The sequence below is a fragment of the Sturnira hondurensis genome, unplaced genomic scaffold (assembly GCF_014824575.4).
Source record: "Sturnira hondurensis isolate 20B ecotype Veracruz unplaced genomic scaffold, ASM1482457v3 Scaffold0011512, whole genome shotgun sequence".
In the NCBI taxonomy this organism is placed as follows: Eukaryota; Metazoa; Chordata; class Mammalia; order Chiroptera; family Phyllostomidae; genus Sturnira; species Sturnira hondurensis.
This window is the reverse complement of record NW_028084143.1, coordinates 436,982-509,070: the sequence shown is the minus strand read 5'-3', so window position 1 is coordinate 509,070 and position 72,089 is coordinate 436,982. Positions and strand designations below refer to the sequence as shown.

The 72,089-nt window shown below is 40.7% G+C and overlaps 1 protein-coding gene across 3 annotated transcripts; it reads left to right on the top strand.

Moving 5' to 3' along the window:
• The first annotated feature begins 28,986 nt into the window (after window positions 1-28,986).
• EGLN1 (egl-9 family hypoxia inducible factor 1) lies at window positions 28,987-70,478 on the top strand. Of its 3 annotated transcripts, XM_037060241.1 has the most exons (5): window positions 28,989-30,281; window positions 60,099-60,218; window positions 63,494-63,630; window positions 66,642-66,709; window positions 67,990-70,478. In XM_037060241.1, the coding sequence occupies exons 1-5, from the start codon at window positions 29,406-29,408 to the stop codon at window positions 68,052-68,054; spliced, it is 1,266 nt and encodes a 421-aa protein (XP_036916136.1). In that variant the 5' UTR covers window positions 28,989-29,405; the 3' UTR covers window positions 68,055-70,478. The 3 variants fall into 3 exon arrangements, with proteins under 3 accessions (XP_036916139.1, XP_036916138.1, XP_036916136.1); XM_037060244.1 differs by lacking the exon at window positions 63,494-63,630 and having other exon boundaries at window positions 28,987-30,281; XM_037060243.1 differs by lacking the exon at window positions 66,642-66,709 and having other exon boundaries at window positions 28,988-30,281.
• Window positions 70,479-72,089: the final 1,611 nt, after the last annotated feature.

Here is a 72,089-nt window from a genome sequence, read left to right as displayed (position 1 = left end):
CTTATTATATGAAATGTTAAAGGGACTTAGATCTAAGAAAAAGAAGATAAAAATATGCACAGTGAAAGGACAGCAAACTCACAGTTATTAACAACCACACCTAAAACAAAAGCCAACTAAGAGGACAGCTAGATCAGGAGTGGAACCATAGAAATGAAGATCACATGGAGGGTTAGCAAACAGGGGAGTGGGAAGAGAAGAAGTGGGGAGAAGGTACAGAGAATAAGTAGCATAGACGGTAGGTAGAAAATAGACAGGGGGAGGGCAAGAATGGTATGGGAAATATAGAATGTAAAGAACTTGTGACACATGGACATAAACGAAAGGGGGAATGGTGGGGGAGAGGGTGTGAAGGAAGGAGGGGAATGAGGGGGGGAAATGGGACAACTGTAATGGCATAATCAATAAAATATATTTTATTTTATTTTTTACTTTTTTCAAAAGGTCTTATTTATTTATCTTTAGAGGGGAAGAGAGGGAGAGAGGGAGAGAAATATCAATGTATGATTGTCTCTCGTGTGTCCCTTGCTGGGAACTGGCTTGCAACCCAGGCATGTGCCCTGACTAGGAATCGAACTGCGATCCTTTGGTTTGCAGGCCCACGCATAAAATATATTTTAAAAAAATAGAACTACAATATGATCCAGCAATTCCACTTCTGGGTATTTGCTTGAAGAAAATGAAAGCAAAAATTGAAAAGATATCTGAACACACATATTAATTGCAGCATTATTTACTATAGCCAAGATATGGAAACACCCTAAATGTTGTACATATATTTTGCTAAGTGAAGTGATAGAGAATAGCAAATACCTTATCATCTCATTTATATGGAGAATCTAAACTCATAGCTACAGAGAACTCATTGGTGGTTGCCAGAGGCAGGAGGTCAAGGGCGGAAAAATGATAGAAGGTGGTCATAAGGTACAAACTATCAATTATACAGTAAGTCCTGGGGAGGTAATGTACAGCATGGTGGCTACAGTTAATAATTATGTATGGTTTCTTTCAAAGCTACTAAGAGAGTGGAATTTGGAAGTTCTCATCACAAGAAAAAAATCACCTGGAACTATGTATGGTGATCACAAGTTTACTAGACTTGTGATCATCGCAATATATATACATATAAGCAAATCATTATGTTGTGCCTCTGAAACAAATGTAATGTTATACCAAGTACATTTCAACAGAAAAGGTTTACTTGATTATGAAACAAGCTGACCGTAACTTCAGTTCATTCAATCTTGCACAACCTCACTTGGAGCCTATGCTCATCCCCAAACTGGTTTTTCCGTTCTAGTGTAAGATGTGTGCACATTAGCTGGCAAACAAATACTCTGAGCCAAACTTTGGCGGAGCTGCCTGCCAAGAAGCAATTTCATTTTTGCATGTTAGATGCATAATTATTTAAATATTTACTTGCATATTGTTCTTATTTCACAAGAATGTGAGACTATGGGGAAATGCATTTGCAGATGGGAGATAAACTGGGGCTCACAAAATCCACACAACTGAGAAATGCAAAAAGCTGGTAAGCTATTTGTCACAGGTCAATAAATGTGGCCTCTTTAAAAAGAAAACATTTAGGTGACAGTGATAGAATTTGTCTCTCAGAAAGTAAAATGCTTTTGCTTTCGTACAGCTACCAACTAAGCCGTTTTCAAGACAAATTCACACAATGGCTGGTATATTAGTTTCCTAGAGATTTGTGACAAAGTACCACGAACACTGTGGTCTACAACAACAGAAATGTATTCTCTTAACACTTTTGGAATCCGGAAGTCTGAAATTAAGATGCAAACGGAACCATACTCCTAAAGGGAAGAAGCCCTCCTTGCCTCCTCCCTGCCCCTGGTGCCGGCTGGTACTCCTCAGTGTTCGGTGGCTTGAACTTGCAGGACTCCAGTCTCTGCCTCCATTGTCGCCTGGCCTTCCTGGCACATCATCTTTGAAGAACACCAGTCGTTGGATGTAGGGCCCACCTTACTCCAGTACAACTTCCTTTTAACTAATTACATCTGCAAAGACTCTACTTCCAAATGTCACCTTTTGAAGTTCCAAGTGGAAAAAAATTTAAAAATTCTAGAACCAAATAATGCATAAACTAATCCTGTTTATTAGGAATAAGGGATTTATTTGATCCAACTTTTAAATGCTTTCATTCTCCTCCCAAGATGTTATTTTGTTTCTTAAAATTATATATAAAATGCATGCATTTTCTTCCCATCACACCTAACAAATGGGGAATAGTTCTTTTTCAGATGTAGGGAGTAATACTAATTACTGTCATTGTAGTCATCAGGATTCTCAATGCATCACTGCTACGGTAATAGAATGTTACTGTATTGTCACTGCTATCTTTGCTACAGGTGACACGACCATCACCTCTGCCATCTCTGGAACTCCTGGGAACAAAGTGTAACCAGTGTCACCTGATACTGCCTCACGCTGGGAGACAGAAGCAAAGAAGCAGACACATGCATTTTATTGTCTTTGCTTAGAAACACCCTGGTACCTTCCTGGTGAGGCCAAAGGACTGAAAGATGTCACCGTGGAGTGAGCTGCTGAGCCAGGCTGCCTTTGAAGACTCCACGTGCTGACCCGTCCAGGCCTGGTGCAGAGCTAATCGATATCTTTCACCTTTAGAGTTGATATCAGCACCCAAGGAAACCAGCATCTGAACTGTGCCCACATGTCCATCCTTGCTGCAAAATAAAGTGCTGGGAGGTGTACTGGTGTTGCTGTCACGTCTACATCAGTCCTAAGTTCAGAACAAATCAGATGGCTTTGTTCTGCCCGGTGACTGCTCCCCTGTGTGTAGTGTGGGCCCCAGGGAATCCTTGTTGGAAATGCAATCCTTAAGTTACTCTAGGAGTAGCCTGTCTATGTGGATGTGGCCACACTGAACTGCATCTAAAAATGTGTGAGGCCACACTTGTCTCTTCGGTCTGGTTCCTGCTGACACCTTCTTCCTGGTCCTACCTTCTTTGTGGTCCGACCTCCCACCTGTTGAATAATTCTTAATAGTTAAACAATACTTAACTTCCAGACTTTCATTAAACAGTTGAATGGGCAGCAAATTATTAGATGGAGACCCTCATTTGTCTTAATCTCGTCCTGGGAAGAACCAATGGGCCTCAGAGACTAAGCATATATATGGAAGAAGGGAAAAGAAGGAAGGAGACTTAAGACGCCAGATAGATTTGCCTTGACTGCACAGACTTGTAAAACTTGTAAAACTCTTCTGATGAAGAGTGTAACATTCCGACCTAACCTGCTAATTTATGCTACCTCCTTAAAAGATAGTGCATGTTCAGTGCTTTCCATGTTGAACTGTACGTTCACTATTTTCAAACATGTGAAACTCCTACTCTGTTAAGGTGCCTGAGAGGTCTTACACTTCCGTTTAGCCTGGGAACCCTGGGGCAGGCCTTCCTTACCCCAGTCGGGCCTCCGGTAACTGATGGATGTTATGAAGGATACTAATTGGACCCCTTTGATGATTGATGAATGTTATGGAGGAGCTCTCCCCAAAATGCAAATTCACCATATCGTGTTTGCTTTTCTAGGTAATTGATGGGCTCTGAAATCCATTCATGGATCCCAGGTTAAATTTAGTCCTTTATCATTTTTTATTCCTTAGAAACTCAACCTTAACAGACTTTTGCAAGTGGAACACCTCTTGTATTTGTCCACCAAGCAGTCCCCCTTTCTTCTCGTGGTGTACTGTAGTGCATTGCAGTTTAAAAAGGAGCACATGAAATTGATCAAATCTGCCGTGCGCTTTATCAGGATCATCATGAGTATTTTCTCATCTCTTAGCTCCTCATTCCAATGACCTACCAGTTGTTCGATCATTTACACCTCGCACGTTCCCTTTCGTTACACCATATCTGCCATGGAATCAAAATGAGGATTCGGCTACTTCAGTTGCGCAATGCAATGATTAAAATGTGCAGTTTCATTTCCCTTGTAAACATGAGTTTCTCTGTGTCTTTCTGAGACTTCTGACTTAATGAGGCTTGTCCTCCCAGTGAGTTCTCATTCCACACTGCTGCTGCCTCCCACGTGGGCCTCTTCCGTCTTCCATTGTCTTCCTCAGGAGAAAGCAGGACTTAAAACTTCACCTTCTCTCCGTTGCCTCTACTTTAGGGACACTTGCTTATTTTTTAAATTGTTTCAGGGTTCCTTCTAATTCCTTATTTCATTTCATAGAGTTTTGTCTTTTTGATATTTTATCCATTTATTTACCTAATATTCTTTCGTGGTTTCAGCATGCCACGCAGATATTTCCACATGTTTTGGCTGTCTTCTTCCAGCTCATAGTTTGTATCTGTAATCCAAGTACCTCCCAGAGATATTTGTGTTTTTGTGTATTGGTTTCTTTAATTATTTACTTTTAACATTCTGGGGTTTTCTGTTTGTCCTCCAGATTTTAATCAAGGCCCCAGATGTTGACTTTGAAATTTCTGGAATTTCCCGTTTTCTTCATTATATTTAGTAAGTGTATCTTGAAAGAAGCAAAGTTCTTGTCCAGGTTATTTCCCACATTATTGGCTAGACTTTCTCTCTGGACCAAATTAGCTGTTTGCATGTAGCATGATTTTAACTGGGAGGAACGTTGAGAACCAGCATACTCCTTGAACTGCTCTATAGTCTGTTTATCAACATGAGATGTCTTTATCCTAAGCAATGGTTTCATGGGACTACTTTGTCTTTATCCCTGTGCAGGCAGAATAATCTGGTTATATTTAAGTTCCTTTGACTTGATTGATTTTTCTCCGTATGAGTTTCTTCAAGTCCTCATAACCTGTGCCAGCAAAAAGTTGCCGCCATCAATTCAGAGCCAACAGGAATGCCCAATCTCGGGTGTGGTAAAAGAAACTTTATTCAGGTGAACAGTTCGCAAATTAGGGAAATGCAGCTTCCAGCAGAAAACAAAAGTGAGCTCCCCCGAGACAAAGGGGAAGACTGATTGTATCCAGAAAGTACCCCCCATTCCTAGTTGGTCTATTTTTGCGCAAATGAGGAATCCAAATTTGCAGTTTGATGAGTCCAAATAGCCTGGTCCTGATTTGTTGGAATTGTGTGCTCCGATTGGTTGGTAAAAATTCAAATGAGGGTGTAGCTGCACAGTTCCAACCGGGCAGGGCAGGTCTCAGTCTTACAGGTCAAAAGACAGTAATAGGAACTTCCTGATGAAGCTTGACCCAGCTGACAGGAACACAGTGCAGGAGGCTGGCAGCTCGGTCTGTGACTTCTCTCTGAGATGCAGTGTGTGTGAGAGGCCTCTGTCAGTAGAGGCTGCTAGGCTCAGGTTATGAACTTGGGCCCAATTAACCATGAGGAGTCCTTCTTGGCAGACTTTTTCCTTCTTGAAGTTCACACATGTTTAGTAGGGCTCTAAATTAAGCTCCTCAATTAAAGCTGAAGATTTTTTTTAAGTCCTAATGTTTTACTCTATTGAAATTCTTATTCTCTCTCTCAGCGACACAAGCACAAGAAAACTGTATTTATTTGTGGAAAAACTCATGAGGGGGGAATGGGAGAGGCCAGAGAAGCTGAGGCTGGAAAAGCAGAGCTCAGCCAGTCACCTAAGCTTGTGTGTTTTAGCAGTGTCTAATCTTTGTGTTGAGAAAGATAGTTATGAACTAGTAGCTTTGGGAGGTGAACTGAGAGAGGGGGGTGGCTATTGGAAGCAGGAGACCAGTCAGGAGAGAGACACAATGGTCCAGGAAGAGCTGGGGAAGGTCGTGTGTGCCCCGGCTCCAGCAGTGTCTTTGAAACACTGAAGGAGAAAGCTCCCCTGACCCACTCGTGAGTGGTCTGACCCAGAGTGTGGGTGGGGGCGGAGAGGAAAGCCCTGGTAAGAACTTTGCCGAGCTCTTGGAGACTGATTAGTGCCTAATTATTCTTTTTTCAGTAACAGTTGCTATTCAATATCATTAATATTTTAAACTAGTTTCAAGTGTTCAACATAGTGGTTTGCCATTTATATAATTTCTGCAGTGATTCCCCCCCAGAAGTCAAGTACCTACCTGGCATCATACATACTTATTACAATATTATTGACTATATTCCCTATGCTGTATTCCCCTGTGGCTATTTTTTAGCTACCGATTTGTACTTCCTAATCCCTTCACCTTTTCCACCCGCAAACAAAACAGAAACAGACTCAGACATACAGAGAACAAACTATCCAAACGGGATTAGATTTTTCTGACCTTCCTGAGTCAGAGCCCCCTTTGATCTCCTGTCACCACCTGCTGTTCCCCCACACGGTTTCATAAATCACTATTACATTCATGTTCCTGGTGTGGGTCAGCTGGAGCTGACTGGGAACGCCCTCTCAGTTCCTGCCTGTGGGGCCCCTACCCTGCACCAGGTACAAAATGTACTGGCGACGCTGAGCAAGACTGACCTTTTCATTACTATGGCTTGTAAGCTTACCTGATAAACTAAGTGGGTGTGGGAGATGAACCACAAAAGCCTATGCAATCCGATCGTCCATCTCAGACCGCTGCATGATCAGCAAAGACATGAAGTGAAAAGACAGGCTGGGGAAAAACGAGCTGTGGTAAACATTTTGAGTTTGAAGTGGATGCAGGACATCCAGGTAAAGATCTCTAGCCGCCAAGAGCTGGAAGGACTGACTGATAGTATCTTCTCCGCTTGGTGCTCTGTACCTGCAGCCAGAAGTCCACAGGTCTTGTCAGAGTACAAAGAGCCCAGCCAGAAGCTTCCTGCCTAAAAATCTTTCTGCGAGTGTGTTGCGTCCTGCTTTTCTGTTGCAGTCTTTCCAACATGTTACCACTTCAGCTTCAGACTCTGGCCCTTAGTATCTTCTCCAGGCACTTGTTTCTGTTTGGTCATTTGTATTTTAATATTAGCCCAAGGGTATGTTTATTGATTTTAGAAAGAGAGGAAGGAAGAGAGAGAGAGAAGGGACAGGAATAGCAATGTGAGAAGGAACATTGCATTGCAACCAACATTGCAACCAACATTGATTGGTTGCCTTCCATACGTGCCCCAACCAGGGATGGAACCGCAACCTAGTATGTGTCCTGCCTGGGGAATCAAACCCGCAACCTTTTCGGTGCAGGGGATGACACTCCAACTAACTGACCCACCTGGCCGGGGACAGGCAGTCCTTGTTTTGTCAGCCAGCAGATTCCCCTCTCTCTGATTCATAGACCAACTTGCTTAATTGTCAAGTTTATAACCATCTGTTCCTAAAAAATGACGATAATTAAATGACACCTGCCTTGCTTACTTCAGAGGAGCTGTTGTGAGCATCAACTGACATAAGTAGGTAAACATTGTTTAACTGCACGTTTCCCACACATAAATAATTTTATACATTTTTTTATATATAGGATGAAGACAAACTTTTTTTCTGAAGTTTGTCTGAAGTTATAATGCCTTCAGCATAACGTTGAATTATTGCGTTAGTGTGCAATACTCTTTAGTGGTGTGACAATATATTTTATTTATACTCGGCCTCAATAATTCCAATCTGGCTCTGTGAAGCCAAGAATTCAGGGGGTCAAGGCCAAGACGCACCCTTTAAAGTTAAGCTGAAAGTCAATGAAGCATGTGAGTAAAGGAGGTATAATTATCAGCCCCGATGCAAGAACCAGAATTGAAATTTGCTGGGGAAAGTCATTCTGGGAGGGCAGAGGGTACTGTCCCATCATGCGTCTGGCACCCCCTCTTCCAGGACACCTTCCCTGGTCAGTGCAAAGTGGGTCAGGCGGGCCTCCTCTCCAGGTGCCAGGCACTGTGTGTACCTGTCTCCGTGGCACCTGTGCTGGGACCACTTGTTGGTCAAATGTGCTCTGGCCCTGGCCTCCTTCTTTGACACCATTTACTCGTTCCCCACATATTGTATATTTTCCAGTTGCCACTATAATAAGCAACCTATAGGTTTTATAAGCTCGAAGACTCTGAGAAATAGAAAAGGATTTAGGGGTTTTCAACTATTTATATCATACATTTAATGATGTAAAATATATGGCACCAATTATATGTGTACATATGCATATATGTACACTGTAATTGGAGGTCATAATACATTGAAATGTATAATGGGTCCTATATATAGTGTGTGTGTACACACACACATATACATTATATAAACATACACAGGTAGCTGCATATATATACATACCTACAGTTGGTCGCTACATATATAATATACTATAGCTGCATTATATATACATACCATATATAATGTATACTACCATATGCCATATATACATCATGTATCTAAAGTATATACCACATATATGCATTGCATGTACATATCATATATAAACACCATATATACACAATTAGTATATACACACACTATATATTTATATACATACACATATCACTATTACATCCACACTGTATACATTTACACACACACATTACTATAGTGTATATATACATACCGCCCACTATAGTATGGCAGTATGGTAATGTATGATGACCTCCAATGTAGATGGAATGCAAGCATATCTGCCTTGTCTTACATACGTAGAGCTATAGAAATAGTAGTAACTGAAGAGTGAGCATTATGTAGTGTATCGACAGTTGATTTAACATTTACTTTAACAAATGGATCATGATCAACTGTGACGGAAATCTTTTTTTTTTGAAGATTTTATTGATTGATTTTTAGAGAGGGAGGGAGAAAGAGAGGGAGAGAAACATCCGTGTGTGGTTGCCTCTCACACGCCCCCTACTGGGGACCTGGCCCACAACCCAGGCTGGCGCCCTGGCTGGGAATCGAAACAGTGATCCTTTGGTTCGCTGTCCAGCATTCAATGCACTGAGCCACACCAGCCAGGGCTGTGATGGAAGTCTTAATCACCTACCATAACCACATCCGCAGTCTTTCTGCAGGACCCACTGTGGCTACCCTCAGGAGATGACTTGCACTTTAACTCCCCCAAACCCCTGCCTCTACCGCCATCCTAACATTTCAAGGAAATTCCCAACGTACCACTTGACATTCTTTTTCTAAGGATTCCCCAGATAATTTCTATCAGCAAACATGTTTTTGTCACATCTTTCAAAAAATGTCTTGCTCAACTCCACCACCCCTTTAATCACTGCTCTATTTTTGTCCTCTTTCGAGTAAAAACCCTATACTCATCTCCAGTTCTCTCCTGCCATTCTCATGTGAACCTGCTACGATCAGGTACCCACCCAGCCCACCCCCACACTTCTCACCACGAGTCACCAAGTCCGTATTTTGCCATGTATAATGCGCACCCACATTTTGGTACAAACTTTCAGGGGGGAAAATCTTTCATTTTAATTTTTTAATTATTTATGTATCTTTAGAAACAGAACTGATTATCGTATTCCAGGGTATTATTTTGCATGCAGATATGGTTATTGCTTCCTAGAGTTACACCTTTAATACATAAGCATAAATAAAAGAACTAAAAACATTTAGATATGGAATTAGTACTACCCGTGAATAACGCACGTCCTCATTTTTCCCTCAAAAATTTGGGCAAAAAGGCCCTGGCTGGTGTAGCTCAGTGGATTGAGCACACGCCTGCGAACCAGAGGATCGCGGTTCAATTCCCAGTCAGGGCACAGGCCTGGGTTGCAGGCTGGTTCCTTGAAGGCCAACTCCCAGCAGGGGACACACCAAAGGCAACCATGCATTGATGTTTCTCTCCCTCTCTCCTTTCCCCTCTAAAGATAAATAAATAAATAAAATCTTTAAAAAATTTTTGGGCAAAAAGTACACATTATACATGGCAAAACACAGTCATTCCCACCTGCTCTAAGCCACCTGCCACTTCTCAGCCTTCACTTTACCTACCTGACCAGCAGCCTTTGTTAGACTTGGTCCTTTTCTTCTCTTTGAATCACTTGCGTTTCTTCACTTGCAGGACACTATTCTCTCCCATTTTTCTGCCTACTCTTTCTCAGTCTGTCTTTCACGTTCCTCCTCTTTTCTCTCACCTGTAAATGTTCCCTTATCACAGTCCTTGTTCCTCGTGTTTTTCTCATCTATACTCACTCAGGGCGACCCATGGTGAGTTTCAGAGCTTATACATCATCCACGTGCAGGTGACTCCCCACTTTGAGTCTCCAGCCTGCACCTCTCCCTGCAATTCCCAACCTGTACATCCAGTTGTCTGCTTGACATCACCACTTAGATCAGTAACATACATTTCAATGTTAGTCAGTTAAAACTCATCTCTTGACAGCTGCCCTCCCCAAAGAGCATTCCAGCAGTCCTCCTCATCTCATTAAGGGCCACTGCATTCTACTAATGGCTCAGGTGAAAAAACAAAACAAAGCCCTGACTAGTGAGGCTCAGTTGGTTGGGTGTCATCCCCCAAAGCCAAAAGTTGCCAGTTCGATTCCTAGTCAGGCACACGCCTGGGTTGCGGGTTCAGTCCCTAGATGGCGCACATATAAGAGGCAGCTGATCGATGTTTCTCACATCAATGTTTCTTTCCCTCTCTTTCCACTCCTTTCCCCTCTCTCTAAAAATAAATACAATCTTAAAAAAAAACAAAAAATGTTAGTGTCACTTGACTTGGACTCCTCTCTCCCCATGGCACCCACTCTCTCCAACTATTAGGAAACCCTGTCTGTTAGGAAACGCTGTCAGTTCCACCCTCAAAAACATCAGGCTCCTTGTCAATCTCACTGTCACCACCACCATCCAGAGCACCGCCATCTCTTGCCCGGATGACTGCAGTAGCCTCCTAGGTATTTTCCACACATCTGCCTTTGCGTCGTATAGAACGTCCCTATTAAAATGTAAGCCAGACCTTGTCACTCCTCCACTGCTTGTCCTCCAGTGATTTCTCATCACCTTCAGAGTAAAAGTCAAAGTTCTTTGCAACAGCAACAAAGCCCTACATGATCTGGCTGCCTGTGACTTCTAATGCATGAGCTCCAGCTAATCCCTTTTGCCTATCCAAGCTGCACTGGCCTCCTTGATGTCCCTGGAAACACCAAACATGATTCTACCAAAGAGCAAGCTGTGGTACCTACTCTTCCCTCTGCCTGGGGTGCTCCTCCCGACACACCCATGTGGCGAGTTCCTCACTGCCTCCCTTCTCCATTCAGAAGTTGCCTTTCCAGTGAAGCCTTCCCTGGGCACTCTTTGTAACAGTTCAGACTTTCACATTATCCCTCCTCATTGCTTAGCACTGTCATGTCCTAACGTGCATTAATTATTGTTATCATCGTGATTGTCTTTCTCACTGTATGCCATATACAAGTAACAATTATTTTTCTATTTTGTCCACTATTGTATTCCTAGTGATTAGAACAACATCTCACACATGCTAGGCACTCGAGAAATATCTGTTGAACAATGAAAGCAACAGGGCAGGCCACACCCCGCCCCCCCAGGCAGCCTCGCCCATATGAGAAGGGCAAGGAAGCAGGCACCAAGTGGCGCACCACCCCCTCATTCTGGCCATGTGGTACACCAGGCACCAAAAACCCACCCCAACGACAACGGGCCAGCCAAAACCATCCAGCACAGAGTCTACACAGAAAATATTTATTCAAAATTGGGAGAGAGAGTTGTAATCTTACTAACAGGAAACCAAACAGAATGGGGAGACAGAATATGCCTCAAATGAAAGAATTTTAAAAAACAGGGAAAAAATTCTGATAAAGAACTCAAGGGACTCAAACAATCTTAATGATGCATGACAAATTTGAGAGTAGGATAGAGAACCTCATGGAGAACTTCAGCAAAGAGATAGAGAATATAATAAAGAACCAATAAGAGATCAAGAGTACGATATCTGAAATGAAGAATACCTTAGAAGAAACTGATAGCAAGTTAGTTAATACAGAAGGATGAATTAGCGACCTTAAAGATAGAATAGTGGAAATCATCCAATCAGATCAGCAAAATAAAACAATAATTTTTAAAAATAATTGTATTTTATTTTTAGAGGAGGGGAAGGAAGAAAGAAAGAGAGAGAGAAACATCAACATGTAGTTGCCTCTCATGCACCCATGAGAGGGGACCTGGGGACCCAGGTCCCTTGCAGGACCCAGGTTCCACTGGGGACCTGACCTGCAAAGCCAGGCATGTGCCCGGACTGGGAATCGAACTGGTGACCCTTCGGTTCACAGGCCAGCGCTCAATCCACTGAGCCATACCATCCAGGGCCAAAACAATAATTAAAAAAATGAGGAGAGTATAAGGAATCTCTGGGACAACATCAAGCACTCTAACATTTGCATTATAGAAATTCAAGAAGGAGAAGAGAGAAAGAGGCAAACTGTGTATTTGGAAAAATAATAGCCTAATCTGAGGAAATAATTTCTTAATCTGAGGAAAGGTACAGACACCCAGGTCCCAGAATCATAAAGAGTTCCAAACAAGAAGAACCCCAAAAGGCTCACACCAAGACATATTTTAATTAAAATGACAAAAGTTAAGGATAAAGTGACGACAATCTTGAAGGAAGCAAGAAGGAAACAAGTCATGTACAAGGAAAACCCCATAAGGCCATCAGCTGATTTCTCAGCAGCAACCTTATAGGCCAGAAGGTTGTGACAGGAATATTTAAAGTGCTGAGCCCACAGCCCAGGAACTGAGGAACCTGCAACCTGGGACACTATGCCTGCTTAGGTTGTCATTCAGACCTGAGGGAGAAAGAAAGGATTCCCCAAACAAGCAAAAACTAAAGGAGCTTACCACCACTAACCCAGCTTCACAAGAAATGTAAAAAAAAAAAGCACCCTGGCTGGTGTGGCTCAGTGGATTGAATGCCAGCCCTCGAGACGAAGGGTCACCAGTTCAATTCCCAATCAGGGTACTTGCCTGGGTTACAGGCCAGGTCCCTGGTGGGTGGCGCACGAGAGGCAACCACGCATTGATGTTTCCCTCTCTTTTTCCCTCCCTTCCCCTCTCTAAAAATAAATAAATAAAATCTTTAAAAACAATGTAAAAAATCCAGAGAATGAAAACACTAACTCAAAAAAATATATGCACCTTTATGTTCATTGCAGCATTATTTACAATAGCCAATATATGGAAGCAACCTAAGTGTCCATCAACACATGATAAGATAAGGAAGATATACACATATATACAATGACTATTACTCAGCGATAAGAGAGAATGAAATCCTGCCATCTGCGACAACATAGATGGACCTAGAGGGTATTACTGTACATGAAATAAATCAGAGAAAGACGAATACTGCATGATTTCATTTTTATGTGGAATTTTTAAAGATCGAAACAAGCTAACAGGCAAAACAACACAAAAACAGACTCGCAGGTTCAAAGAACAAACATGGTTGTCAGCCCTGCCTGGTGTGGCTCAATAGATTGAGCACTGGCCTGTAAACTGAAAGGTTGCTGGTTCGCTTCCCAGTCAGGGAACATGCCTGGGGTTCAGGCCAGGTCCCCAGTAGGGGGCACACAAGAGACATCCACACATTGATGTTTCTCTCTTTCTCTCCCTCCCTTCCCATCTGCCTAAAAATAGATAAATAAAAGCTTAAAAAATGCAAAATAATCTTGGGTGTCAGAGGGGAGGAGGCTTGGAGAGATAGGTGGAAAAAGATAAAGGAAAATCTATTCAATAATGGTGTGATAACTTTGTATGGTGACAGATGGTTATTAGACTTACTCTGGTGAGCACAGTGTAAGATATATAAATGTTGAATTACTGTGTTGTACACCTGAAACTAATATTGTACAACTATTATAAAAATATCTGTTGAAAAAATAAAGAATTAATAACTTCTTAAAAAACAGTTCATGTATATTAAAAATATCTATTAGCAGGTAGGGACAAAAATAGAATGATAAAACTCATTATAAAGTATGAGTAAATTGCCTTGACTGGTGTGGTTCAGTTAGTTGGAGCATCGTCCCATAGACTGAAAGGTCACAGGTTTGATTCCCAGTCAGGACACATGCCTAGGTTGTGGGTTCAATCCCTGTTTAGGGCATGTACAGGAGGCAACCAGTCCACGTTTCTTTCTCACATCAGTGTTTCTCCCTCTCATTCCTTCCACTTTCTCTAAAAGCAATGAAACTAATGTCCTTGGGTGACATATCACTGATTCTACATTTCATTATACTTAAGAAGTTAAGTTATAATTAATTGCTTTGTGTTTTGCCTAGAAATTCAAAATTATAGCATTAGGATATTAGTACTATATCTCCTAAATTATATATACATATATATATATAATTATATATATAATTATATTATATATATAATTATATATATAATTTTATATATATAATTTAGACTTTAATTTAAAATCTTTTAAAATATTTTATTTATTTATTTTTAGAGGGGAAGGAGAGAGGGAGAGAAACATCAATGTATGGTTGCCTTTTGTGCATCCCCTGCAGGGAATCAGCCTGCAACCCAAGCATGTGCCCTGACTGGGAATCGAACTGCGATCCCTTGGTTCCCAGGTATATATCTCTCTTAAATCATAAAATGACATCTTATTTCCTTCTTCAAAAAAGTTAAAACATAATTAGAATGCTTAGCAGGCCAGAATGCAATTTTTTCAAATGAAGCTAATGTTCTTTCAGTTGTAGATCCACTTAATATAAAATAACATTATAAGTCATTTCAATTTGACATAGACTACTTTTATAAAACATTTCTAAAGTGCCCTGGCTGATGTAGCTCAGTAGATTGAGCGTGGGCTGCGAACCAAAGGGTCGCCAGTTCGATTCCCAGTCAGGGCACATGCCTGGGTTGCAGGCCAGGTCCCCAGTAGGGGCCATGTAGGAGACAACCACACACCAATGTTTCTCTAACTCTCTCCCTCCCTTTCTCTGTCTAAAAATAAATAAAATCTTCAAAAAATATTTCTAAAGCATAATCATTTCATTGTTACAGTGTTACTCATAGATTAATTATGATCTACCTAAAGGAGCTTGGTATTTCTATTTCCCTTTGAAATATGTGAAGTGTTTGTAAAACTCATCAAAGAGCACAGGAAATCAAAGGGTGTGATAAGAGAGCTCAATGACGTAAATATTGCTGAGGAGTTTTGAAATATTTTGATTGCTTTGAAAATAATTTTCAAAATCCAGTTAATAAAAAATCGATTGTATAAAATGCATGCAGTATAAATGCGAGGGAAACTTTAGAAATTTCATTGTCAACACTTGTTCAAGAAGATGTCCCTACAGCAACACACGCCTCATCATCTTCACGTTGTTTATTACTTTCAGGTGAGAAGTGTTCATTTGCCTCTTCCTTTATTCAGTACAGAAAACAATTTAATTTTCATTAAGGCTCTTGAAGACGCTACATCTGCAAAAATATCAAATGATTCGGAGCTGCAGCCACTGCAAAAGAAGGATTTCTTTTTTGAAAAAAGAAAATGAAAGAATACCGTGTTTTAATTGTTTTCTTAATCCTCCTGGTCTCACTGCTGGCAATTCCTAAAACATAATACTAGAAACCTGTACTTGAACATTGGCATTACTATTATGAAAGCTTTCTTTACATAATAATGTTGATTCAGTCAGGAGTCAAGTGCTTAGAAATATGGAGCTTTGGGGGTTTTTTTAGGCATTGTCTGAAAAAAAAAAGCCTTCTTATGGTGTCTGGGTCTGCCATACATTTGCAAACCACTATAAAGGAGATTCTGAAAGATCTAAATGGGTTTTCCAGTGAGCATGAAGAGCAATGGTGTAATAAAAAAAGCAATTTACAGACTGATGCATACAGTATGATATCATTTATGTGAAAAAATTCAAAATACAAAACTGTTACCTTCTGTTATGTACACATTAAATGGTCAAGGCCATAGAAGGAAGTGCACAGGGAGTGTTTGCAAGAAGAGCAATGGATTTTACTTTGTATTCTTGGATTGTACGACCCTGAGATTACATATGAGCATTATGGAATAAAGAGATTTAGAGAAAGACTTTTCACAGGATCATAGAAAAAAGGCAAAATGGATCAGAAATTGAGCTTCAAACAAATTTTTGAAAGTGGGTCTACTGAATTAGTTTGGAAAGCTAGTGGAGTGTAAATGTGCCTTATGAGCAGTTTTAATTAGCCATGTAAACTATATCTCTCAACTTGTATAACAAGAGTGAGGCAAAGAACATTGTTTCCTTTTTATGGATGGGTAAACTAAGACTCTGGATGGTGTCTGACTTTCAAATATCATATAAATATTAAGGGAGTTTGAATTTCAACTCAGCTTTTACTCCAAACTCCATTTTCTTTCCACTGGGTCATACAGCCTCCAATAATTTCACCAAGTTTTTGTGACCACCTACTAAAAATCTTTTGCTTTTAAATCTTTTTATTATTTTAACACTAGTATTCTATTAAAAACAACTAATTCTATTATTGTTTGTTTTTTAGATCAAAACAATTATATTTAACAGATATCATACATATTTATTGTAGAATGGTTGCCGAACAAGGAAAGTTGAAGAAGGAAACAAAACTTGTAGATAACCATATCAGTGGAACATAATCACTGCTAACATTGTGATAAACATCCCTTTAGGCCCTTTGAGATCACATTTTAATACTATTTGGTAATCGGCTTTTAAGACTTATTCCTTCAAAAGTATTCCTTGAATGTCAAAATATGTTAGATAACAATGCATGGTGAACACATTTCCATCACTAAGTAGTATCTATGGTCATACTTGTTATATCATAAAATCTTAAGATTGCTATCATTTTGCTTATTTGATGAGGGATATAAGCTGAGGTTTTTTGCAGATAATGAGAAACTCCACAGAAATCAAATTACCATTTTACTAATAGAGTCTCTGAGTTTCCTGCAGGGCCATCTGACATTTTGTAATTTGTTTTACGGGATCTGAAACCATTTTGTAGGGCTTGGCTCACTGTGGCCCTGGGCCATGTTGGACCCATGGTCTGTTTTTGCCATAGCATTTCTAGATGCACAGGCCCACTCATTTGGTGTCTTGTCTCTGGCTGTTCTTATGGTACAACGGTAGAGGTGCTGGCCCACAGCAATAGTATGGCCCTGCAGGCCTACAATATTTAATAATGGGCCTTTACAGAAAAAGTCTGCAGCACCTTCGCATATACTACAATGTGGATGGCTACTCTGCAGCTTCTGTGGGACATGCTGCCAGATGCCCGAGTTGGAATCTGTCTATACAGCCTCTCAAAATCCATAAACATTTTAGAAAATATGGGAAAAACCCATATTTTACCCAGCCTTTAGATTAACAAGAGACAGGGAACAACTTAAACTTCAAATTACCTGTAAGTACAGAAATAAACACCAAATTCCAGCAAAACTGCTCCAACAAGCCTGCAGGTGCTAAGCAGGTCCCATCCCCCCCTTCATTTCCCTCCACTCTGCACACCCCCTCCCACCCACATTCCTCCGCCTTTAGTTCATGTCCATGTGTCGTAAGTTCTTTAGATTCTATATTTCCCATACTATTCTTGCCCTCCCCCTGTCTATTTCTTATCTATCGTCTATGCTACTTATTCTCTGTACCTTTTCCCCCTCTCTCCTCCTCCCACTCCCCTGTTGCTAACCCTCCATGTGATCTCCATTTCTGTGGTTCTGCTCCTGATCTAGCTGTCCTCTTAGTTTGCTTTTGTTTTAGGTGTGGTTGTTAATAACTGTGAGTTTGCTGTCCTTTTACTGTGCATATTTTTTATCTTCTTCTTAGATAAGTCCCTTTAACATTTCATATAATAAGGGCTGGGTGATGATGAAATCCTTGAACTTGACCTTATCTGAGAAGCACTTTATCTGCCCTTCCATTCTAAATGAAATCTTTGCTGGATAGAGCAATCTTGGATGTAGGTCCTTGTATTTCATGACTTTGAATACTTCTTTCCAGTCCCTTCTTGACTATAAGGTCTCTTTTGAGAAATCAGCTGACAGTCTGATGGTGACTGTCCCCTTATTGCTTGCTGCTTCTAGAATTCTCTTCTTCATTTTAATCTGGGGTAATGTAATTATGATGTGCCTTGGTGTGTTCCTCTTTGGGACTCTCTGAGCTTCCTGGATTTCCTGGAAGTCTATTTCCTTTGCCAGACTGGGGAAGTTCTCCTTTATTATTTGTTCAAATAAGTGTTCCACTTGTGGCTGTTCCTCTTCCCTTTCTGGTACCCCTATAATTTGGATGTTGGAACGTTTGAAGATGTCCTGGAGGTTCCTAAGCCTCTCCTCATTTTTTTGAATTCTTGTTTCTTCATTCTTTTCTGTTTGGTTGTTTCTTTCTTCCTTCTGGTCCACTCCACTGATTTGAGTCCCAGTTTTCTTCCCATCACTATTGCTTCCCTGTGCATGTTCCTTCATTTCACTTAGTGTAACCTTCATTTTTTCCTCTAATTTGCAACCAAAATCAGCCAGTTCTGTGAGCATCCTGATTACCAGTGTTTTGAACTGTGCATCTGATAGGTTGGCTATCTCTTGGTCACTTAAAAGTATTGGCTCTGGGGCTTTGATTTGTTCTTCTGTTTGAGCCACAATGTTTTGGTCAGGTCTCGCCTGTTACATATGAGGGGCAGAGCCTTAGGTGTTCACCGGGGCAGGGCAACCCAGGTTGCTGGGTAGTGACGCTATATGTGGGGAGAGGGTCAAAGAGGGAGCAATGGCACTTGCTCTGCTCTCTCTTGGATTTCGGTCCCCTCTGCCGCTTCCCACAAGCAAATTGGGCCCTTCTGCTGCTGGTTCCCTGGTGGGTGGGCTTGTGTACGTTCTAGGACCCTGTGGGTCCTCCAACGAACTCTCCTGTGAGGCTGGGAGTCTCTCCAGGCACCTTTTTAATTGGTGCTTTTAGGCTTTATTTCCCGTCGCTAGGGCTCTGGGTTGTACAGTCCGTCCTGCTGCCCATTTTTGCCTGGTTTATCTGCGTGCGAATGTGTGACTGTGGTCAGCCAACTGTCCTGTGCACCTCACTGGGTCTGCCCGTTCCCACTCTGCACCGGGAGTCTGCTAACCCCACGCTGCATGCTGTGCTCCTGGGTCTGGCAGCCACCACCTCCACCTGCCGCTGACTCTGCCCCTCTTACTGATCTGCTAGAATGGTTGTCGGACTTTCTGTACAGTTCAATTTTCTGTCTGTTCTGGTTGTCCTTAATTTTGGTTGTGCAAGGAGGCACAGTATTTCCACCTATGCCTCCATCTTGGCTGGAAGTCTAGTGTGTAAAATTTTAAAAGTAACTTTCCAGAAGCAAGAAAACTTAAATGTTGACAGAGTACACCACATATACCAAGAAAATCACCTACTATAAACTCAGAGACATATCTTGGAAAAATTTGTCTAGATTCCAAAGACAAAATAAGAAGCCTTAGAACCTCCAGGCATAAAGATAAAATTACTTATAAAATAGATAAGAAAAGTAAACTGGCATTAGACTCCTCAAGAGCAACATACACATATTTTTTTAGAAGTGTCAAAAATATAAATAACTTTGTGTCAGAATACATCCAACCCTCTTTAAGAAAAGGCAGCAAAGTTTAGCACTCAACTGTAAATTATTCACCATGTTCAAAATCCAATTAAAAACTGCCATATATGCAAAGAAGGAGGGATTACCGCTCCATAAGCAAAGAAAAATCTGTCCAGTTGCATCCGACCCAGAAATGTGGAATTGCGTAAAGCCTTTATAACACCTTTTACAACTTTGCTCAAGGATGTAAAGAGAAATGTGGATGTAACAAGGTGAGAAATGGAAGGTATAGAAAGAAAAAGCCAAATGGAAATTCCGGACCTGAAAAAGATGATATATCTGAAAGGCAAATAATTCACCAGATGGGGTTACAGGATTACACTGCAAAAGAAAACATCAGGCGTCTGAAGATACAATAACAGAAATACTTTTGAATGGAAGGGGAAAAACTGGAGAAATAAAAAACTTCACTGATCTTTGGGACAAATTTGGATAGTCTAATCTATGTACAATTTGAATCTCAGAAAAGTGGGAGCAAAAACCTACATGAATAATATCCAAATATTTTCTAATTTGATACCAGTAAAATCATTCCTATCCACAAAGCTCAATAAATCTTAATCGGAATTAAAACAAAGTAAATAATACCAGGCTCTGTCACCATAAGATTGGTGAAAACGGGTGGACTTTTAAAAAGTATCTGGAAAACAAAATACAACAGCAGTGAGCCAAAGATAAGAATTTTCAAAGAATAGCATCAGCAAAATGGAGGCAGGAGGGACTAGAGTGACATCTTTATTTTGCTAAGAGAAAAACTCTCAACCTAGAAATCTATATCCAGCCAAAAATATTGTTTAGAATAAGACTTTTGAGGCAAACAAAGGCTAAGAGAATTTTTTTTCCCAGCCAGACTTGTACTAAACAAGTATTTATGGAAGTTCATTCTATTTAAAAAGAAAACGTACCAGGAAAACACACTGTACACCACCAAAGAAGGGCAAGGAGAAGTGAAGGGGCAGAAGAAGGAAGAGGAAGAAAAGAAAAAGGGGGAGGAAAGGGGGAGGAAAGGCAGGAGCAAGATCAAACAAGTAGGAGGAGAAGCAGAACAAGCAGAAGCAAACGGAGCCTCCTGTTTCTGTAAATAAATGGGCCTCATACATATGTTTGTGTATTTTTCTATAGCTGTTTTCACACTACAAGAGCAGAGTTGAGACGTTATGACAAAAATCAGTTTACTCTCTGGCTGTTTATAGAAAATGTTCGCTGACGCCCTCGTCTATATATCTCAGTAAGATCAAAGTGAACATCAGACTAGATATAAAAGGAAGATCTAACTATAGTCTATCTCCAAGAAAATGCTTGAAGTACAGAGGCATAAGCAGAAAGATGAAGATGGTAGATCATGCAAATGCTAACTGTAAGAGAGTTGAGGTTGCTATATTAATGTCAAAGTAAACCTTGGGCAGGTAAAACTAAAAGGAATCAAGAGAGGTATTTCCTAAAGATAAAAATATCAATTCACTTGTAAGACATAACTATTTCAATTGTAGATGAGTAACAATGGAATAGCAGAACATCAAAACAACACAAAGCCACAACTCTCAGAACAGAGAGAACAAGAAAAATCCCTGCCTGTAGCTGGAGGATATAGAAGACTTGAACCCTACCCATCAACCTGACCTAACTGACATCTCAGAAACGCTCCTCTTTCGACAACACACGGATAGTCAACAGGATGGACCACATGCTGGGCCATAAAATAAGTCTCAATAAATTGAAAGAGGGCTGAAATCAAACAGAGCATGTTCTTTTTTTTTTTTTAAGATTTTATTTATTTATTTATCTTTAGAGGGGAAGGAGAGAGGGAGAGAAACATCAATGTATGGTTGCCTTTTGTGCGTCCCCTGCTGGTAGTTAGCATGCAAGGAACCGGCCTGCAACCCAGGCATGTGCCCTGACTGGGAATCGAACCGCGATCGTCTGGTTCGCAGGCCCGCGCTCAATCCACTGAGCTACACCAGCCAGGGCTCAGAGCATGAGCCCTGAGAAATTAAATTAGAAATCAATGGCAGAAAGATGTCTGGGAGTTCCAAATATCTGAAAAGTAAACAACATGTTTCTAAATACATATTTTACTGAATGAAAACTAAAACAGGTAATATCAACATATCTGGATTGTAGCTAATGTAATATTTAGAGAGGAATTTATACCTTTAAGTGCTCATATTAGAAAAGAAGAAAGTTCTAAAACCATTCACTCAATGTTTCATCTAATTAACCAGAAAAAAACCCCAGCAAATTAAATCCAGAGTGTATGTTAAAAGGAAATTGTTCCAATAATACCAAGAGTCAATGCAATAGAAAAGGCAAACAACAGAGAAAATCAATGAAGCCCAAATTGATTTTTTAAGATCAGCAAAGCCAATCAATCTTTAGCTAAATGGTTCAGGAAAGAAAAGAGAGAGAATACAAATTACCAACATTGAGAAGCTACCTAAATGTTCAAACATACGGGGCCTCCGTAGTCACATTACGGAGGCCCACAAGTTGGAGTAAAAAATGAGGGAGATCTCTAAAAATAAAGTGATGTACAGGATATACTAAATAAAAAGTAAAGTCTCAAACAGTACAGAGAGGCTTCCTTTGTATAAGGAAAGAGGAAGTAAGAAAACATACATAAATCTGCTTATTTTATAAAAAGAAATAGGGGAGACTTAACAACTGATAACAAAGAAAAACGAAGTATATAAGGAGCTTCCCAGAACAATTACAGCCCAACAAGCTGGATAGCCTAGAAAAAATGGATGAATTCCTAGAAATAGACAACCTACCTGAAACAAATGAAGACTGAATCATGAAGCAATAGGAAATCTAAACATACCAATAAGGGGCACATAACCTGAATCAGCAATCAAAAACCACCAAGACAGAAATGCATAGTAGCAGGTGGTTCCATGGGCAAATTCCACCAAACATTTAGAGAAAAGTTAATGCCAATCCTTCTCAAACTCTTTCGTAAAATAGAAGAGGAGAGAACACGTCCAAATTCATTTCATAAGGTCAGCATTACCCAGATACTACAAAAAACCTATAGACCAATATCCCTAAAGAATACATACGCAAAAATTCTCAACAATATATTAGCAAAATGAATTAAACAGCACATAATTAAAGGAATCATTCACCATGAGCAAGTAGGATTTACTCCTGGGATGCAAGGATGATTTGATGTATGCAAATCAATATATTTGATACACCCTATTAATAGAATAAAAGATGAAAATCATATGATGATCGCAAGAGATGCAGAAAAAGAATTTGGCAAAACACAATATTTTTTTCACAATAAAAAATGCTTGCCCTGGCTGGTGTAGCTCAGTGGATTGAGCACGGGCCTGTGAAGCAAAGGGTCGCCGGTTCCATTCCCAGTCAGGGCACATGCCTGGGTTGCAGGCCAGATCCCCAGTAGGGGACATATGAGAGGCAACCACACACTGATGTTTCTCTCCCACTCTTTCTCCTTCCCTTCCCCTCTCTCTAAAAATAAATAAAAATATTTTTTTCAAAGATTTTATTTATTTAGAGAGGGGAAGGGAGAAAGAGGGGGAGAGAAACATCAATGTACGATTGCCTCTAACATGCCCCGTTACTGGGGACCTGGTCTGCAACCCAGGCATGTGTCCTAGACTGGGAATCCAACAGCAGCCTTTTCGTTTACAGGTCCGCACTCAATCCACTGAGCTATGCCAGTCAGGGCTAAAAATATTTTTTAAAATTCTCAACAAATTAGATATGAAAGGAATGTTCCTCAGCATAATAAAAAGCCAAAATGACAAGATCACAACTAACATTATATACAACGGTAAAAATGTTATAATTCTTTTGTCCAAGATCAGGGAAAAGACAAGGATGTATACTCTCACCATTTCTACTCAACATAGCACTGGAAATCTTAGCTGGAGCAATTAAGGAAAAAAAAAAAGAAATGAAAGGCATTTGAATTGGAAAGAAAGAAGTAAAATTATTTTTGTTCACAGATGACATGATATTATATGCAGAAAACCCTAAAGATTCCATTAAAAACTGTAAGAATTAATAAATGAATTCAGTAAAGTTGCAGAATACAAAACTCAACATATAGAAATCAGTTGCATTTCTATACAAGAACAATGAACTATTTGAAAGAGAAATTAAGAAACAAAGCATATTTACAAAAACATTGAAAACAATAAAATACTTAGGAATAATTTTAGCCAGAGGTGAAAGACTTGTAAGCTGAAAACTATAAGACATTGATAAACAAATTAAAGAAAACATGAATAAGTGAAAAGATATTTTGTATTCTTGGAAGAAATAATGAAAATGTCCATACTACCTAAAGTTACAGATGCAATGTAAACCCTATCAAAATTCTAATGGCACTTTTCACAGAAATAGAAAAAAAGATCCTAACATTTGTATGGAACTAAAAAGACCCTCAAAAGCAAAAGAAATGAAAGAAAGAAAGAAAGAAAATGTTGAGCAAGAAGAACAAAGCTGGAGACATCATGATACCTGATTTCAAGCTATATGACAAAGCTATAGTAATCAAATCAGTATGGTACTGGCATAAAAATAGGCATATAGATCAATGGACCAAAATAGTGCCCAGAAATAATCACTCACATATATGGTCAACTAATTTTTTGACAAGGGTCCCAAGAACACACAATGGGGAAAGGGCAGTCTCTTCAATAAATCATTCTGTGAAAACTGAATATCCACGTGCAAAAATATGAAACTGGACCCCCATCTTTTACCACTCACAAAAACTAACTTGAAGATTTAAATGTAAGACTTGAAACAATAAAACTTTGAAGAAAACAGGGGAAAAGACACATTGCATGTGTCTAGGCAATGATTTCTTGTAGAAGTCACCAAGAGCCCAGGTAACAAAAACTAAAATAAACAAGCGGGACTACATTAAACTAAAAAGCTGCACAGCAAAATAAACAATAATTAAATTTAAAAGCTACCTACAGAATGGAAGACAATATTTGCACACCATATATATGATAAGAGACTAATATCTGAAATATATAAAGAAATCATCTTTGGATCCAAGATGGTGGCTGAAGAGGTAGCAGTTGTACTCACCTCCCCTCCGGACCTAAACCAGTCTTACAACTAAGTTATAGAACAACCAACCTGAATAACCAATGGAAGACTAGCTGAACAGAAGTCTCATAAGCATGGATTTATAGAAGAAGCCACATAGAAACTAACAAGAAGGGCGGAGTAGCAGAAAGAGCTGGCCCCACACCCACACGCAGCAGCTGAGAATCGGGAGAGCTACCTCCCACATGTCACGTACCACTGGAGGCTCTTTCAGTGACTGAGCCTAGCAAACAGCCAGCAGGTGGAGGCAGGTGGGGGCATTAGGCCAAGTGAAATAAATTAGACAGAGAGAGACAAGTAGCATATAATCTCACATCTACATGAATCTAAAAGAAAACAAAGCAACCGAACTCATAGATGGAGAGAACAAAGCGGTGATTATCAGAGACAGGAGTTGGAAGGGGGTGAAATGGGCAAGGGGAGTCAAAAGGTACAAACTTCCAGTTATGAGATAAATAAGTCTTGAGGATCTAATGTACAGCATGGTGACAAAAGTTAACAATACTTTGTTGTTACTTGAAAGTTGCTATGAGAATAAATCTTAATAGTTTTGAACAGAGAGGAAAACTGTAATATATGAGGTAATGGATGTTAACTTATTTCATAGCATTTACGTATATCAAATCATTGTTATGTACCTACAACTAATATGATGCTATATGTCAATTATATCCCAATAAAATATTAAATTAAAAAATGCAAAATGGCAGCCCTGGCTGGTCTGGTTCAGTGGATTGAGCATGGGCCTGTGAAGCAAAGGGTCGCCAGTTCGATTCCCAGTCAGGGCACATGCCTGGGTTGCAGGCCAGGTCCCCAGTAGGAGACACATGAGAGGCAACCACACATTGATGTTTCTCTCCCACTCTTCTTCTCTTCTCCTCTCTCTAAAAATAAATAAATAAAATATTTAAAGAAATGAAAAAAGGCAAAATGGGAGAATAAAATGTACAAATGTTGATGGTTATTGAAATAATTCATACTGGGGTTGATAATACTACTATCTCTATTTATGTATATACTTACATTTTTTCACCAAAAAAAGTTACAGAAAAAATTATTTAGGTGTCTCCAGAATGGGTTGTGTAAGCTACTGACTGCAACTACACTATACACTAAAAGTCAGTTCAACAACAAGGCAGTGTGTGTTGGGGAAAGAACTTCACTGTGTGATTACCTTAACACATAATATAGAGCGTCCCATGCTTGTCATGAAAAATTCACTGTAATGAGAAATGGCTGTAAAGTTTTGTTATATTTCCTGAGATAAGGTGATCTATTTTTAACCAGACTAGGGTAATTTTTAAATTGTAAGCTCAAAACCTTGGGTGATACATTTCCTTGAATACACAGAAAGACTATTTAATCATTTTGTTTTGATAGGAAAACCACCTTAATAGACAGTGAAGCCGTACGTGGGGAAGCACACAGCTCATACGTGTGTCTGGCAGAACCCCCAGTACAGAGAAGAGCAGGTGGTGTTTCCCGACGACACCTACTTGTGTGTGTCCCAACACTATAGTTAGAAAATGGCTCAGCTTTTGAGTTGTTTTTCCCAGAACTCCAAGATCATCTTCCTGTTTATCTTGGTGGTATGCCTATACTTGTGATTTTTCTGTTCCCCGTAACATATTAAAACGAGATTTTCAGATGAGGAAACAAGAGGTCACTAGCTAACAATCAGATACTTGGTTTCCTAAGCAGAACTGATTGATACTCTTTTATGAGTTTTTAACACATTTTTAAAGGAGAAATAGGTCTAGTCCCTTTAAAGTGATTCTTCTGTTCACTGGGTTTTCTTCAAGTTATCATTTCCTCACTGAACTGCATTGCATGCAATCTCAGCTTTGCCTCTTTCAGTAAATTTCTTGTCGGTCCCTAGTGGTTTCTGCTTTATAGTTTAAACATCCAGAAGAGCAAAGGGAAGCCAAATAGGTATTCAATTACCTCCGTTCCCAGTTGGTGTGATGAGAAAACAACAGCACTTTTACTTTAACTCATCCTTCAGCTTCTAAGATTGATTAGGTTGGGGAGCAGAAACATTTTTGTAATAATTCTGGCTAAGGAAGACACAAGTTTTTATTCTCCCCCAGAGTATTCGGTAATAAGCCTAGTGCTACCGATCCTATAGCTTAAAGGGAGGGACACTAATTGTCTTGCTCTTGTTTGATTTTCTGTTAATGGGCTTAGTAATACTAACAGCTCAAAGTGTTGTTATGAGTATTACATGAGTTAATATTTGTAAAATGCTTAGAACAGAGATTAAGATGCAAGAATGAACACCATGGAAGTGTGAATCCTCTACAACACTTGCAAAGCAGAAATGACAAGTGCTTCAATACTGATGGAGTTCAGAATCTCGTTGTTGAGTCTGGCATTGGCTGTTGCATTGCCAGCAGATGGTTTGGTGAAACTTCACTCGTTTCAAATTAGTCCACAGATTATCAAGCCTGAGTAGGTTAAAATTCTGAAATCCTGAGTCTTTGTAAATATTTGAAATACTTTACATTTCACTGTTGTAGTCATTTGAAAACTTCGTTATACTTATTTTCAAAATACACATGTTCGGTCTGTGATTTTTGTAGACTTAATTGGAACAAAAGAAAAGCTACCAAAGGTTTTGACATGAACACTTATTCTTTTAAATAGCTATCAATGGAGATACATGAAAAGTGCATAGAGATGTAAACACCTATGTAGCAGTAAATACCTAAAGAAATCTTGGCCTACTTCTATTATCTACATATCACTAAACTTAGAAAAATCAAGTGTCTGTGGAACACCTGAGTAGCAAAAGGAGGCCTAAGAATGATTAGATTTTACTCGTTTTGGAATTACACCTCACGTAATTTATGTGTATCAAAAATGCTTTAAAATTTTTCTTTCCTAGGCAACTTTGAAGAATGTCTAGATTTCCTGGGAATCTTGATGAGTGCAAAAGACAGAACTAACAGTTCCCTTTTCTTTGTTATCATCCTCTCTCTTAGGGTACTACTCCCAACTCTAGGTTGTCATTGTTTACGTGTCCACCCTCCACCGAACTGGTCATCTCCTGTGTGCATGTATTATAGTATAACCACTTCATTTGTGTGCCAAGGACAGTTTGGCACGGATTAAATAAAGCTCTCGGAGAGTTGTACACACAGCTGAGATAGATCCAGGTCTTGATTCTTTACAGAAAGTTGGATTTTATTTTGGTCTGGAATTTGAAGCTGTATCTTACCTAGTCTCCCAGAGGCCAAGCTAAATGGAATTACTGTCCTCTTTCATTGGGTAGGAGCCCTGAGATACTGTTTATTTATACAGCAGAATCTAATGACAGTTTGCAGTTCTGTATAGTTGAGGAAAAGTTTTATGTTTTCAGATTCAGGCTAGTTTTTTTTTTAAATGCTACAAAGTGGTTATAATAATTCCTCATATTCTTCGGCCTTTGCCCTACACATTTCAGCTCTTGTAAGTGTGCAAGGCTCTTACCTCATTATAGCATTCAGGGCTGCTGAAGTTATTTGCAGTCTATTCAGGTGATACCCAAGCCTAGCACAGCATCGCCCACATTAGCTGGTGTTTAAAGCAGATTGCAAAAATCCAAAATCACAGCTCTTTTTATTCTTAAAAGAAATGACACGCGGAAAGAAACAACCTTGGTTTATTTTGGTAAGGTGTTCATCTTCTGTAAAACAAAGAATTGCATTCATCAGAATAGCACAGATTCTATTAAATGACTTTTTAAAAAATTAATGCCATTAATGTACTAATGCTCGTTTACCAAATCCAACTCCCAAGAATGGTTCCATCAGACTGAATTTAAGTGCTTGAATGCGGATATTGCAATGCGCATTGATTACTTTTACTCAGCAGCCAAATATCTCTTCGGGAGGTTTCCAACTCGGCAAGATTTCACAGGGGTTTAAAAATGGTAAAAGTACATAAAATTTCAATAGCTTTAAATTACCAAACGAGGCACAAAAGCTTGAATTAACACCGCAGCAATACTAATTTTTGTTTTCATTATTTTGGACCTTGCTGAAATAGAGGCTGTATGGGTGTAATGGAAAAAGCAGCTTCGGAATCTGACAGTCTAACGCCTGGAGTCAGTCCCAGTTCTGTGTGAGACTGGCCAAGTGAATGACTTGACTTCTCTGAATTTCCGTTTCCTCCCGGGCAGAACGAGGGCTGCAGGAGCCACTTTGAACCCGAGTGCAGAGCGCGCCTCCAACACATCGCTCTGTTACACAAACAGCAGCCATCTTACCGCCGCGACTTCGCGGCCGCGCTCGCCCGGCAGGTGGAGAGAGCGCCGGAGGGACCGGGCCGCCGCGCGGAGCGGCCCCGCCCTCCCACGGCCCGCAGGCCCGCCCCTCGGCGTCCGCGCGCAGGCCCCGGGCGTTGCCGGCGAAGCGCGTGTGCGCGGCCCCGCCCCCGCCCCGCCCCGCCCCCTCCCTCGCGCGCCCCCCGCCCGGGTCGCGGCGGGGCCGTGGTGTACGTGCCGAGCGCGCAGAGCGAGTGGCGCCCGCACGCCCTGCGCTCCACCACAGGCCGGCTGGGTGCCCGGGACGCGGAGGCGGCCAAGGAGGCAGGTCTCGCGCGCTCGGTCTCGCGCGCCCGAGCGGAGGTCGCCGTCCGTCGCGCAGGCCGCGCTCCCTCGGCTCGCCGGGGCGATGAGGTGCTGAGCGGCAGCCGGCGCTGTGGTGCCGGACTGGAAGACGAGGAAGCATCCGGGCCGACGCTGGGGAGCCGGCCTCCCTCAGGCGAGGGGCGGCGAGTGCATGGCGCAGTGACGGGCCCTGCCGCTCCGCCCGCTCCCCGGTCCCGGGCGAGGCCGTCCGGCCGCCACCCCTCCTGCTCGGCCGCCGCCATGGCCAATGACAGCGGCGGGCCCGGCGGGATGAGCCAGAGCGAGCGAGACCGGCAGTACTGCGAGCTGTGCGGGAAGATGGAGAACCTGCTGCGCTGCGGCCGCTGCCGCAGCTCCTTCTACTGCAGCAAGGAGCACCAGCGCCAGGACTGGAAGAAGCACAAGCTCGTGTGCCAGAGCGGCGAGGGTGCCTCCGGCCCCGGGGCGGGACCGCACCCGCACGCCGGCCCCTCGCCGGCCTCCGCGGTGCAGCCTGCTAAGGCCGTCGGGGCCAAGGAGGCCCGGAAGGCGACGCCGCGCCGGGATAGCGCCGCCGCCGGGGACGCAGCCAAGGGAAAGGCCAAGCCGGCGGCAGCCGTGTCCCCGCCTCGCGCGGCGCCCGGCGGCCGGGGCCGGGCGACGGCCGAGGCGGAGCCCGCGAAGGAGGAGGCGCTGGGCCGCTCGTCGCTGTTCCAGGAGAAGGCGAACCTGTACCCGCCGAGCAACACGCCGGGCGAGGGGCTGAGCCACGGCGGCGGCCTGCGGCCCAACGGGCAGACGAAGCCGCTGCCGGCGCTGAAGCTGGCGCTGGAGTACATCGTGCCCTGCATGAACAAGCACGGCATCTGCGTGGTGGACGACTTCCTGGGCAAGGAGACCGGGCAGCAGATCGGCGAGGAGGTGCGCGCCCTGCACGACACCGGCAAGTTCACGGACGGCCAGCTGGTCAGCCAGAAGAGCGACTCGTCCAAGGACATCCGAGGCGATCAGATCACCTGGATCGAGGGCAAGGAGCCCGGCTGCGAAACCATTGGGCTGCTCATGAGCAGCATGGACGACCTGATCCGCCACTGTAACGGGAAGCTCGGCAACTACAAAATCAATGGCCGGACGAAAGTAAGTGCTTGCTCATCCCCTGCCCGAGACGGGAGCCTCCTAGGACTGGGAGCCTCCTAGGACAGGGAGCGCAGGGTCTCTGCAGAAAAGCCATCTTTTTGTGCAGCACCCCGTTAGGAGAACGGATGGAACCCGTCAGGAGGTGTTTATCTAGTTCGCCCCTTTCTCTGTGTCCACTGTTTCCAGCCTACTGTCTGTCTGCAGACTTCTCTATCTACGTGTATAGTTTTCTGGCTGAACTTAGGGCCCTTCCTTTAACTTCTCCCTCTCTCATTCTCTCTCTCTCACTCACTCGTTGCGCTGTTACATCAAACCTGGTTGGAGTTTCAGCCGCCCAGTGGGGGACATTAAAGTACTGCCCTAGCAAGAGCTGGTTCTGCGTTTGCATTCGCTCCTCCACTCTCTGGTCTTTGAACCACTCGTCGGATTCTGACCTCCACAGTCTGACTGCAGAGTGGAATGCTCTGTTCAGTTAAGAATGGCTCCGCCGACCACAAAAAGGTGAATTTAAAATCAGCATGTAGCCCAAAGAGTCCTCATTTCTGGAAGAGCTCGGCTGCTCCCCTCCCCCTCACTCGGTCCCTGCTGTTTTGAAACCCACTACACAACTGGGAAAGAAGTGTTTCCGTTTCCAGACCTCTCAGCGTAGGTAGGTTACATTTTTAGCATAGGTTTCCTTTATTTGCTTTGTTAATCCCGCTGTTGAAAAAGAGCTTTTTTGTAGCTTCCTGCGGGGGGGCGGAAAACAGGGAATTGGAGCAGGAGTGAGGCTTCTTTGGTGAAACTTGTTTTCTCTTGACTATAGTTTATCCCCAACGGATTCTTCAGTCTCTACCTACTGATGCCTTCTGCCACCTCAGTATGATGAACAGTAGGCTCGTTCCTCAATACTCTCTTGCAGTTCTTTTGCATTTTCTTTCCCAGATCCTAATATTTTCTTTGTATCCAGGTTCACTCCAAGCCACCCTACTCCACCCTCTTCCTTCATCAATCTTTGGTATTGTAAATTTTGAGAGCTTATTTTAGGAGATCATCACACCCTTAGGTGTTTGTAGGTACACACTAGCTCTTTCCAGTTGTCCTTTCTGTGCATGTCAGACCATCTATTTTGGTGATTGTTATGGATGACTCTCAGGTGGTCTGAGAGGCTGAGCACTGGCAGTTCAGAAAGTTCTGAACAGGAACATTTTGTGGGGGCAAAGTCCAGTGCGAAGTCTGATTTAGATATTGTTGCTTTGTTGCTGGATGAAGGCGCATGTCTTAATATCATGCAGTCTCAGGAAAATGAACAGTAACTTAATACTAAGCTGGAAGAAAAAAGGGGGCTTGATTCTATCTCATCTTGGTCTTTAATGAGAATTTCACTTATACGTTGTAAAGTCACTTTGTCGGAAGTGTGAGTGTAATCATGAACCTTAGAGCAGGAAAGGAACTGGCTTGAGGGAACATTAATATTACTATCCTGCGAAGACTAACCAAGTGTGTTGTTGGGGCTTAAGGTGAAGTCATGAAGAAGATGATGTCCTAAATCCCCCTTGATCTGCTTTCCGTCATTAACTGAGCTTTCCACGGGAAGCCCAGTCCTCTTCTCTATTTTCCTGTTTACACCTGTCCTTTTTGGGGAAGGGACAGCAGTCAGTCTTTCACAGCCATTGCTTCTCTTGAAGCGGCTGTTAGAAAATAGCCATCTCCTTCCTAAGATGCCTCAGTGGCTGAAGGGAACAGTGGTTTGGGTTTAAATTACTTTACTACCCATATGGTTATGTGATAAGGGACTAGACGAAGGACGGGTGGATTTTAAACTCTTTAATTCTATTTTATACTTAACAGTAATTTTAAGGATGTAATCTTAGGATCTGTGAATGATCTGAGGGAATCCTTTTCATTGTACCTCATAGTTGAGATGTTTTGTCAATCGTGCATGTTCAGTGATGTGATTTAACTATTCCTAAAAAATCCAGAGATGCTCGCTTTGGAGGAATGGGAAGGCTATCAAATTACCAGCCAGTGTGCTGGGGTGGGCAAAAGTAGGTTTACAGTTGTAATACAAATAATACAATAATAGATGAATAACACAAGAGTAAACTTTTGTTTCACGTACTCACAACTGTAACCCTACGTTTGCTCACCCATGAATATGGAGCAACCACAGTGTGCTAGGCACCAGATTAGTTTCGATGCATACATGATTGTTATAATCCTGTGAAGTAGGTAGTATCATTCCTAATTTACGTTTGAGGATATTTCAGCCCAGACTTGTCCAAGGCCTACACTTAGGATGATGTGGGGGGATTCATACTTAGGTCCTTCAGATATCAATCCCCCTGCCTTTTTTTCTTTTTTATTACTACACTGCACATAGATTGGGTGGATTATTAGATGAGAACATGTAGATTACTAAGCATACATACTACTGAAACTGAAATTTGGTGGGTGAGTAATTGTTACTATTGGGCTACTTAAACTTTTGATGAGGGACTATACAATGTTCATTTCAGATATGGCTAAAAAACCACTTCATCGTTATCCATGTGAATCATGCTCATTCCAACGTAGTGACCCTTGAGGGAGGGAGAGTATGGGTACTATGTGTGCTTGCAGAGAAGGTCTTCATTTAAGAATTTTATGATCCTTTACAACATGGTAGTGATTTAAAAAGTTACTTGCCTCACTGGGTAGTATTTCTCCCACTTAGATTTTCATAGCAACTCTGTAAAATAGGTAAATTGTTGCTGTAGTATCCCTGTTTACAGATTAGAAAAGTGAGGCTCAGGAAAGTGAGTTCACTTGTTACAAGGAAAATATGTAGCATACCAGGACTTAAATTCAGGTTTCTGACCAAGATTCCGATGTTCTTTTTCAGTCAGGTGATTCTGTTTGGTTGTGGTGTGTGTCAGTGCTTGATAATCAGATGATACATCATTGCCTGTGGCTCACTGGGGCCGTGCTTTGATTACCCCCAAGTTTCTACTTAAGGCATGCTTATCTGGCCGCAGAGTGTCCAACTACTTCAAAAGAGGAACTACAAGGGAGGAATGAAGTAGTAATAGGAGAAAAATGGGAACACGGTTGTAGCCACTGATACAACTGAGCTTGTTTCCACTTTCTCTGGTTCTTTTTTTGGGGGGGATCGCCTCCTTTTGCTCTTAAACTGCCTTTTAATCCTTGGTTCTTTAACACACCCTTTCTTCTATCAAGAAAACTTGCAGTGATGTCCAGTAGGGAGGAATCCTGGTCTGCTAATTTGCGAAGAGTCGTGTTCTATAAGAAATCATATGTGCCTTTACTTGCGGGTAGAGGAAGAATAGGATGGCAGAGGACTAAGGATAGAGGGAAAGTATCAAACTATTACTCAGTTGGAGATTCTTAGCCACTGTGAAGGAAAAAAATTGCCTGTTAAAATAAAAATACTAAAGTCATGCCCATATTCTTAGAATTTCATTCAAAACTTACTCTGCTCAATTAAGATGTACATAAAGAAAAGGAGCGATAAATTAGGTTGAGACAATATGCCACAGATTATAGTCCTAAAATTTTTCACTTCATACTATAGTTATCATCTCTGGCTGAGTAAGGCTTTTAGAGCAAAGAATAGGATGAGGAGCATTCTGTTACTTTATTATCACTACTGTGGAGGTGGTGGTGACAGTCCTCTTAGATGTTACAAAGAAAACCAAGTATAACTTCCTTCTGGGTCTACTTCTGCCGCTTTCTCTATACTCCCGGCATCCAGGATGTGCAGATTGAAGCAGCTCGTTTAGTGTTTTAATAACTGTGCCAGAAGTCAAGATCAAAGACTGTGTGCAGACAGGCTGAGAATATTGGTTCTTCAGTGGTTTTTACATAGTGCTTTAGGATTTCAGAGCTCCATGTGGATTGAAAAAAGTCCTAATAGGTTGTGACTAAACCAAGTTCAACTTTTAAAGGAAAACATTTGTATAGTGAATTAGTTCACATATAAGGTAACTCTTTAATTTTGAAGGTATTTAAAATAAAAGGGTGTGTGTGTTTCTTTTCTTTTCTTTTCTTTTTTTTTTGCATGTTTATGACTCTTCCCTTAGCTGTTACCTAGTGAGCCACAAAAGTACCTGCAAAACCTCAGTCACAGGAGGGCATCTGAATGTAGGATAGTCGATTTTGTGCTGCTGTTAGATCTGGCTTGGATCCTAGGTCTGCCACTGTTTCTGTGTCCTTGAGCCAAGTTGCTTAACCTTCCTGAGCCTCAGTTATTCCTTTTGTAAAGTGGTGTTAAATGATGTGTTGTTCTGCCTCTCAGCCTGCTGGGAGCACGTATGTGTAAAAGCACTTTTTAAGTTGTAAAGCACTCTGCAAAACTGTTGTTAACTGTTACTCTTCCCATTTAACATTTTTTCTCTTTTCCTCATTCTTTCTTTAAGAGTTATATGCTTTTCCTGTCTTTCTCCCTTTTGTAAGTGAAAGGAAAAAAGAATGATCACCCATTTCTGACCTCCTCGTACACACACACTTTATTTTGAAACAGTAAATAAGTCCCAAAGAGATTAAGTGACTTGTTCAAGGTTATAGTAATGGTTAATGACAAAACTGATGGACTGATGTTTAATCATCATTCTCATATCTGTAACTTTATGCTGCATCTCATGTAAAAATTACTTATTTCCACTTCACTAATTTTGGCATATTTTATGCTATTTTTGAGGATTATTTGAACATTTATGACTTTTTTCTTTCTCCCATTTACTTTTATCATTTTATACTTTGGTTTGTCTGACATTGTAGTTTAAATTTCACTCCTTTAGATAATTTCCTCTTAATTCCCCTAGATGTTCTTTGTTCAGTTTCTTTTCTTTCCTCTAACATTAAAGCCATTTTCCTGAAAAAGGTCTGGTCTCCCTTGTTTCCTGAGCAGGAGCTGTCTTTCTGCAGTGTTTCTGATTTGCATGTTTGTTCTCTGTTTTCCTTTGCCTTGTTTTCCTCTGTGAGCCTTGCAGTCTGTCCTTGTTCACCTCCTGCTTTCTGTGCCTGTTCCTTTCTGGTGTGCCTTTGGACCCATGCTGTCACTTTCTTCTTTTATTTAATTTTTTGCTTTAGTCCTTTCACGTGCCACCAGATGTTTCATACTCCCTTTTATTTGAGAGGATTCTTAAACCGTTTTCATGGATGCATTTTATTACTCTGCTCACATTCTGCCTCTTCCAATATGCCCTTGTTTTTGCTCTTGAAACATTGTTAACTATAGGATGGTATTCAGATCATTTGCTCAGCCATATTCATAGCTTGTCTTTGACTCTTATTCCAGCTAAAACCTTTCTGTTCTAAAAAAACAAAAGGAAAGAAACAAACAAAAATTGATAGATGGTTAACCAGAGTCTTCCCTCACAATAGATTATTTCATGCCTGTATTTTCTATTCCAAGGTCTGAACTGTTCTGCCACCTTTATCAGAATGTGTTGTACCTCATTATCATGCTTTTCCAGAACCAAATCAGGTTCTATTTTTTTTTAAGAATTTGGATAGCATCTGTAGTCTCTGTTTGCTTTTTAAAACAACCATAAAATTTTCAAGTGTTTGGAATTTTTATTTTCTTTATCATTGTCCAAAATCCCACTTTTTTACCAAAGGAAAATACACATACTTTTGGCCCCTCCTGACTGACTGTACTCTCCTGAGTCCTGTTTTGATAATATTTCATTCATTTGTTCATTCAACAATAGGAAGTGAGTACTTTCTATGTACAGGCTCTTGTTTTAGGAGCTAGGAATACCTGAACAACAGGAACCAAAAAGCCCACGTTCTCATGGAGCTTAAATTCTGCTTGAGGTAGATGAGGTATTGAGAGAAACGGTCGGTAAACACATGTTTAAGTAACACGACATGGTAGGTAGTCAATGTTAAGACAAAAAATAGGCAAGGACAGAGGTAGTCTGAAAAGTAGTAGCAGCAGATGTGGTGAGAATTAGCTGGGTTCTGGATATAATTTGAAAGTAGAGTCACTGAGCTTTACTCGTGGATATGTGAGGTCTGAGAGAAAGGAAGAAGTCAAGATGACGCCAGGATTTGGGCTCTAGCAGTTGGAAGGAAATAGTTATTATTTTATCTTGCCTGACTCTTCTGCTTGTCTTCTCTTGCCCCACTTTTTCAGTTTCCATTTATAGCAGATTGTGGACACTTACTTTGCAGCCAAAGCCTGAACCAATAACTTTGCTGCTCTCCTTTTCCACATTCCTTCCCATTGGCTGTGCTTCCTGCTCCTTGTTGCCCTACAGCTCCATCCTTTCTTCTCCAAAGGCATTAGGGCTTCTTTGTACGGTGTCCTCATCAGCTCTGCCACTGGGGCTGTGCTGAGATTATTGCTACAGGAGGTTTCACAGCACTTCTGGTGCTGACCGCAAGGCTGTCTGTATGTTTTGCATGGACTCACTTAAGATGGCTTGTGGCTGCAAATCCATGTTAAAAGAATTACACAGATTCTGAAATTTAGGGAAACACGGGAAAACTGAAGGGATCAGAGAAGTAAGTGTGGATTTAGATTAAATGTCAAAATAAAGTCAGAAGTAAAACATTTCATTTAAACATGCTGTTGAAAATAAAAGTGCTGTAGAAATTTGAAATGAGGCAGAGTGATCATAAAATGTCAAAAATAATTCCATTGACATAGATACAAAGGACTGTGTGATAGCTTCCTAAAGCAGTAAGTACAGAGGGGGAAGTTTATGATATTTGATGATCTGAAAAGATTCCAGAGAAATACAAGCCCTCATCCTCTTGATGTGGAGCCTGACCCTGGAATTAGAAATGAAAGTACCAGCTATCAGATGGCAAGTGATAGTGTTAAAATTAGAAGTATAGTATTTTGGACTTTTAAGCAAGCCTTGCTTTGGAATCCAGGGCAAGGGGGTGTCGCAAATGTGTGGGTAAGTTGTCATGTGTGGAGTGGTTTTGAAAAATTAAAACCTGAAAGATTGACAAGTATAAGAGCCAAAAACAAAAGTGTATAACCCCTGAAAGGTCAGTCGTGAGCTTATGAAATCCAAGAACCTGTAATCTTAATTCAAACAACTTCAATTTAAGACTGATTTTTGTATAATAAAACCCAGGTTGAAATTGCCAAATCTAGTCAGGTAATTGAAATAGTCTGATTAGGAGTTTGGAGAGTTAAAAGACTGAGTATGCATCTTAATTTTTTCTCATTAATATTGGTACTTCAGAATAATCTGAATGAAACAAAATTTGCCATGAACTGAATAGTTGAAGCTGGGTGATCAGTACGAGCGGATCATTACACCATTCTCTCTACCTTGTTGTAGATTTAAATTTTTTTCATTAATAAAAGATTTTAATGGGAACGAGGAGTTCTGAGTCTAAACTTTGGTCATATATAATTATTTTCTTTTCTGTCTCTGGGCATTTTTTTTTACCTACTATTTTTTATCTACTATTATGTTTCCTACTGACTTCTGTTAGCACTATTCTGAAATAGATGTCTTAAAATTTATTTTTTAGTTAGAAAATGTAGTGATTTCCCTCATCAGACCAGGTCTCTGTGCTGCTTCAATAGTCCCTGTAGCCATACCACCTCTAAAGCCTCTACTCATTCGTTTACAAGCTGGGTGTGAGCCTTTCTGTTATTTGTCTCTTTATATTTTTCAGAGCTTTTCTTCTTTTCTCAATTTCTAACTAGTTTTTTTTCTTGAAGCTCAGTTCTTAGCTTTCTGCTCATTACTGTCAGAAGATACAGGTAGGGAGAACTTGCAATATCTATATTTCTGGACTTTTCTCAGCTTATATTAGTTACCTATTGCTACGTAACCCACTACCCCAAAATTTAGCGACTTAGAACAACATACATCTGTGTTCTTGGTTTCCGTGGATCAGGAACCTGGGCACCACGGAGCTGCACCCTCTCTTCAGTCTTGTGGGTTTCTGGGCTGAGGACCTTAGTTCCCCACCACGTGGGCTTCTCCAGCATAGTCAGTCACTTGATCCTTCAAAGGACGCAAGCCAAGTAAATAGTCTGCTAGCAGGACTGAAGTCCCAGTCTTTTGTAATCTAACCACCGAAGTGACATCCCATCACCTTTGCAGTGTTCCGTGGGTTAGCAGCAAGTTGCCAGATTGATTGCACACTGAAGGGTAAGAATACCATTTCTTAGGCTGCTGCTTCCTTTGCTGTGTCTGCCCTTGAAATGTGATGGTTCTTAATGGCATGCAATTTGTTTTTTCTTTTCCTTTGGTCTATACTTTATTCTCCGTAGGCAAGCTCCTATGCTCATGGAAACACAAATTCTTAAGGTAGTTGGCCCTCTGATTTTAGGCAAATTTTCTAACAGAGCTTTCGAATCCATATGATAGGAGTTAATAATAGTACCTTATTTAATATGGTTTGTTTGAAGATAGATGAGATAGTACCTGAGAAATGCTCAGCAGACCATCAGTGCTCTTTTACAGTATCACTACAGTATTACTGTATTCTAAGATTTATAGTGTTAGAATACAGTATTAGCTGTAGCTCTACTGATAGTAAGAGGAGGAGGGGGAGGGGGAGACAACCATGACTTCAGCTGTTGGTGTGTGAAAAACTCCTTGATCTGTCTCTTAGCCTGGCATCTGTAAAGGACTGATGGACAGCTCTACTGGAATGTTCTGGAAGGACTCTAACTCAGCTTGATTAAGAAGGAAGTTACCTTTTTGGAGAGCATGAGGGTTGGTGGGGCTCTCTGCTGGGGAGATGGGAGAACAGGTTTAAAATTGACTCTGTTTGTGAACTATTTACAAAGTGCCTTATGCCTCCCAGGGTCAGTGCTGAGCGCTGCGAGTAGTGCCATTGTGCCTGCTTGTCTTCTGAGTACTTGTCTCCGCTCTCTGGAGTGTTACTGTTTGAGGGCAAGGCCGCGCTAAGCCTTCAGTCCCGTGTGTGATGCGTGTTTGTGAGATGTCCAGGATCCTAGGGGGAGCCGCTTAGAGGGGACCTAAATTGGTCTGCAAGCCAGAAAAGCTTTTCTTGAAGTAGCAGTAATTAATTAGACTGAGACTTCTGAAGGGCAAGCCCATGTCAGTGGAGTAAGTCCATTGAAAGTCTCCAGGTCTACAAAGAGCACGATTTAGCATCCCCTTATCAGTATATAAACTTGACTCATTTAAAAATGACTTCTCTTCTGTCTCTTACTACTCATTCCCATTTATACTTTCCTATTTAAATCCACTTTCATCTCTGCCCTAGATTCATATACAAGCCTAATTTGGTTTTCCTTTTATACCTTTCCAGTTCATTCTGTCCATCACTTTTGGTGTTATCTTTCCAAAACAGATCCTGTCATTCTGCCACTTGACAATATTTGTTCATCCCAAAGTCTTGGTATGATGAACAACTTTTTTCAAAGAACATTGCATCATTTCCTACTTGCAGGTTCCATTTTCTAGCTCCGTGTATTTCCTTGGCTCTTTCTGTGTGGAAAGGTGGTAGGGAGGTTTCTCTAACTTGCTTTTCATCCCAGTCCCTCCAAGCAGAACCCCAACTCTGTTCTGTCTGTGGCTGTGGCATTTTTCATTGATGGAACCCCTTTATAAAGGTGATTTCTTCTGCTAATTGTGAGCCACTTTAGGATAGGACCCTTGTCCTGTTCACATCAGTATATGCAATTTCTGGTGCCCAGCACTCAGTATTATATTTGAATTTCCACTGCACCACCCTAATTGGGATTTTAATCATTTTATGCCTGGACCATTACAGAGTATTATATTTTTTCCCTTAATTCATTCTTCTCTAGGTACAGCATACGTTTATTTCATTTAAATTTACCAGCGCTTATGAAAATCTTGCTCAAAAGTCTCCCAGGATTTATGTAAAGGCTGCAGTTTGATTCTTACCCATTTGATGCTGACAGTGGCTCAGGCCCACTGTCATTTGTTACTCTTTGGAATACAACCACCATATCAGCCAGGCTGTTTTCCTCCTCATAGGTCTCCTTCTCACTCCTGCCAGCACATCTGTGAATTCTTTGGTTTATGACTCCCACACCCTTGCCGGAGTCATGCAGACCTCATACATTTTTTAGGATCTAGCTTGAGTCCCATTTCCAAATATCTCCCCCAACTCAGCCTTCACTGAGCCCTCTTTTCTTGCAAACTTTATACACCTTTTATTCCTGAAGCATCTTCTCCAGAATGTCAGAGCAGGGAAGCTGTTTTATCCTGTTGTCTCATGCAAGACACCTTTTGTTGTTGGCCTTGTTAACACTTCGTGATTGCCACCGTGGACCTGCCCTGTACCTCTCGCCTCTGCATCTGCATCTCCTCCTTTTAGTCTAGTTTCTAACAGTGTGGTGAGACTCTGTGAAAGTCTGTGGCGAATTTTGTCCTGTTGTTTTCAACTCTCTATTCTGTGCTTACAGTGCTGTTTCTAGTCCCTATTTTCCAGATAGAAGTAACCCAGACCAACATGGCCTAGACTATTTTTAACTCCAGACACTGGGACAAAGGTCTGCTCTGAAGGTGAAATGAAGTTTATGCCATTGCCTAGGCCCAAAATCAGTTGGTCAGTTTACAGATTGTGGTAGAATCCCGTCCATCCACAAATGTTGAGGGGACAATGCCTGAATATCTTACTTCCCTCGCCCTCACCAGTGGCATCAGAATCGTCAAGGATCACGTGTCATTTCAAAACAAAGAAACACAATCAATATGATGTTGAAAGTGACCTCTTGAATACTCTTCTGGATGCCCTAGAAGAGAGAAGCTTGTGCCTAGCAAGCTGACCCAAAGCTCAACATCGATACCCCATGATTGATGTGCAGAGTGAAAATTTTCAAGAGCAAAATTATAAGCTTCTAAAATTATTGTAGTCTTGAATTGGTTTTAGAACTGTAAGTTATTTAGACTTTCAAATATATTAAAGGAGGTCTAAGAGTTATGTTTAATAGAAGAAGACAAGATGAGAACTATTTATGATCAGGAAACCATTGGCTTTAACTACATTCAAGCATCTTACCAGCTTCTCGGGAACAGTTGGTTTAACTGTTGAAAGAGGGCACTGGTGGTGCTGGTGGTAGAAACTGGACTGTGTAAGGTCATTTGAAATTGGTCTCAAAATGCATACAAACATTTTTACGCTTAAAAGGATTTCACGTCCCAATTTTGCTTAATTTTTCAATTTGAAACGTGTTTTCATTCTTTGTGTATAATTTTTTTAGTTGTAAAGAAAATAGCCTGAGATTTAGTATTTACCATAGGTTATTTATGATTGTATTTGGGGTGGTTACAACCCAGTGTATTTTGGAATCAAATTCCTTGAATAAAGAAAATTTCAGCTAAAAATTATATAAAATGATAATAAATATCATCCTTTCCCAAAAGCTTATAAGGTTTTTTCAAGGTAATTATGTTAGTAGTTCTTAGCTCTGTTTTACTTCCAGGCCCATTGAGGAAGCTAATGGAAGCTATATACCTTCTCACCCTAAAAATGAGCTTACATGCAAAATTTTGCTTATAATTAAGCCCATCCATAGTCTCTACATTAAGAACCCTTGTTATGCAAAGAACAAAACAAAATGAAAATGTTTTTTAAGCATTTCATGTCTGGTTATGGTAGAGCAAGGCTTCTGTGTTACTCAGTTGCTATTCTTGCCCCATGTCTATGGAACTATGCTTTCTCTCCCCTGCCTCCCTCCCCCCACAGCAGTCAACCACCACCAGTTAAAGGGATATACGTTACAACTTAAAACTAGTGGTATATATGTACAGACCTCTGAAAGATGTTTGCCTTGTATAGTCTGGCTATAAAATGAAACAAGTTCATTGGTATGTAGCATGACCTTTTTTTTTTAGGATTTTATTTATTTTTAGAGAGAGGTGAAGGGAGGGAGAAAGAAAGGGAGAGAATGATTGACTCTCACATGCCCCCAGCTAGGGTCCTGGCCCGCTTGTGCCCTGACTGGGTTAGGAATCAAACTGGTGACCTTTCAACTTGTGCGGACGGTGCCCAACCCACTGAGCCATACCTGTCAGGTCTGAATCTTATTTTTAATTAAAAAGAATCTGTTTTTGCTTTGGCAGCTGACACATAACCTTGGCACCGTGAAAAACAAAACTGATCAGACCACAAGGGCACCTGGAACTGAATTTCAGTTACTTGTTTTACATCATGAGTAATGAAGGAACTCAGACTGAGGGACACCTTAATCAAAGGGTCTTTCTCTCTCTCTCTCTCCATACCTTCTCCCCCTTAGCAGGATGAAGTCAGTGGCAATAAATATTTTATTCATAATTATTAATTTAATTATTTAAGGTACATTTTAAATTTTGAAACCTTTAGATGTTAATTTTATTTGCTATTTATTTGTTACGAGTTTATTTGAGCCAAACTGATGACTTATGCCAGGGTGCAAGATCGCAGGTGCTGCTGAATGTTCATTTTAAAAGCTAGTCATGTATACAAATAGCTAGTACATATTTGAAAGATTGGATCAAATCTCATATAAATAAGCTTATAATTATTTTACAGTTTTTATTTATATAAACATAGATGTTTTATAATTTGTTGCTATTACTTATTTAGTATTTCTTTTATTTACCATATAGCCCATAATAGACTTTAAAAACAAAATCCTAAACTTCTTTCTACACTTGATCTTAGCTAAAAGGCCGAGAAGCGATGCTTCTTTCTTTCCTAAAATAATATGGAATATTGGGGCAGGTAGATAGTTTTCTTTCATGCTTGAAGGCTTCGTTACTCTTTAGCTATCATCTTGTGGATGTTATCAATTTGTAGAATTACTTTGGTGCTTTCACTATTGAATTTGATTGATTTAATCATTTAGTCAATGGGAAGTGCATTTTAAGAAGCCCATGTTGCTCTTGATTTAAGAGATTGCTTGTAGATTCCACACTTTTTTCCTCAAGTTGATCATTCTTAACATTTTTAATAGTTGAAACAAAACCATTTAGATGTGAAATACTATATTTAACATATAGGAAGTAGCATTTTAGGTTAATACTGGATAAAGTTATTTTATTCACTTACAAAGAAAATAAAGCTATTTGAAAATAAGACATTGAGAGGAAAATGAAGTTAAATTACATGTATCCGTGTCTATATTTTTATAGAAATATATGCTATTAGATATTATAGAAAAGTAATTGCTATGAGTTATCTAATCTTGAATTTAATATAACTCAAATACTTGTTAATTTTAACACTATCTTTTCAATTTGGGAATTGCATATGTATCATGACAGTAAAAATGCTACATGTAGAAAGAGATGGCTGCTCTGTTTGTGACTTTATATTATATTTTCTGAGTATAAAAATAATACAGCGCTTCAAAACACATGAAGCAAAAACTGGCAGAATAGAAAAGGGCAACATCCAAATGAAGTATAGGTAGAGATACTTTGTTCTAGTGACTGTTAGGACCAAGAAAATCAGCCAGGGGACAATAAGAGACTTGGAACACTGTCAGCGAGTTTGACCTAATTGACATCTGTTGAACACTCCTTTGAATGACAAAATTAGACACATTCTTTGCAAGCACACATGGAAAATTCACCAGAATAGACCTTATACTGAGCCATAAACAAGTCTCAATAAACTTGAAAGAATTGAAATCATTCAGAGTATGTTGTTGGGACACAATGAATTAAATTAGAAATAAGCAATAGGAATCTTGCAAGTCCGTATATGTGGAAATGTAACAACATATTAATAAACTGAGTCACAGAAGAAACAGATATAGACATATAGATTTAAAAGAAAACGAGAAAAAAATTTTAAGATTTTCATTTATTTATTTTGAGAGAGACGGGAAGGAGAAAGAAAGAGAAAGAGAGAAGCATCATTGTGTGGTTGTCTTTCGTGCACCCCACACAGGGGACTTGACCTGCAACCCAGCCATGTGCCCTGACTGGGAGTCAAACCTGTGAACCCTTTGGTTCACAGTCCGGCACTTAATCTACTGAGTCACACCAGCTAGGGCAAGAGAAAATCTTTATGATGTTGAGGTGGGTAAAGATTTTGTAGGACAAGAAAAAAAGCCATAAGAGAAAATAATTGACAAATTTGATTTTAAACATTGAAACCTTTTGCTTACTGGAAAACACTCATTTATTTTTTGTACGGCTTTTAAGATGCTTAATGCAGTGCCTGGCAATAATAGGTCCTCTGCATTATTGTAGTTGCTATAGTGATTATGATTACTTTAAATGTAATAGTGTTTATTTTATTTATTAAATTTTATTTTTAAATTACAGTTGTCATTCATTATTTATATTAGTTTCAGGGGTACAACATAGTGACTAGGCAATTATATAATTACAAAGTGATCCCCCAGTAATTCCAATAGCCATTTGGCATCCTGCATAGTTACTAAAGTATTATCGACTGTGTTCCCTATGATGTACTTTACATCCCTGTGACTGTTTTGTAATTATCAATTTATATTACTTAATCCTTTACCTTTTCTCCCAGCCTCCTTCCCCTCTCCCATCTGGCAACCATCATTTTTTTTCTCTGTGTGAAGTGAGTCTCTTTCTGATTTGTTTATTTTGTTCTTTAGATTCCACATGTAAGTGAAATCTTACTGTTTTTGTCTTTTTATGTCTGACTTATTTCCCTTAGCATAATACGCTCTAGGTCCATCCATATTGCCACAAATGGTATGGTTTTATTTGTCATGTCCAAGTAGTATTTCATTATATATATATAATGTATATTATATTATACATTATATATAATATTTCATATAAAATGAAATACTGTATATATATGTATGTGTGTATATGTATATATATGTGTGTATGTGTGTGTGTGTATGTATATATATATATATATATCACATCTGCTTTACTCACTTGTGTATTGATGGGCAGTTGGGTTGCTCCTGTGTCCTGATAGTTGTAAATAATGGTGCAGTGAGCATAAGGATGCTTATATCTTTTCGAATTAGTGTTTTGAATTTCCTCAGACATATACACAGGAGTGGAATTACTGGGTCATAAGGCAGTTCTTTTTTTAATTTTTTGCAGGAGCCTCCATACTGCTTTCCACAATGGCTGCACCAACTTGCATTCCCACCAATAGTGCATGAAGGTTCCCTTTTCTCCACATCTTCACCCAAACTTGTTATTTGCTGGTTTATTGATGATGGCCATTCTAATAGGTGTGAAGGATATCTCAGTGTAGTTTTAATTTGCATTTCTGTGATTAGTGATACTGCATTTCTGATTAGTAATGTTAAGCATCTTTTCATATGTCTGTTGGCTGTATGTATGTTCTCTTTGGAGAAGTGTGTATTCAGGTCTTCTGCCCATATTTGAATTGGATATTTTGGGCTTTTTTGGTGTTGATTTGTAAGGTCTTTATAAATTTTGGATATTGACTTTTTATCACATACACAGTTGGTGAATATCTTCTTCCATTGAGTAGGCTTTGTTTTTCTTTGTTGGTGGGTTTTTTTTCTGTTTTTTTGCTGTGCAAACTTTTTAGTTTCATATAGTTTAGTTTCATATAGTTTTAGTTTCCTGTCTTTTAGTTTCTGTTGGTTTGTTTCCCTTGCCAGAGGAGCTATATCAGGAAAAATACTGCCAAGACAAATGTCAGAGCTTACTGCCTATGTTTTCTTCTAGGAGTAAGGTTTCGGTCTTACGTTTAAGTCTTTAATCCATTTTTAGTTTATTATTGTATATAATATATGGGGTTTGTTTTTGTTTTTTTGCATTTATCTGTCTGGTTGTCCCAACACCATCTACTGTCTTACCTCTTTGTATGTTCTTGCCTTCTTTGTCATTTATTAATTGATCACATATGTATGGGTTTATTTCTGGGCTCATTGTATGTTCGATTGATCTATGTGTGTCTGTATGTCCAACTTTGTTCTTCTATATCAGGATTTCTATGGCTATTTAGGGTCTTTCATGCTTCCACATAAATTTTTGGATTACTTGTTTTAGTTCTGTGAAAAATGCTGTTGATATTTGGGTAGGAATTTCACTGAATGTATAGATTGCTTTGGTCAGGATGGACATTTTAATGATGTTAATTCTTCCTTTCTGTGAGCTCAGTATGTGCTTCCATTTATTTTTATATCTTTGAATTTCTTAAGTGCCTTACTTTCTGAATACAAGTCTTTTACCTTCTTGGTTAAATTTATTACTAGGTATTTTAATTTATTATTTTGTGATACAGTTGTAAATGTTTTTTTCCTTAATTTCTCTGATAGTTTATTATTGATATATGAAAATGCAGCCGATTAATTTTGTGTCTTGCTACTTTGTTGGATCATTTATCAGTTTTGGTAGTTTTTTGGTGGAGCCATAAGTTCTCTCTGTATAGTATCATGTCATCTGCAAATAATAGTTTTACTTCTTTGTTCCCAACTTGGATGCCTTTTTTATCTTTTTTTTTTTTTTTGTCTTGATTGCTGTGGCTAGGACTTTCAATACTATGTTGAATAAAAGTAGTGAAAGTAGACAACTTTGTCTAATTCCTGATCTTAAGGAAAACACTTAGCTTTTCCCCACTGAGTATGATGTTAACTCTGGGTTTGTCATGTATGGCCTTTATTATGTTGAGGTATGTTCCCTTTATTCCCACTAAGAGTTTTTTTCATTAATAGGTACTAGATTTTGTCAAATGCTTTTCTGTATCTATTGATATGATCGTATGATTTTTATCCTTCATTTTGTTTAAGTGGTACATCATACTGTGTTTCTCTAGTTGGGTTCCTTCTTGCACGGTAAGTATACTCTTTCTGTATGTCGTACTGGTATTTCAGAGGTTTTATATCTGATACGAAACTAATCCTTGCTCATCTTCTCTCTGAAACTTGCTCTTTTTTTGTGTGTTTTGGAATTGTTGAGTTTAACATGCCCATGTACATATTAGTGGGATTTAGTTTTTTTAGTTCTAAATCTCCAGAAAGCCTTCTGGGCTATCATGCTCAGCATACAGAGAGTATCTGGAGGCCTGGGTCGAATGCAGTTCTCTCTGGGGAAAATTTTGCTTATCAAGAGTAGTGCTAATCACAGAAGCCTTGGGGAAAACAAAACCTTTCATTTGTGGAGAAAGAGGAAGTGGGGACAGTAAGTTGAAAAACAGAAAAAAAAACCAACAGAAATCAAGGCTGTTTTAGAAACCAAGGAGGAATAGAGGTACAAGAAGATCAGTGGTATCAAACACAGCAGAGGGTTAGAACAAAAGGCCTGTATGGGGACTTGGCCATAGCAATGCCATTGTTGTTAAGAGAGCAAAAGTCAAAAAAGCAGTGAGTTGAGGATGAGTGGTAAGAAAGAAGATGTAGGCAAAGGCTCTGTCTAGACTTTCATTCACTTCAACGGTGTCTCTGAGTCATAAATCGTGTTAAAGTAGAGCTGCTGAATCAGTGAGCCTGGGGTGAATCCTGAGAGTGTGCGTGGGGATGCCGCTGTTCTGGGGGCTGCCTAGACACACAGTTCACAGATTCCACAGTAAGGCATCCTGGGGCACTGGAGCAAACTCACAGTGGTGCTGTGGAATATTTTGAAATTTCAAGGGAAATATATAGCAACGTTTCTTGGACCACAGCATTAATTGCTATATAGTAGGTCATTAAATAACATTATTTTGTACAGTATTGTTTCCTTTTTTTAAAATATTTTATTTATTTATTTTTAGAGAGAGGGGAAGGGAAGGAGAAAAAGTGGGAGAGGAACATCAATGTGTGGTTGCCTCTCATGTGTCCCCAGTGGGGGACCCAGCCTGCAACCCTGACTGGAAATTGAACCCGTGACTCTGCTTCACAGGCTCATGCTCAGTCCACTGAGCTATACAGCCAGGGCAGTATCATTTCTTTATAATATTGATGAGATGCAGTGGGAATTTAACTCTTGTTTATATCAATTAGCCCGTGGTAAAATTTGTTTTGTTATACGTTGTTTTGCTTGAAGTTACAGAACCTATTGACAATGTTAAGTGAGGACTTAGTGTATTTCATTTGGTGATGTCATACTTCCATGAAGCTGGATTTTCAGTACTTGCTCTGATTTTTAGAAAAAGTAAGTACCACCTAAAAATAAGTGTGAAACAGGAAATGAGGTTGTCCTGTCCAATCTGATTTCAAGGTTTGAAAAGTTGTGCAGTGCCCAACACATGCTAAATTGTGAGAACTTAAATATTTGCTAAGGGCTTTGGCTCATCCTACTTAATAAAAAGAACTATTAGGTACTTATTTTGGCCTAGTAGTGTTATTAAAAAGTTACTAAGACATTAATTACTATGCGAACCAAGAGAGATTAGGAACTGTTATAAACTGTTTTTCAGACATTTACCTGCGGAGCCAAGAAGCTGAAAAGGGAAGTGAGAATACAGCTCCTGCAAGGCTTTTATTATCAGAATAATTTGTTCTGAAGTTATCCTGTTTATTTATTAGAACTGGGTAGTCACAAAATTAAAAGATAATATCTTAATGTGTCTTTATTTGAGATGCTTATTTAAGCACTAAAACCTGGTGTTTTATAGCAACTAATAAAGTTTGAGCTTTTATAGCAATAAAAGTTACGAAGTACTGTTTAATTTTGGCATGCATTATTTTGGGCTGTATGATGCCAGTTATGTTTCTTTTAATTCTGTTTGAGATGCCTGCTTTGTGTCATTACAAAGGATTGGAAATGAGGGGACCTAGAGTTTTTGCCATTTGGGATTCCCATCTATAACAGAAGAGTTAGGCCAGACCCTGTGGCATCTTCCGGTTTGAACATTCTAGAGTTCTTATTTTTAAGTTTCTGCTCTATTAGAAGTGCTGCCAGTTGAAACGCACAGTCTTCAAGCTAGACTGGAAGAGGTCGAGCTCAGGCTTCTTGTTTCAGCGGTAGGGAAAGCTGGTCCAGATGACGTGAATGGCCCCAGACCTTCCCACCACTTGGTGGCAGACAAGGCCGGGACACGGGCTCTTCCGCCTCTGCCGTGTTATACTCCCCTTTCCTCAAAACAGTTTTACCACTTGAAGACAGCTGGGATTCATTTGATTAAAGAAACATTTACTGAATATCATACACATATCAGTCATTTTACCAGGCACATTATTAGCTTCCTAGATGTACAAAAGAGTGAACATGCATGAAAGCCATATTGTACAGAGGCTCAAAACTGGACTGTCGAGTCTGAAGAACCTGAGTTTATAGTCCAGCTGACCATTTGACTCTGTGGCCTTGGGTAAGTTAGCCATCCTAAGCCTCAGTTTCCTTGTCTGTAAAGTGAGAATAATAGCCGTGGCTGGTGTAGCTCAGTAGATTGAGTAGGGGCTGTGAACCAGAGAGTCGCTGGTTAAATTCTCAAGTTAGGGCACATGTCTGGGTTGTGGACCGTATGAGAGGCACCCACACAATGATGTTTCTTTCCCTCTTTTTTTCCCTCCCTTCCCGTTTCTCTAAAAATAAATAAGACATTTAAGAAATAAAATGAGAATAATAGTAGTGGGCACTTGATACAGTGTTGTGAGGATTGAGGGAAATATTTTACTTACGGTGGTGCTATGCCCATAGTAGGCTCTCTTAGAGAGAGATTATAATGAAGGTGTCATAAAAAGGAATTGAGATTTATAGGACACTTTCGATTGCTGTCTTGTTAATTCACATGCCTATGAGGTAGATAGTGAACATCTGAACTTTTCAAATGCGGAAGCAGCTCCATTGCCCCGTGGCTATCGGTCAGAGCTAATAGTTAACACTGTACACCAAGCAGTGGTTTAAGCGCTGTTTACCTACTGGTTTATTAACCATGCAGGTATAGATATACTATTTTTTTCACTTTACTGATGAGGGAATCAGGCTCAGAAAAATTAAGTCACTTGCCCAGAGTGACCCAGTTAGGAAGGGGCAGAGTTGGGATTCTTTTTAGCCAGAGGTTTTGAGACTTTATTTGCCCATGCTGGAACCCAGGATTGTGCTGTCTGTCTTGCTCCCTGGTGGCTCCCGGTTTATCTGAACCCACATGTGGGACCACCAGCAGCAGCCGTGCCTGCCGGGTCCTCTCTGCCCCGGCTGCCCGTCTCCACCCCTTCTACCAGTCTGGATGAGTGTTTCTTCTTTAAATTCTTGGTTGTTGGACTTCCATACAGTTCAGTTTTCTGTCAGTTCTGGTTGTTTCCTGTTTTTAAATTTGTTGTTTTCCTTCTTTTGGTTGTGAGAGGAGGCAAAATGTATCTACCTACACCTCTGTCTTGGCTGGAAGTTCTGTTTTTTCAGTATTCTTCAAAATGTAACTAGTTGGTTCTTCCTCCATAATTAATTTACTTAAATTCTCTCAAATTATATACAGAAATGGATCCTCACCTTTGATATTAGACCTTAAGACATCTTGCAACTCTCTCTTCAAATTAATATCCATATAGTGGTGGTCCTCAATTTTTATCTTATGGCCCATCAGTTACTTTGGTTAGAGTCAGTGGGTCCCATCACCCTCTAGAACCAAAACAAAACTTGCCTTTTTATCAACAGCATATTTGGACATTATTTAGACAGTGTATGTAGACAGAGTAACAATCTGTAGAATTCTACCTACAGTAGATTGACATTTAATAACGTTGACCGTAAGAGCTGGGTAGTTCAGTTATTTACAGAATTTAGTGAGCATTGTGACATAAAGATTAAGCCTAGACCAGTAGAAAACTGTGGTTGCAAGAAACACGTAGTTCTGCAGACTGAGGTGGGAGAAGCAGTGGCTGATAGATACACTTGCTCTGGTGGGTCACGGGAACGAAGGTTTGAGAGAAATATTGGAGGTCAGCAGTTACAGGCAGGGTGCCTGAAAGGCACCAGGTATTAGGGTTTAGACACCTTGACTTCTTAATAGTTGTCATGGAACTCTTGGATTTCATTTAGATAGTTTTTCAGACCACTCACTAGGTTTACTTGATCATTCTTAAAAATAAGCTGTGCCTAGGGCCGAAATAAAGTCACATGTTACTGAATGGGAACCAGTCTGTAGACATAATTTAGTAAGTGTGGCGCTCCCTCCTACTCACTCTCACATTATTTTCGTCTCCTTCAACTCCCACCCCTGGTCATCAGTTGATTCGTTCAACAGATACTTGAACCCCTGTGTTTGGCATAGATTAGTAAGACCTGGTTCATGTTCCGTAGGAGTCCAAAATCCGTTGGGGAAACCCAGGAAATAAATATACAAGTGTCTAGGTATGGCAATTTATAAATAATTAAGCAACTTTTCTAATAACTGTGAAAAACAAGGTATATTAAACTCATTCAAAGCGACAAAAATAGAATAGAAGTTAATGTTATTTAAAACAGGGCCATCACTATTTTCTGAGATCAGATCTGGTCCATCACATTAATTACACTCCCAGGCAGGGGTGTGAGTAGACAGATTAAACACTTCAGCACTTAAAAACGAAGCCCAGATAGATTTATTTGTGAAGTGGAGGTGGTCACTTTCTGCGTAGCTCGTGGAGGCGGTGCAGAACGGAAACGAGGTGCACTGCATGCACTGCCTGCAGTTGTGTANTTAATGTTATTTAAAACAGGGCCATCACTATTTTCTGAGATCAGATCTGGTCCATCACATTAATTACACTCCCAGGCAGGGGTGTGAGTAGACAGATTAAACACTTCAGCACTTAAAAACGAAGCCCAGATAGATTTATTTGTGAAGTGGAGGTGGTCACTTTCTGCGTAGCTCGTGGAGGCGGTGCAGAACGGAAACGAGGTGCACTGTATGCACTGCCTGCAGTCGTGTAAGCCAGAGGCCTGTGCAGAGAAACTGGTACTCTCAAAAGGATGAACTTTGTACCAGAGTTCGGTTGTCTGTCCACAAAGGGAGTTGTGCTGTTATTACTGGGGGGAAATCAGCTCATTATTAGAGTTATTAACTTCTTAAACATCTGATTTATATGGTTTTATAATCAGTTCCTTTTCAACTGAAGAATGCTGACTTTGTGTCTGTTAAGTCTTAATTAAAATGAGCATTTTAGTGATTACTGAATACCTCTCCAAGCATTAATACTAGGGCTAAGTTTAAACATCTAAGTTCCGCATTTGAGTCCATTCATTTTGGGAAATTAAAAAATATCAGCCTGTTTGTTATCATTGCATGATTCTGCATTAAGAAAATCAAAAACAAAACAAACATTTATTCATCTACAGAGTAACCCCAAAGAAGAAATAGATAGCTGTTTACCAGCTGCAGTAAGGACAGCGAGCCCATTGCTTTACAGCTAGACTTCCGAAGTGTTGCCACTCAATCAGAGCACTCAGGTGAACGAAACTTGTAGAACCGATTGTGTCATTTCCTTGCTCAAGCTGTTTAGTGGCTCCGTTCTGCCCATAAGATAAAGGGTAAGTTGGTTATCAAGGAATGCTAACCTTCCGGGAGGGGCCTTGGAATGAGCAGCCTCATCTATCACACCCTTTGCCTCACACTTCGGCCCCCCTTGCTTGCACTTTATGCACTGCACATGTCTCTGTGCACACGCCTGTGCACACACCATGTTGTTTCTTGTCTTCCGTTGTGACTTTCTCTCTTTCAGGAACATTGTCTGTCTTCTTTGCCTGGCTACTTCCTGTTCTTCCTTCAAGACCCATTTTCCCTGACCCCAGCTTCACTCCAGTGCCATCTGGTCGTGGTAAATGTTGGTTGTGTTGAGATGATTGGTTTTCCTTTCTGTTCCAGGGAATGTAAGTTCTGTAAGAGCAAGACCATCATTGTGCCTTCTATATGCTGTAACTAAAGATGTTCAAAACTGAACTCCTCACTCTCATTTGTTGTCTTCATCCATTTATAGTAATCACATTTTTCCAGCTTCTCAGTCCAAACCCTTGAGTCATTCTCTCAAACCCCACACCAGTCCTTCTGAAAAGGCTGCATATTCTGCCTTCAAAGTAGAATGAGCTCCAGTCTCTCCTTACCACCTGCTCGGAGCAGTCACCACCCCTCACCTGTGTTACTGTAGGGGCCAGCCTCTGACTCCCACCAGCCTTCAGTTGTTCCCACGTCAGGGGCCAGCAGACTTGGTGCAAAGGGCCAGCTGGGAATGATTTCAATCTTGTGGCCCACACAGTTTCAGTCACAGCTGCTCAGCTCTGCAGTTGTAACGTGAAAACAGGCATAGGTGATCATGTGACCAAGTGAGTGTCGGCTGAAACTACTGACAGTACGAAGCATGCTGTGGGATGTAGCTCTCCAGCTGGTGGTCTCCACAGCGCTGTGTCATCTGTGCCCCCGCTCTTTACCTCTCCGACCTTGTCTTCCACTCTCCCCGCACTTTGCTGTCTCCTTTTGCTGCAGACACACTACCCTCCTTTCCCTCAGACATGCTGGGCACACTGAGCCTGGACCCTCACTTCCTCATCTCTTCCAGATTTGCTCAGATGTCAGTTCTCAAAGAGGGTGACCTGACCACCCCATTAATAATTATGCCCCAGCATTGTACTCCCCATTCCTGTTTCCCCCACAGTATTGCTCTTCTAGCAGACTGTTATTCTGTGCTGACTTGTTTTGTTTGCCTTTTTCCTCCTACTAGAGTGTATGTTCCCTGAAGGCAGTCACTTTGTTCTGTTCATTATTGTGTCTCCAAGATCTAGAACCTACTACTGATATGTAGTAGGTGCTTAGAACATGTTTATTAGGTGAACAAATAGTGGATATTTTTAAGATTTTTTTCTAAGGTGGTTCTTTTTTAATGAGGTCTTCCTTCTCTCTTACCACCACCCAATCCTGTTTCACAATGTTAATTTTGCTTTAGCTGTTCTGTCCTCTCCAATTTCCCTTCTCTTCATTCAGGCTCTGGTCTCATCTGTGTGCCAGGAACCTTAAATCCCACATCCTCCAGTCCTTCCCCTACAGTAGCCTGAGTGATGTTTGTGAAGTTTGAAGTAGGATTATTTTGCTACTGTTATTCAGAGTTTGGCCTGTTCCTAATCAGAATCCTTTGGAATGCTTGTTTAAAATTCTAAGACTCCAGGCCTCAAAGAGAGTGACCTGACCACCCCATTAATAATTATGCCCTACTGAATCGCAATTTCAGATGGAGGGGTTGGGAATGGTTGTATTTTAAGAGTTAGACCAGAGGGTTCTTACCGAACACACTAGGCTACGCTGGGCTTCTAAACAAAGCTCCTCAGCAAGTCGGCAAGTGCCTCTCCGCCCCACTGGCGCCTTTCCTGCCTCCAGTCCCATCTGCTGCGCACACCATCACCCAGCAGTGTCCGCCACTCGCGTTTCTCTCAAGGTGCCGTATTTTTTTCCTGCTTTTGGCAGATATTCTACCCCCTCTACTTGTGATCTCCCCTACTCTGGAAAACTTCTAGTTTAATCCTTCAAAAATTTGCTCGTGTATCACTTTCTCAATAGAGTCTTCTCTGATGCCTCATCCCCGTCAAAGCGTTAACTGTCTTCGCTGTTTGGGTACTTTGTCTGCCCCTGTTTTGTGTATTACACTGTTCTGGACACTTCGCATGACTGTCTTCCCAGTTGCAACCCCCCGAACCAATCAGTTGTTGAGGTATTAGGTGGATTCTTTTTGAGAGATACTGCTCACGTCCCGCGCCACAGGTTGTGAGAGTGTATAGATCTGCTCCCCCAGAACCTAGTTTTACTTGGCACGTTGCTGTGACAGTGAAACTCGGACTGAGTTCTGCCACACATGTAACGGTGTATTAGCAAGCACAAAAATAGTCTTACAGACTTTTCTAAGCTGGTTGAAGTTCCTGTTCGCCATCCTTTTAGCAACATTGAGCTGACAGACACCTTTTATGAAAAGCTTTTTCTAGGCAAAAGTGCCAGTGTGGTTTTAGGATTCAGTTCAACCTTGGAATCAGACAATGGAATTTCCTTATAGGAAACTAATCACAGAACCAGCAGGAATTAGTCCCAAGGAGTGCAGCCACTGGGTTCACTGGATTTGTACGTGTTCGTGTAGAGCAGCAGTTCCTACGTGACATACTGCTAGCCAAACCATGTATTTTGAACACCATTCTTTATAGTCATTTCTAATGTCTGTTATGCTAATTACCAAACTCTGAATTTGAAGAGAGATAAGAACGCTGGACTTTTCTCACTGGCGTGAGGTTTTTGATTAAAAACTCAACATTAACCAGTGATTGTGTACAGGGGTGGGCAAAAGTAGGTTTATAGTTCGTATGGAAAAAGACGTGGCAGGTTATGATTTATTACAATGGCTTTGTTATTGCAAAAGAATGTCGCAGTGGCACAGTAAACCTACTTTCGTCCACCCTGTATGTCCAGTAGTGTTTTTGCAAATGTTGACTCACCACTGTAGTCTGAATATCAGAAACCTAATTCATACTCTCCAGTACATTAAAACAAATGAATGTATTATGCTCTTCCATGCTGAAATAATTTACATAATAGGTTAGATTATACCTCTGTTCCAGACTCAAGTTGAAACGGGTGTGGAACTTCTCATCTCCATGTCGCACGCATGCCTAGTAGTGCTTGCTCAGGGCCTTGAGAGGTGCTGACATAAATGTTTGTAACCATAAGCAGCTGGGTTTTTGTTCTGTTTTTGTTTTTCTTTTAATGCTAAATTAAATGGCAGACTCTGCCAGGGAGTAGTATTAATAACGTAACAAGTTTGCCGTGGTTGTCTGAGCCTGTGTCTTACTAGTGGCTTCTCCTTGAGCGGCTGGAGAACCGCCCTGGGCGGTGTACTCCCTGGGAGGGGATCGAGTCGAGGCCTGCTCGGGATGCCCAGCCTCCTGTGGAGAGAGGCTGCTCTGTCCCCCACTGGGTCTGCGGTTCGGGCGATGTGGGTGAGGAGCGTAGACTCAGCCCTGCTTAGGAGGAGCCTGGGGGAGAGCTGTGTGGGGCTGGCGAGAGTGCAGCTGAGGTTAACAAATCACAGACCTCTGTTCTGACGGCAGAGCCACCCAGTTCACATGTGAGCTGCTTCACCAGACGATTCCACATGTGTAAAGTCACTTCACCAGTTCCGTGCTGAAAGGGAAATGGACCGTAGTGGGCATCATTATTGCCTCCAGACTACGCGGCCTGTTGGGAGCACTGTCCTTCAGCAAGTTGATTTTTAAATGTATACCGACATGTTTTCTCTTGGGCTAGAATTAGGCCCCAGCAGGGAAAGTAATGTGCCTGGGGTTAATTAAATAGTCCATCATTCTTGGGCCAGTTGGGGAGTAATGTGGAGCAGGCTATTTATTATCTTTCCTTTTTCCCCTGCATTTTTCACATTCCTATGAATATGGACAAAAGAATCTATTGGACTTTTTAAAACTTTGGTTTGTACTACTAGTTAATGTGGTTATATTCTGCCTTCCTGAACAAATAACTACCCGTTTTAAAATATTTTACAGGAGAGTAGTACAAATGTTGAAGTCGTTATGTTATGTGACAGAAGGTATTAACAGCTGAAGAGCTTTTAAAAATCAGTAGAGAAAGGATGAATAACCCAATGGAAAAACCGAATAAAGAATGTAAGCAATTAACAAAAGAAGATAAAGTGGCCAATAAAAATACGAAAAATGTTTACTTTTGCCAATTCAGTTATGATTAAAACATTACTAATATTAAAATTTTACCTATCAAATCGAGTAGTAAAAGTAAAATATCCTATCTAGGTGAGGAGAATGGGTGGGAGGATGTGCGTACTGTTAAAATGCTGATGTGTATAAGCTGATATAACCATTTTGGAGAGAATTTTGGCAATAAAACAATTTTAAGCCTTATAATTTTAGTTCTAGGAATTTAATTTTAGGGAGGCATCAAGGATATGTACAGTGGAGGAGATTCAAAACTGTGGGTCACAATATTGTAATAGCCAAAGTTTTAAAAATACATTTTAAGGAAAAAGCCTAAATGCCTTTATAAGTTCTGTTTTATAATATGTGTTTATCATTTACAACTAGTAAAATAATTAGTCAAAAATCATTTACAGCGAGTCAGCTTTTGACTGTTTTATTTGTTTAACAGTTTTCCTGTGATCAGGAAAGCAACAAAGCTTACTGAGCTCTTACTCTGAATGACTGTGCCGTACGAATCTGTCCTTTGTTCTCTTCTTTTCTCCCTGTACTCTCTCCCTGGGCAATCTCTGGCAGCCACATGGCTTCAGCTATCCCATATGAAGATGGCTCCTAAATCTGCATCTCCAGCCATGACCTCTTTTTGGAGTTCCAGACTGGCATTTCCAACTGCCTTTTGAACATCTGTCTCCACCTGGATGGCCTACCAGCATGGCAAACTCAGTATGTCCAAAAAAATGAACTCTTCCCTCCCAAACCTGTGTTCCCTTTTCCGTGAGTGGTCAGCTGAGCTCAGCCAAACACAAAGCCTTTAAACCATCTTTGCGTCAGCCCTGCCCTTGCTCTGTCTGTGGAAGCACTGGCCACGTCCTTTCACCCCTCTCTTGTTCATTACCCACCCCTCCCACTGTGCCTGCTCTGTCTTTCCCTACCCTGTCCAAGGCTCTCCCCTGTATCTGACTGTCACTTCTTTTCTGTCCGTTGCGGTTAGGATCAGACTGGTCTTCTCAGTGTCATTTTTCTCCCTGTCCCCTTTCCCAAATCCATTGCAGTCTGCTTGTCACTTTTCTAAAGCAGCTCTGGCTCCATGCCTAAAAACGATGGCTTTCCTCTGCCTGTAGAATAAAGGTCGTTCTGCCTAGTAGGCATTCAGATTTCTCCACAGGCTGGCCCCTCTTTCCAGTTTTCTTCCCTTTTCTCAAGAACTCTGTGCTTTGGCAAATCTGAATGTTACTTATCACCAGATATATTCTGTATTTTGCATTTAAATCTTCCCTTATATGATTCACTCTTTTTGAGATGCCCTCTTCTCCAACTTTGATATTTCTTTTAAGTTTAGCTTATATACTGCTTCTTCCATGAAGTCTGCCGTGAGCTGTCATCGTGCTCTCACAGTGCTTCCCTTCACAATCTTGTCTTTCTACGCGGATTTAGTTGAATGGGCTTTAACTTTGGTCTTCTGAAAGGCCCTAGTGCCCTGTGTGTTCTAGAGGCTGTACAAAGAGAAACTGCCCTGTTCTTATCACTGTATCTTTTTTTTCTCTGTGCTCGTTTCATTTTTGCCATGATACAGGTTTGAAAAATTTACTTCCTAAAACATAAAGTCTGAGTTTATTTATAAAATAAAATTTAGTTTAAAAAAAGTCAAGGTATTTAAATGCACACAGATTGCCCTTCCTTATTACCCCCATTGAGTATGCTAATTAATGCAGTAAACAAAATTCATAACTTTTTATAGTTTTTAATTGTACCTTTAGGACATAAAAGATTTATATAAACTAAACAGGTATAATTGAAATCTGAAGTTTTGAAAATTATTCTTATAACCAACTGGTTATCAGTCTAGTTCTTTCAGTGACTTATTTTTCCCGTTTGAGCTAGATTTATATAAAACCCAAAGGGAGGTATAGGTGTGGGTAGGTGTGCTTTGGGAGTGGATGGGGAAGAAACGGAACAGGTACGACTGGAGAGTTGGAAAAAACTTGAAGCAGTACATCTTGGACGTTATGCATGAAGAGTGTAGCACTGTGGCAGGTGGAGGTCACATAGGAGCCTGTGTTACCCATTTCATCTGAACTCTTCAGTCACACAGGCCTCACGGAGCCAGAAATTGAGCAAGAAGAGAAGAGGTTGTTTCTCCTTGGCCTGCCACTTGGGGTCTCTGTGACCTTTGACAGGATTTTCATTCTCCTTAGAGTTCAGTTTTCTAGTATCTAGAGTGGTGAGATTAATTGTATCTAATTCATAAATTTGTTTTGAAGACAGTTAACTGAGCCAGTCCACGCCTCGCTTGTAGTAAGCACTTACTAAATTTTGACTACCAACGTTACAGAGGGCAAGTGCTCTACAAACTGAGGCAGTATATTTTCATAGGATGGATTTTTCAGATGGTAAACCTTTTCCCCTCATTTAGGGCAAAAATTGTATTTTGATAGCTCATAAAATTATGGTTATCTTAGCTTCGAATCAGTGTTTTAAAATAATTGAGTTCAAAAGGGAAAATTAAAGTTTCCTGGTTCAACTTCATATTGAATACAAGCCTTCCAATGCCAGAAATAAACGTCTTCAGATTCCAGAGAAGTATCTCAAACCTCTTCCTTCCTTTTATTCTCAGAGTAAAAAACAAATTTACGTGTTTTTAATCTTAAAAATGTCCTCAATCATGTATATTTTCATATCAAAAAGGAAAAAACAGTATTTAATTGTTTTGCTTAGGTTTAAATAGGCTTTTCCCGATGGGAAACTGAAATATTTAAAGTTGGTGTCTCAAAGAGATGGCAGATAAGGAACAGGCCTCAGGATTCTATAGTGGGCGACTGCATTGTTTCTTTTTCAGACCGCTGTCTAGACCCTTCTGCTGCCCCCACCCGAGCCCTCGGGACTCGAAGTCACGGCTGGTGCTGCCTCGCCTCAGGAAGGCTCCCGACGACTAGGGAGTCTCGCTTCAGCCCCTATCAAGTCTCTAGGGATGGAACTATTTTAATTTGTCTTGACAGACTTTGATACAGAACTACAAAGGAATGGCCATTACTCCTTCTTCTCTCTCTTTTTTAAGATTTTATTTATTTTTAGACAGGTGAAGGGAGGGAGAAAGAGAGGGAGAGAAACCTTGATCATTTGCCTATCACGTGTGTCCTGTGTGCTAAGGACTGAACCCACAACCTAGACGTGTGCCCTGACCAGGAATTGAACTTGTGACCTTTCAGTTTATGGGATAACACTCCAACCAACTCAGCCACAGCAGCCAGGGCCATAGCTCATGACAGCTGAGTGTTTACAGCAGTGTTGCTCTCTGACCCCTCAGGATCAGCTCCTCTTTTAATTCAGACACAGACTTTAAAAATCATCATTATCATTACTGCAGGCCATGGTTGCTTGTTATCCAGGCAATGGAACAGGATATGTACGTCATGTTGATAATCCGAATGGAGATGGAAGATGTGTGACGTGTATATATTATCTTAACAAGGACTGGGACGCCAAGGTATGCAGCTCAATCGAGCACTCATTCTTCCTCACAGGTGCTCCTCGTAGGTAAGACCCTTTATCACATGTGACAGCCAGAAATTCCTCTCTTGGATTTGTTTCAGCTTTAGTATTAGAAGTGGATATTTGTGAAATGAAACATATAATGATATATCTCAAAAAGTGGATTGCCTTGTTTTCGGATATTTGACCTGTTCATTTAAAATTTAACTTTTCTAAAAGTGTCTTGTATGAAAATATAGTTCTTTAAATGGTTTTTATAAAAACATTTCTGTCAGTGATTGTTTTATAATGACTTTTTAGGGAAATCACGTATAAATAATTACCGTAGTTTACTTATTACGTACTCCTACTTTATTCTTCACGTTGTTGTAGAGATGTCATCTGGCATTGGACTGTTGGATTGAATATTGATCATAGAAAACTCGAAATTTACCAATACTGTCAAATCCTGTAAAACCAGTTAGAGTGTACAGGGTAAGCAAAAGTAGGTTTACAGTTGTGGGTATGTGAAACACAGAGTTATTTCTTGTATTATTTATTAATTAGCTATTCTTTATTTGTGGTACGTAAACCTCCTTTTGCCCACCCTTGCGTAATACATTTAACTTCTGTTTTAAACACACATCCCTTAATATTGGCCCAAGTTTCACTTTGGTTTAAACCATCAAAACTTTGGAAGCATGTTATTTGTTATTATGGCATTGGGAGTGGGGTAAGATAATTTTTGGTTGATTTTCAAAATTTGTTTAAATTTACTTTTTTAAAGCAAAATATTAAAACAGAGAAGTGAACACAGTGTATATACCCCAGTGGGTTTTCACAGAGTCAACACACCTGTGTAGCCAGGGTAATTTTAAAAATTAAATAAACTTTAAAACACTGCCCCCCTTCTCATACCCTCCACAAAAATGGAAACCACCAGGTCTCAAGGGTGCAAAACCTATTTCTCTCCTAAACATACATTCTAAAGTTTAGGATATTCTCCCAATGCACAGAAAGATTCTCGCAGTGATCTTCCGCTATATCATTCTGATTTAAGGAGCTTCCTGTGTCCTAGTCCAAGTTCAAAGTGCAGGTAAGTTTTATTGCTAAGTAGAGCTCGAGGCATTATATCGAAAGACATGGTTTTTTCTATTACAACTTTCAAACTTTGAAATTGAGAAATTTGGTAATTCAGCTTGAACCCAACATACAAAGTAGATTGGTGTAACTTTGGTTAAAACTTTGAAAAAAATTTTTTTTTTAGATTTTTGTGACTCTCTGGAAAGTTAGAAGTACATTGATCAGCACTTAACTTCTGTATACTGTTAGGTCCTTTAGGCCAGTATTTTAATTTTCCTATGACCTAGCTGAAGTCATCGATATATCATTTTTAAATTAGCACTTAAGCAGAAAAAAAGTCCTTAGCATTTTTATATGTAGAACTGAAACCTTTCATTACGAGAATGTGCTGAATGTCTGGTGTGCCGAACACTGTTTGGGGGCTGGAGACAGAGCAGAAGGAGAGCCGGCCCGCATGGCGCCGGCTCCGGTGGAAGGCAGAGACCAACACGCTGACAGTTACAATCAGTTATGCCACGTGCAGGGCGGATTGCTGGGGGAGCACCCGGGAGCCCCACCTAATTCAGAGGTCAGGAATGGTTTCCCAGAGGGAGACTAGAAGCTTCAACTCTCTCTTTTTAAACATTTTCTTTTAAAAATATTTTATTTATTTAATATTTGGAGAGAGGGGAAGGGAGGGAGAAAAAGAGGAAGAGAAACATCAAAATGTGGTTGCCTCTCACGTGCCCCCCACTGGGGAGCTGGCCTGCAACCCAGGCATATGCCCTGACTGGGAATCCAACTGGCAACTCTTTGGTTCCCAGGCTGGTGCTCAATCCACTGAGCCATACCAGCCAGGGCCTTTTTAAACATTTTCAACAGACCACCTGGATATTGTGATATGCAGTCATTGTGATATTCCCAATGACTCCAGTTAAAAGGAAGGGGCCAGGGGAAAGAAAAGGAGACATGTTCTTGGTCACAGTCTAAAGGTTCTTCAGATGTATACGTGAGTGCTGCGGGAATCACGGTGACAATGCGGGCACCTCAGGAAGGCGGGCAAGGGTACCAAGTAGCTTGAATTTAACTTACTTAGGGATGAACCTGACCAGTGGCTTCTCAGACTATAGACTCTAGGAATAGGCCCAACCTCCTTAATGTCTTGATCAGGTATTAAAGTTTCAATTTAAGAGTCTAACTACTTAGGAGTTTAGTGGTTTTTTGAGGGTAAAAAGCTGCTTAGTTGGGTGGTTTCTGCCTCATTCTAATTCCCCCAGATTGTAAATAGGAAGACAGGAAGACACCTGTCTACATTATTCCCTACTCTGCACTGTGGGCCCACCTCCAGTCCCAGAACAGTAGACACTTAAGTCAATATTGGAATGAGTTGGTGGGTCCATCTAATCCCACATGGAGAAGGATATGTATTTGGGTAAATAATAATAACCTGGATGGAATCCAGTTTTAGAAGCAGGTAGTCATCAGTGTGTCAGGCTCAGTCCGGAAGGGGAGGGCTTCAGCTCCTGGTAATGACCACGGTGGTGGCTGTGATAAATGGTGACACATTCTACTGCTAACACTGAGTTCTTCAAATAAGGGGCATTCAATTTGTGACTGTCCTGCTCACTATCTGTTGAACTTTAAAATATGATAAGCTACTTCATTTAACATACTTAACCATAGTACAGGCACACCTCAGAGATACTGTGGTTGGGTCCAGACCACTGCATCAAAGCAGATACTGCAGTAGAGCAACCATCGCAGGAGAGTGATTCAAAGTCCTTTTGTTGGCAGGTCTTGCAATTTGTAAAAAACACTACATCTGTGAAGCACAGTAAGATGAGGTGTGCCTGTAGTTTAGTCAAGATGATTTGAAATGAATACATTTGAAGAGTAGGTTAAGCAAATCATTAGCATACATAAATAGGAAATGTTTACTAACTTAAAGCCTGGAAGTTTAAGCACTTTAAGGCTTTTGGAATCAGATAATATTCATCTGTTTCATCAAATATATATATAAAATCCCTAAAACAGGAAAGGATTTTTTTCTTCGAATCAGTGCATATACTTGGAATCGCAACTTATCTTCAGACCTTGTGGACTAAAATGTATCTGAACACATCAAATCCAGTTAAGGATTTTGATTCACTGTAATGGGCTTTTCCCCCTGTTAAGTTTAATTTGTAGCATTCTTGGTTACTCATACTTAGACATTGGCTCTTTTCCTAGGTAAGTGGAGGTATACTTCGAATTTTCCCAGAAGGCAAAGCCCAGTTTGCTGACATTGAACCTAAATTTGATAGACTGCTGTTTTTCTGGTCTGACCGTCGCAACCCTCATGAAGTACAACCAGCATATGCTACAAGGTAGTGTTCCTTTTAAGAAACAGTTGGTAAAGATTGTGGCAAGACAGAAGAGATGCATAAGATAAACTTAAATTTTCAGTTACTTGTATCATAATGTTGCAGTCATAACTTTTCATTTGAATAGTTGTATAACATTTATTCACAGTCGGTACTAAATGTGACTGTCTTTGCATAGCCACTCCATGCTTAGGGTAAAAATGGAAGCATGGCCCTTCATCTTTCCAGTCTCCTCTTCCTTTTGTTCATCTTGTAACTACTGTCCATCCTGTGATTTCATAAGAGTAGTTGGCCCTTGACCAGTGTTGTAGATAAGGGTATGCAGACCCATATGCAGTCAAAATCTGTGTGTAATTTTTGACCCACCCCAAAAAACATAACTTCTCATAGCCTACTGTTTACCAGAAGCCTTACTGATAACATAGTCAGTCAATATATTTTGTGTTTTTATATATGTATATATGTAATAGGTATAACAGTGTACATATGTATGTATACTGTTGTTACAATAAAAGTAAACTAGATGAAAAAATGTTATTCAGAAAATCATAAGGAAGAGAAAATATTACAGTATTTTTTTTAAAACTGCGTGTAAGTGGACCCATGCAGTTCAAATCCTTGTTGTTCAAGGGGCAGCTGCTCACTTGGAATGGAAAGAAGAGCTAGAGAAGAAAAAGGGCAGCTTTTGAAAAGGGGCGGGGGAGCTGGTGTAGTAAAATGATGCGGAGCAGAAAAGCAAGAGGCAACCGGAAAGTAGGAGGGAAGAGAAATGAGAATGGGGGAAAGAAAAGGTTTTCATGTGTGGGAGTTAAAGGTAGAAAAATAACCCTTTAGCTTTAATAACAGCATCTTTTTCTACATTATATTCTTTTACAAGATTTAATGTTCCAAACCTATTATGTTTAATGTAGTCTTTAAATTATCTTACCATTCACTGTGACTCAATTAAAATGTTAAGACTTAGAATGGAAGGTGTTACAAACATTGTTGTAAAAATAAATGTTTATAGAAAAAGCATTATATATTAAATAGCTGTTTTTCATTATTGAAAGGACTTTGAACATCATGATAGTGAATTACTGGCATTCATTTGCTTAGAACTGGTGACAAGAAACATACCCTCAGACATTGGGAGAAGAGTTGACTTTTAATAACCATGTTAGAAACAGGCCAGCCTTTGATGAGTTCAAATTCTAAAGACTGTGTTGTCGTCCCTCACTTTTACTTACTTCTTTATGGGCCATGTTGCTACTTTAGCCCTAATTCATATAGTGAATCGCAAGCTGAATGATGCGTGGCTAGAGATCGTTAAGAAGCCGAGAATGGAAACCGAGGGTCCTGGCACATGCGTGACAAGCTGGCCACCTCTCCCCTCAGCACCCTGGGCCCAGCTCTGCCCCTGCTCCTTCCTCAGAGCCCCTTCTGACCTAGAAATCGTTTCACAGACCTTCCTTTTCATGGAGTGTGCTCTGGTTGTATCCTTTGTAGATAAATAGGTAACAGACATTTTTAGGTAGTAACTAAATGCCGGACGATTATGGGGGGTAAGCGTCACAGGAGTTAGGAGGGAGATGGCGGCGTGAGTTGTGCTGGGTGGGTCCGGTGGATGGCAGAAAGGAGAAGTCAGCTGGACCTAGAATGCCAGGAAGCGGGGAGGACAGAAAGGAAGACAGAGCCCTGGGAGGGAAGGGCCAGAGCAGCCCGGTTCCAGCGCAGAGGTTGGTGCGAGGAGGATTGTTTAGTGAGGAGGATTGTGTGGTAAATTGTTGGGAGATGAGGGAACAGCAGAGTGACAAGTAATAGGTTACAGTTATTTTCTGGTAAGGACAGGGCTGTAGAGGGGCGTTGACCCAGATATTTAGAACTCTGATTACTAAAAGTGTGGGGCATGGGCAAAAGAGACACAAAATTGTCTATCTGTGCCCTTTTCCCCTTGAAGTGTGGGGCATGGGCAAAAGAGACACAAAATTGTCTATCTGTGCCCTTTTCCCCTTGCCAAGGCCCCTTGGAAAAATAGAAGTCTAGATAGCAAGAAAGGGTGTTGGAAAGAGCAGAATCTGGAAGTCAGGAGGCTGGACTGTGACCTCAGCTCTGCCACTCACCCACTGCGTGATCATTGGGCCTCAGTTTCCCCAGTTGTCCAGACTCTCAGACTCTGGCTCTACTTGCCTCTGAGTCTTTACTTAAGATATTTTACGTGATTTAGCTCTATCACACTTAATGGCTCTTCATTTGACCCGTGTTGCTTTTCCCCTAGTGAATACTGCCCAGAATCTGCAAGATACATTAATTGCTTTTTTCTGCTACAGAATTATCGTAGCACGCTTTCACTTCCTGTGGTGTGTGTGCCAAGAGGTGTGACTATGTGCTTTATAATATTTAATAAACAAGAGATTCCTCACTTATTTGTGGAATGATATATTCCAGATAAGTGAAATATTCAGAAAGGTGAAGTTTAGCTAACCTTTATGTCTAAACACAGTATAATTGTTTCAGTAAAAATCCTAAAAATATTCTTAGCATAATTTAAATCTTTCTTGGTGACTCGAGGTTATAAAACCGTAAACATGCATGATGATTCTTTGCTGTTAAGTGATGTCCTGAGAGCTTCAGAGGCTGTTTGCCCTCCCTGTCCCTGAGAAGCGCCAGGCCTCCAGTCCTTTTCTCTTTCTCCTTCCAGAATCGTGCTGCGGGTAGGGCAGCAGCCGTTCTTTTGCCTTCACAGTGTCTGTTTCTGGTCTGCTGTGAGCTGGCAAAACAGATCAAGCAGGTTATTAGGCATTAAGAAAGTCATAAAAACTCATGGGCTCTGCAGAATCAACTGGCGCTGCTGGTTCTGCTGCACTCTGAGCGTTGAGGTTACTGCATAAGTGGGCTCTGACTACTCGTTTATCCTCCTGTGACATTTCAATTGAGACTTTTATTTTGACATTACACATTTTATAGACCATTGCAAAGCATATCACCTTCTTCCCCCAGTGATCATTCTTACCCTATTCTAAATTTTCTTTTAGGTACGCAATAACTGTTTGGTATTTTGATGCAGATGAGAGAGCACGAGCTAAAGTAAAATATCAAACAGGTAAACAGCATTTGGGGCCAGGGTACACTGGAAGGACAATGCCCACAGTTTTTGTATTTTTGTTAGATTCCTCAATTCCCTTAAAAGAGAACCTCTCTTAAGTTGTCTTCAGTGTTAGCTTTAACCAAAAAAAGAAAATTATCCGAAGATTAGGAAAGTTTGAGGCAAAGGCGTCTGAGAAGATTATTCTGATACAAGCTGAGTTTTCCTGTGATTATCCTTTTCGGTCACCGGCTGCTGAACTCTTGAGAGCTGCCGTCTGGCTTGCCTTCATGCTCCCCTTAAAAGGAAGTTAATATCTTTTCGTTTTTAAACGTGCATGCTCTAAGCAGGGGTGTCCAACCTTTTAGTGTCTCTGGGCCACACTGGAAGAAGGAAAATTGTCTTGGGTCACACATTAAATACATTGTGACATGTAATCACAAAAATATCTCAGTGTTTTAGGTAAATTTACGATTTTGTTTCGGGCCACATTCATAGTCATCCTGAGCCTCATGTGGCCCATGGGCCACAGGTTAGCCACCCTTAGAGTACTCAGGTCTTTCACATTGAATGTGGGCGTGAAGCAAATTGATACAAAGGAGATGAATGGAAATGACGGAATTAGCAAATCAGATGGGTGTGTAGAGTCCTTAGCTGCCAGTGGTGGCCACAGGTCAACACACTTGTACTAAGCCTGAGGTCCTTCAGTAAGCCGGCCCTCCACCCCCACATAGGGGCTGTCTCCTGGAGCAGCGGGTCTTAGTTTTCCATCGGATGGACCACTTACCTGCCTTTCCTTTAACCTTACCTTATATCTCCCAAAGTCTGCTCAAGGGTCACATTACTGACAACTGGCTATATTTTCATGAGCCATTGATAATCCCAGATCAACCTTTTCTAAAACTATGAAAATCAGATGTCCACGTGGTTTTTATGTATTTTTAAAAGTCATTATTTTTGGCAGAAGCCTAGTAGTGTGCTTTTAGTGAAGCAGAACACACTACTATTTTATAACAATTCAAATTACTTTTCACATAAAAAGATGAAACCCCTGTCTCTGTGCTGAGGATGGTTTTCCCCTTGGAAGGCGTACTAGCTCCGAGTAACGCACTCGTAGTCCAGTGCTGAGGGGGCTTGTGGAGGTGCAGGGGTGATGGTTTGCACATGATGTGTGTTTGCAAAGCGAAACCTGTGCCTACTGTTAGGAGCCCAGTGGGAAGCAGTAACAGAAGCTCTCTGGTGCTTGATGAATGAATTTTTGTTGTCTTTGTTTGTTTGTTTGTTTGTTTACCTTGCAGGTGAGAAAGGTGTGAGGGTTGAACTAAATAAACCTTCTGATTCAATCAGTAAAGACGTCTTATAGAGAGACTTGGATCCAACAACACCCCACTTCACCTATAACAAGTGTTGACTCTGTTTGTTAACTTGTGACTGCAAATAAACGGGATTGAGAAATAGACTACCATTTGGCGTTTTCGTAAGAAAACAGAAACACCGTTTCTATGTTGCATCGGAAAGAAGACTTGACTGTGTGGCTTTGTACTGCATGAGTGACTCCGAACCTGTAATCGCTGCGGGAAGAAGATAGCTGTCAGATGAAAAGGGTATTTACACCTGGACATGGAATAAGTGCCCGACGTAGGATTGTTTCATTCTCACATTTTCCAGATCTGTCATCTAGCTGAGTTCATTTCATCTCTCCCTTTTTTATATAGTCAGGTTTGAATTGGAAGTAATTTTTGTATGATCAGGTACAATCTATCAAAACTTAATTGAGAAAAAAATTACAGTATTATTCCCCAAAGTAGCATCAATCTATTTTTGTAAACCTCTTCGTACTATTAAATTTTGCCCTAAAAGACCGCTTATAATGATTGTTGCCAGTGACTGATGATTACTTTAATTTTCTTTTTACCTAAAAGAAGGAGCACTTTAATTACCAGCTAAAAAACCAGATTGTTCTGTAGTCCTGTCTTACACTAATTTGAACTCTTAAAAATTGCTGCTGTTGGTGTTTTGGCATTGTTAATAATGAAACATAACAGTAAAACTATCACCATTTACTACCAGTAACTCTTAGTTTCGAATGTTTTGTAAGAAAAATACACAGTAAGAAAAACAAAATTTTATATTTTAAGTTAAATTAAAAATAAAAAACCTACAGTGACTGGCACTAGATGAACTTGATGTTATCTTCAGCATCAAGTTCCTGAGCCAAAGGGCTTCCCTAAGCTTTCCGGCGTGCCCTACAATTGTAGAAGGCCGCACCCCCATTCTTGAGACTTGCTCTGGCTTCCCAACAGGTGGGTTGCACATCCAGTGTTGCTGTTCTGTTCCTGCTCCTGTGACTCCTCTGATCCGCAGGTCGGCACCTTGCTCCTGTTGGGTGGCATCGAGGGGAGACCAGGTGCATCGAGAGGAGACCAGGTGCATCGAGACTGACCCGTGCAACCACAGACTCAGTATAGTGACTCCTCAGGCCGCTGCTGAGGCCTTCTGCACACGTGATGCTGGCCTCTTTATCACTACTCAGAGGTGTATGTTTAGCTTGAAAAAATGAACGAAGTGAAAGCAAGATAATTTAATTTTTACGTTTTATGAGTTTTCTTTTTTACTTTTCAGAAAAAAAAGGGAATGTTACAAAATGACACAAGGCCCCCCAGACCCGGTTACTGACTGTCCGAGTCAGGACGGAGGCCTTAGACTTCAGTGTCCTAGGCAGAACGCACAGGGTGGCGCCCCTCTTCCGCGGGCCTTCTGGGTGGAGTGCCTGCTTCCGTTTGCTGTCCTGTCCTTGATCTTCTTTGCCAGAATAATGTGAGTGTACAGAAATTCTTCTGTATATTTCAATTTATGGCAGTTTTAGCATTTGTATAGTTTGTATTCAATTAGAGACCTTTTCTATGGAAAGCTCAGTAATTTTTATTAAAAGATTGATATTGTTCATGTAAAACATGAAAAAAAATTGTTTAGTGAAACTGACAGTGTGGACCGAGGGTGGGATTAACCTTCAGCATTGCAATCTCACTTAACAGAACTTGCAGGAGGAAACTAGAGTTAACGTTGTTTTTCCTTTCCCGCGTTCAGTTTTGTTCCACGTCCTCTCCTTGTCCCGGATAATCCAGCCCAACACCTCTACAGCAAGTGCCTCTGCCCGCCTGCCTGGGAGCGCGAGCAGTCTCTGCCACACGGCCCGCAGTGCCGTGTGCTGCGTTCAGCCCCACTCAAAAGCACTGTCGTTTTGAAATTGGGCACAAATGATACTGTGTGGACAGAAGGTTTGTCTGGGTGCCGAGGTGTACAGCAGCAGCCGGTTAATCTGGGGGCCCCGTGTCGTTCAGATGTCCGTTCTGCTGTGTGGGCTGTGCTGCCAGACAGGTCCTACGGTCTGTATTTTAGTTTTGGAAGGGTTTGTGTAATCTCTTGGAGATCATTGAGAAAGGGTTGAGAAGTCAGGATAGCCGTTTCTTTAATATCCATTTAAAATCTGTTCATGTTCGTGAGACTGTTAACTTGTCACCAAGCAGGACTCTCATTTAAAACAAAATTTAAAATTATTTGTGGCCTATACGTGTTTAATCCTGGTTAAAGATAAAGCTTCTAATGCTGTTTTTATTCAACACATTAACCAGCTGTGAAACACAGACCTTTTATAAACAGCAGGCAAAGAATTTCAGGATTCATATACAGACTCTAAAGTCATGTAATTTGAAAAGCAGTGTTTCATTATGAAAGAGCTCTCAAGTTGCTTGTAAAGCTAATCTAATTAAAATGATGTATAAATGTTCTTGAAAAACTTATGGTTGTTATTTTCATCTTTTTTGGTTTGTTTCTGAATCCTTTATCCTATGGGCCCTGTCATCGATAGTGTGCCTTTCTGTCCCACGTCTCTGCTTAGTCCAGAATGTCCCCACTGCTCTTCGTAAGTGATGACAAGGGCAGGGGCATGAACAGAGAGTCCAGCGGCGTGAGAGCCATCCTGGGGCAGCTGGACCGCCACGCAGTGCAGGAGCTCTGGGTTCTCAGCATTGGGATTCTGTCCCTTTCACAGGGTTTTCAAAATGACTCTCACACCCATGCTTTTGAGCCAGATCTGTGTCACCCTCTGCTGCAGAAAGGACGGGTGCATTAGACATTCGTCTCTAATTGTCACTGGTGTCCTATTGCATGTACAAGAAAGTTAATTTGGCCTGGCTGGTGTAGCTCAGTGGATTGAGCACAGGCCTACGAACCACACGATCGCGGTTCGATTCCCAGTCAGGGCACATGCCTGCGTTGCAGGCCAGTTCCCAACAGGGGACTCACGAGAGGCAACGATGCATTAATATTTCTCTCCTTCTCTCCTTCCCTTCCTCTCTAAAGATAAATAAATAAAATCTTTAAAAAAAAGTTAATTTGTGTGGTTATGGACTAAAACCTATGCACTCTTATAATGTGAGATCAGTGTGCATGTTCATGTATCTGTTATTCAGATATTTTTTAGTGTGGTGTTTTAGTTCTTTTCCAGCCTATCTAAGGGAATTTGGAAATTTGCACTGAAATATAGTTGGGTCAATTAAAGGAGAAGGCAGATGAGTAAGAGGTAAAGATGAATTAAATTTAGCAGTGTAGTAAAAACAGCAAATCTGTTTACTCCTGGCTCAACCACCTGAATGTGTGACCTCTAGAGTCATTTTCATCTGAAAATAAGTGCAGTAGCTCCAGATGTCCAGTACAGAGCTGTGTGCAACCTAAATGAAGTACAGGTACACGTGTCCCAGACACGGACTGCAGTGACACACGTTCACGCCCTGTAGAAGTGCCCTGTCTTCACTGCTCCAAGAACAGCTTTTTGGACATCAGAGGTCAAAGATACATTTGCTTCTGTTTTGGGATTTTGTTTTTTTTTTAAGATTTTTTAAATTTATTTTTAGACAGATGAGAAGGGAGGGAGAAAGAGGGAGAGAAACATCAGTGTGTGGCTGCCTCTCGTGTGCCCTGCACTGGGGACCTGGCCCGCAACCCAGGCATGTGCCCTGACTGGGAATGGAACCAATGACCCTTTGTTTCGTAGGCCAGCACTCAGTCCACTGAGCCACACCAGCCAGGGCTGCTTTTGGTTTTAATACAGGTTCCTTTCGTGATTCCCTGAAATATGGCAGAGTTCAGGGATGTACCATGGGGCTTTAAAGGGCATGGCCTTGTGACCTGGAAGGCTTTTATAAGTAGGGACGGCGTTAGCAACTGTACAAGACAGGGAGAGCCTGCACAGCTGCAGGTGACTAACGCTCTTCTTTCTAATGGACATTTCCACGCTGAGCAGCGTGTGTCATAAAGGTTGCTGGGGGAGGTCTCCTTTGCATTGAGATGAAGACCTTCCCTGTCAAAATGATTAATATTTCTGTGGTCTATAAAGAAC

Coding starts and splice junctions, on each gene's coding strand:
- EGLN1 (XM_037060241.1), top strand. CDS start 29,406: ATGGCCAATGACAGCGGCGGGCCCGGCGGGATGAGCCAGAGCGAGCGA. Junction 30,282..60,098: donor AAATCAATGGCCGGACGAAA/GTAAGTGCTTGC, acceptor TCATTACTGCAG/GCCATGGTTGCTTGTTATCC. Junction 60,219..63,493: donor ACAAGGACTGGGACGCCAAG/GTATGCAGCTCA, acceptor CTCTTTTCCTAG/GTAAGTGGAGGTATACTTCG.